This window comes from Anastrepha ludens, chromosome 5, assembly GCF_028408465.1.
Source record: "Anastrepha ludens isolate Willacy chromosome 5, idAnaLude1.1, whole genome shotgun sequence".
Taxonomy (NCBI): domain Eukaryota; kingdom Metazoa; phylum Arthropoda; class Insecta; order Diptera; family Tephritidae; genus Anastrepha; species Anastrepha ludens.
The window spans coordinates 124,137,678-124,202,860 of NC_071501.1; the positions used below are offsets into that span (position 1 = coordinate 124,137,678).

Here is a 65,183-nt window from a genome sequence, read left to right on the forward strand (position 1 = left end):
TAAATGCTTCTCTGTATAAATCGAAACCAAATGAACTGTCTCGCAACGTTTTATAGTTTTTTGGAGTTTACGGCCTCGATAAACTCTTCGTAGAAGCTCTATATTAGAACCCATATCGTTCAATAGAATTTTCAGTATTCGCCTATAAATCCACACTTCGAAGGACTCAAGTCTGTTTGTGCCAGCTATGTTCAGTGTCCAACACTCTATGCCACATAAGAGCACAGACCAGACATAGCCCTTCACAAAATGAACGCTGAGATTCATATCGAAGTCATGACGGCCTTAACCCTAGAAGGGTACGGTTAAATTGTAGGCGCTTATAGGTACCGATGAGTAAATTTTACTCACTTCAGAATTTTTACGTTGTTATCTGATTTATTTTATAAAATAGTAGTTTTAAATGAAAAAAAATTAAAGCCAACATATATACATACAGTACTTCCTTGGCCCCTTTTGGTATTCTCCGGCACTATGGGCCTCTTTGCTTGCGTCTACAATATTCTGAATGGATTTTTTCAACGCCAGGCTCATTTTTGTATTAGTTGCTAATCTTTTACTTTGAAATCCTTCCGTTAACTCCTTGTGTAGAGATAACATAAAATTAAGTCGGGATTCTGGCTTTTGCCCACGGCTACAATGTTGTGCGCGTAAATGATGTATGCGTTTATTGCAGCTATGTTCATCATATTTTGGAAAAATGCTAGAGGTCACCTTCTTATTTTCCTGCCATGGTTAATGTTTTGGCACATCTGGTCAAAACTGTCAACTCCTCCTTTTGTTGAGTTGTACACATGCACTAATTCTGGTTTTCCAGTGGTCTCATGAATACTACCCAATATTTTTTGAGGGAGTTTTTTGACCTAGCGCAGCAACGGGTTCCTTACTCCAAATAAAATTTCCATCTTTTCCGATCAGATTGTTGGTATTAGGTGTAATTACCTCTCCTGTTTCTCGAATTTCTTGGGCAGCTGATCTTTTTCTTTCTTCTCCCCTCAATAAGTTTCTGTTTTTTACGTTTGCTGCCTCCAGGTGTTTCCTCCCTTTCTTACTTTTCAGCTTCTTCTGCATTTATAATTCCGTGTATCAAATTTTCTTCGACATCATTTAATTCTTCCGGTTCTCGTTGATATTCCGGATCTGCAACACTGTCCCAAGAATCCTCATCAAAGTTACAAAGCTCCAACTCCAAATTGTCTTCTTCCTCAGATTCTAGTTCAAGTATTGCGTCCAAAATATTTTGTTCTGATAGCCTACGACCTGCCATTTGTATGCTCTGTAGTTTTCTTTACGGTTACATAATACAAAACATAAACATAATTGTCATAATTCAGCACAAAATGTATTTTTTAGACACGTAGTAAGTTACTGATAAATAAATTTGACTCACACAATTTAGTACGTAAAGGGTACCGATGAGTAAATTTTACTCACTAACTTTTTTTAAATTGTCCACGAGCGCGATAAATCAAACAACACCATTAAATGCTTGCGGCAGCCGACTAATGACAGAGTGGGCCAAGCACTGCTAGTGGCTTGACTTTCAGTGTGGCCAACCTACAGATTTACGAACAAATCTATTCCTTATGTAAGTAAATTTTACTCCCAGTAGCCTTCTAGGGTTAAGTTAGCAGAACATTATGGCCCACCTAAAACCACAAACAAACGTCACCATTGACAAATATGTATGAGACGAAGAGATGCATGCAGATTCACGGCAGTGATAACTGATTTCTGGTACATACGAGAGCAGGCAGCCAAAATGGGCATCCCTTACAATTCAAACCAGCTCCCACTTACTCAGTGAGTGCCCTGCTCTATGGAAGGCGAGGGTGCTAACCCTTGCTCTTTGAAAACCTCGAACAGCTGGTTAGTAAAGAGGTAAACAGTCTTATAAAGCTTCTTAATTGCACAGATTAGATATGGTATTGTAGGAAAAACCCGTTAAGCTTGTTGGTAGCGAGGATATGACAATAAAATGGTGCGGAATCATTAATTGGATTCTTGCTGAATAACCACTTTAACCAACCAACCCTGACAACTTAAGATCTTTTTGAACTTACAAAATTTAGATCTAGGAGTCTCTATTCGGGTTTTTGCTTCTGCTGAAGTACCTCAATTTTCATTAAGCCAGCATCCGAGGCAGTTGAAATTTTAAACTTTTTCTATCAATGCTCACAGTACACATTCACCACATATCAGCATTGCCTGATAGTTACAAGTAATCGCAGTTTAGAGGAACATAGTGAAAAATATACGATTAACCTGCGAAAGTGATATTACGAAATATATTTTAACTAGCCTTTGCACGTTCAAGAGCTTTGTTTTTTGTTTTTTTTTTCTTTGCTCCGATAAACCGTTTGGCATAACAAACAAATTACGACATATTCATTTACCTTTTATTTGGATGCATGAGTGCATACCGTTATCAGCAACTTGCAGCTTGCAACTTCGAACAAATCTATGCAAATGAACAAACACAGCATAATTATGTGCGTATATTTCAATTGTTAGCATATGAAGACTTACTGGTGAGTATAAATACGGGTAGGTATGGGCATGCGTGTGTGTTATATTGCGAGCCCGCATGCGAGTGCAGGACTTGTGCGTGTGCAGAAGCCTTAGAACTCTTCGAATGTTTTTTTCTCATAGTCGCATGCCTTCATAAGTCAGAAAATGTACACATACATTTACACATATACATATATACATACTTATATACATAAACATATACTTATATAAATGTAGACAGGCTTAAGTGAACGTTGCAGCTTCGGCCTGAATAAAATATTATCACCATATCACCACACTAGCAAACCCGGCCCCCTTCGCTGGGCACACTAAAATAGAATAGATATGGTTTAGAACCGAAAATATATGATTTTCATATTATTTATTTCTTTATTCTTTATTCAAGCGCTTTGGCATAAACAATATTTTTTGTTTTTCTATTTGTTTTTGAGTAAATATAAAATATAAATTGAAAATCAGCAAACAAGAAGATTGTTTTTAAATTTCAAATCAACGCATATGAATAAACAATCGTCTTTTTTCTTGATCATCCATGAATTTTTCGTTTCAATTTATATGTTTTATTAAGCATTGGAGCTTTTTTAACCATTATCCATTTATATTTTTCAAAAAAAAAAACGAAAAAAAATTTTTTTCCACGAACACATAATTTCATTCGGATTTCACATTAAATTCTCAAATTTCGTAAGAAATTATTCACTGTTCCAAAATCCACTCCAAAAAAATTCACAAACAATTTTTACATGTTGCACTTGCGTTTTTTCCTTATGGCATCCAAATCAGTTGTAACTCACACTGTCAATTTGACAGTTCAGTTCCGCCCCAAGCGTTAAAAAAGTAAGCGACATTATGGCTGGTTCAAAAGAACGCTGTACCCGTTGCCAGTGCTCCGAATTACAACCAAACTTTACGAAACCCATTTTCAATACTTACTTAACAATGTGTGTAAGTTTGGTTTAATTCGGTGCAAAGACACGGCGGATGCACGTTTTGGCATCTATTTCGAGACCCTAGTCATCAATAGGTATGAAAATTACCCCGTATTAAAGCACTTATCAACAGCTTTCATTTGATACCCATATTGTACATACACAACCAAAGGTTACCCGGGTCCACGTTTTGACCTATATCTCGAGACCCCAGTCACGGAGCGGCATGAAAAATACTCTGTACTAAAGCATTCACCAACAGCTTTCATTTGATACCCATATTGTACATACACGTCCGAAGGTTACCCGGGTCCACGTTTTGACCTATATCTCGAGCCCTATTTCCAAAATAAAATATAATCCATGTTACTCGTGGATGATGTAGCTTTCGAATGGTGAAAGAATTTTTAAAATCGGTCCAGTAGTTTTTGAGCCTATTCATTACAAACAGACCCCAGTCACGGAGCGGCATGAAAAATACTCTGAACTAAAGCATTCACCAACAGCTTCAATTTGATATCCATATTGTATAAACACATTCTAGGGTCCACGTTTTGGTCTCTATCTCGAGACCCTAGTCACGGAGCGGCATCAAAAATACTCTGTACTAAAGCATTCACCAACAGCTTCCATTTGATACCCATATTGTACATACACATCCGAAGGTTACCCGGGTCCACGTTTTGACCTATATCTCGAGCCCTATTTCCAAAATAAAATATAATCCATGTTACTCGTGGATGATGTAGCTTTCGAATGGTGAAAGAATTTTTAAAATCGGTCCAGTAGTTTTTGAGCCTATTCATTACAAACAAACAAAGTTTTCCTCTTTATAATATTAGTATATATTAGATAACGGCGCAATGCAATAAAGGTTATGCATTGCAAATGCGATTTCATTCGAAATGTATTTGTATATTATAATATATATTATGCATAGGATATTAATATGAGTATATGTATGTATGTATGTAGACACAGTTACTTGTGCACAGGCACAGCAATAAAGACGAAATGCTAAAATTTTAATGCTGCTCAAAACATTAAAAGTCTCATTAAATGCAGCTTCCTTTCATCTCCTTTTCCGCTCAATTTGAGTACGAATCTACTTGAATGACAAATTGCAAAATTTATAACAGAATTATTTAGATATGTATGTGCATGCGTTAGTTGATTTATTGCACTGTAAATTTCTTAGAAATTAAATTTCTTAACAGCATAATTTTATTTTAAGCTAAAAATGTTTTTTTTATCATTCAAGTTTTTATTATCTGTAATTAGTTATTCATGCAGTAGATAAATTTGAAAAAGTGCACTTCCGGAGAATGGGTAGGTAGGTAAAATGGTTGAAGTGCCTCTCTGGCACTCCCTAAGTAGCACTAAAGCGCCGTTTTGTTAATATTCTAAGATCCCCAACAGGCAGATATCCACAACCAGCCAGAGCTGATGATGTAATAGAGAACATTTGTGGGACTTAGGTTGGCGTACTGCCGCATCCTGTCGAATAAAGAAGCTTCCAGTGACCTACATGATGTCTAGCTCCCAAATCCGGATATTTACAGTGAAAGTGGTCAACAGCCTCGTTCTCTGAAAGGTCACCACAGCTTCTGCAATGGGGATTAAATGGAAATCTTAGCTTTTCCGCGTGTGTGCTGATCGGCCACTGCCCGGCAAACACAGCTATGAGTTTGGAAATTGAATGGCGTGAAGTTCCCAGGCCTTTCAGAGTCCTCCATCTATTGTGCTGGGGCCAACGAGTTTTCGAAATATTACAAGAAGAAATGGAGCTCCATCTCCTCTGCGTTTTATGATAAATTCCCCTATAACAACAATCATGGGGACACCGATGACCGGGCAGAAGATCTGTGAAACCAATTCAGTAGATCTCTTCCTGGCAAGCTCATCAGCAAATTTCATTTCCCTCTATATTCCTATTTCCTGGAACACAGATCAGAAAAATGCTACCTGCACATCCACGAGATTTGATTCCCTCCTTAAAGCAGTTGACTAATTTGAATCTGCGCCATGGCGTCATCAGTGCCTTAAGCGCAGCTTGACTATCGGAAAAATATAAATCCTTCGCTACCAAGTCCCCTAAGCGTTTTGTATGCCTGCAGAATCGCAAATATTTCTGCGTAAAAAAGACATGCAGTATTCGAAAATTGTAAGGAAATAAATATATTGGCTGATTTAGGGAAGACCTCTGCTCCGACTCCCGATTCCATCTTGGAGCCGTCAGTGAAGACGAAGGTTCCAACTTCGGTGCAAATTTGGAAAGATTACCCTGGCGCGGCCCTTAAACTCCAGGTTGCGGATAGAGGGATCTACGCGAAGTTCAGAGAAACGCAGTGATAACTGCTTGCTTCCAGAGGCCAACTTCCTCTAGCACTGACACGAGTTCTACATTCTTCGATGATGCCATTACAATCCTTTGCATTGAAAAACTTATAAGATGATGAAATTCAGTTTATCTCTAACCATTTTAAGGTTTCATGAATAGCGTTTATTTCTAATTGAAAAACACTACAGTGATCTGGTAGTTTAAAGGATTCACTGATATAAAGCTCTTCGCAATATAACCCTGATCCTACACCGGTGTCCATTTTAGATCCGTCCCTGTGGATCTTAAGGGGTGCGGTGTGTGATGAATCTTCTTCAAGCCATTCCAGTCTAAAAGGGATTTTCATTAAAAAATTCCTTTTGAAGCAGAGAATGGGAGGGTGATAGTCACAATTACTGGATATATCCATATAGGAGTCTAAGATGGTTGAATGTCCATGTGTGACAGTCTTCCATTGTGAGCTCGCTCTGAGCCTTAAAGCGGAACAGGCCGCTGAGTATTTTCAGAAGAGATCTAGGCGTGTCAGGTATAATATGATATTCAATGACGCCACATATTGCTATTCCGCTGATCTCTGCACCTTACTCAATAAATTAGAATAGATTTTTTTCTGCATAGCACACCACCAGACAACATATCCATATAAAAGAATGGTTCTGACGACAGCAGAATAAAGCCAATAAGCAACCTTAGGTTTAATTCCCCAGGTCTTACCTAAAGCTCTCTTACAGGCATACAAAGCTAGGTTCATTTTACTAACTCTTTCTAAGATCCTATCTATGTTTAGTCCCAAGTACTTGGTTTCTCCCGAAATCACAAGAGCTTTCCTCTTCCCACCTAGAAAGTATATCTAGAGAATTTTGTGTTAGGTATCTTAATGTAGATACAAAATTACCAGAGACAGCAATAACAACATCATCGGCGTAAGCTATCACCTTACTAGAAAAATATAAATAAAAAGTATATAAATAGTCAAAACTTTGCAATATATCGCGCTGATATTGTGAACATGACTAAAACTCCCACTTAGCACTCGCAGTAATCAACCAAAAATGTGCGCCAGTCGGCTTCGCATACTTTTTATGGCTTAGAAGCTTGATTTATTCGAGGCAACTAGTATTCGTTACCTTTCCTTACCTTTCGTTTCTTTCCTTCATTTCGCAAGGAACGTTGTTTTTTTGTTGTTTTCGTTATCGCTTCCAGCTCCCGATGTTCCACATCACTGCCAAAGCCGCCGCCGCCTACCATTCGCTGCTTGTCATCTGCAGTGAGGGCTTATAATTATGTCATTATTGGCACTGAATGGCTGCGAATTGATGCCCCCCAGTCACTAATATATGACCGCCAATTATTTTTAGATATTCGCCGTGGGCGTTACTCTGCTCCATTTTGCCGTTTGATTGAAGCATTAAACGCCTTGTTAGCGATTTGTGAGCCAACTAATGCTCATTTGAAGAGTGAAATCGCCCATCGTCATAACTTCAACTGCTTGTACTCATGACGCGATTAATGTTTTTAGTGGTCGATTTTTGCCTGAGATGCACGAAAGCATATTTTTATTTTTACGCTACGTCGCGTTGTCTGCATTTTACTTTCACACTTGCTTTTAGTTTTTTTCTTATTTAATTTCCCAAGGAATTTAATTCATAGTTTAAAAATTGCCGTAATGAATTTTTGCAATAAGCGAGTTTTGAGTGAGAAGTGAGGAAGCAGCAAATTCGCATGAGTTGGGCGAGAGCAGCTTCGTTCATTTTTCTCCGCTATTTTAGTGCATTTTAGTTCTGCAACTACTTCATTCTCACGACTTTGACTAATTGACGTTTGTTGGGAACCCCTGATTAGTTGTAAAAATATTGGGAACCCCTGATTACTTGTAAGATGTTGGGAACCCTTGAATACTTGTAAAATTATTTGTTGTACTATATACTTTATGTATTTGATTCCCGATACGCATACACGTGTTTGTACACAACTAGTATGTCCGCACAATAGGTAACGGTCAATGCAGAGTTCCCATTTCATTGCTTCTTGTTCGTTTACATATGTACAAACGCGCATATATAGAATTAGCGCTAGTTTTGTATATGAACTACCGTGTGTCCTTCGCCGAATTTGCCGCTGCGTTAATGACTGGTTCAACTTCAAAAATCAGTCGTTAGCCAGCGGAGGGAGTGCACACTGCGAAATAAACGCCCGGCAAGTTAAATTCGCAAGCGTACATTTATTCCCTCAATTTTTCACAAAAACTTTATTTCGCAGCCGTTCGAAAATCCATTGTTCGCCACTTGTTCCAGCCAGGACCTAATTTAACCATGGCGACACCAGTTTCAAAGGCCACTACACCTGCATCAGTATCCGACCAGGAAAGGGTGTCGGATGCTGGCACTGCCGTCGGTGTAGTGGATTTGCCAAGTGCTCCCGTTGCCGAGGGAGTCACCACTCGTGCTTCATCTGCCGCCCGCCAAGAAGTGATGTTTCAGGCTATGCAAAAACGCATCGCCGCGCTCGAACGCAGCCTGAAAGTTGCCCAAGAAAAAATAAGGGAACACGAGTTAACGAACGAAGCCCAGCGCGCTGATGCGCAAAGCATAGCCAGTGCACCCAGCGACAGTTCCGCCAACGAATCTGCCTTGCCGTCATCAAGCCTGCCGATGACACAGATCCAGTTGCTTCAGCCGCAATCGCCGTTAATAACATGTACTGCTACCTGTGTGCATACGGTGCAGCCGCCGCCGCCGCCGCCACCTCAGAACGCTACACGTTATCAGATGTACGCCGCCACTCGTTCCTCACCGCTTATTTACACATCCTCAACAAATGGGACGTACAGCAGCTCGACTTTGCCTCCGTGCGACACATTTGTTAACAGTCTTCCGTCAACGGTGCCAATTTCCGCTAATGTGGGCTCCGTACCCTTACAGTTTTCAACCCAGCCAAGGAAATTGCAAGATTTGCCGGAGTTTAGCGGGAAACCGGAGGACTGGCCGATATTTTTTCTGCCTACACCGAGTCAACCGCTGTCTATGGGTACAGTTGCTTTGAAAACAACTTACGCCTGCAGAAGTGCTTAAAGGGTGAAGCCCGAGAAGCTGTTAAATCGCTACTAATCCATCCGAACAACGTGGCCAATATCATAGAGCAACTTAAGTTCCGATTCGGTCGCCCAGAGCAATTAATTCGAAGCCAGCTAGCCCATGTTCGAGAAATTGCCCCGATATCGGAAAGCTCAGTGGTAAAGTTGATACCATTTGCGACGAAAACCAAGCCTTCTCCAGGCGGCTACCAAGACGACCTCTGGTGAGGAAATCAAGGCGGCCTCTGGAAAGGTTTCCTTGGGGGCCTCTGGTAAGGCCGCCAAGGTGACCCCTGGCAATGCCCCGGCGACCACTGCGAAGGTCACCAAAAAGAAGAAGAAGTCGTCCGGTACCCTGCTCAAAGCGCGCTACCTGAGGGCGAAATTCATTCTGGCAAAGATTGCCAAGAATGAACAAGCCGGTAAAGCGCACGAGCGGGACGCTGAGGACCGGGTGAAGTACGAGGCCGCGATCAGAGAGTACGAGGCCGCGTCTGCAGCAAAATTAACCCAGCCACAACAACAGCCAAAACCGGCACGGAGCTCGGCCAAACGTAACCGCTCACAGGATGTGAGTGAACGTGTGGCCAAAAGGAGCAAACACTCCTCAACCCAGGGGGCTGGGGGCCCTTCAACCAGTGCGGCAGGCGCGACCTCGAGGGCGGCTTATAGTGAGGTGGCCAGAGACCATCTCCAAGTTGCCCTCGTGGACGCAAAAACCAAAAGTGGTAGAGCGGTGTTACCCCTTTGGGATGCCATTGACGGCTATCGGGGATGGTCGTCAGACACCTCATGGATAAAAAAGGGCCAGCACCTCTCTTCGACTCGGGTGAAATCTGTCGGGGCTGTAGGGTGATAAAATGTGCCAATCAGTACTCGAAGGAATTTCTGGAGAAGAGCCTTGCTACGGTTAGCAACGCCTGGGAGGGGCTTTCGCTAAAGCTCATCCCTGCCTCAGAAATTCCCAGGCGACCACGAGCCAGGATCTGGTTGCCGAAAATGGAGCTGGACAGTTCGGAAATTGTCCCGTGTCTCAAGCTTCAGAATCCTGAGGTTCCTATGGATGACTGGTCTGTCATCAAAGTAGAAGAACCTCAGCAGCATAGCTCAGCCATATTACTGCTGATTAACAACGAGTCGCTGGAGGCTCTCGAAAAACAGCAGTTCAAACTTCGCTTTGGCCTCAGGTTGGCCAAAGTGTAGGTCTTCCCCGCCTCTGTCGCCCTGGATGATGACCTGGAGAAATTGGGGGATGACACCAAGAAGCTGCTCGACGATCTGCGGCTGTCTGGGACGGACGCAGATTCTGAACTGGGGGAGCAGTCATAAAGGTAAGTAACACTTTTGAACAGTCTGTTAAAAGTATTACAAATTAACCTTCGTCATTCCAAACTAGCCACAGATAACCTAAGAGTCACCCTCCGGGAGGAGGACATCGATGTCTGCCTGATACAGGAGCCTTGGATCTGGCAGCATAAAATCATGGGACTGAGAGACAGATCCTATGACCTCTTTTATGTCCATACTGATGGTAAGCCAAGGGCCTGTATCCTAGTAAGGAACACAATTAATGCCTTTTTGGTATCTAATTTCTGTTCACCGGATGTGACTGCGGTCAGGGTGGAACCATCCAGTGGTAGTTGCTTCTGCTTGGTATCTGCCTACATGGCCCACGACAGATCGGCGCCTCCTGAGGAGTTGCAGCATCTAGTGGATACTCTCCAGCCCAAGAAGGAGAACATCCTGATCGGATGCGATGCGAATGCCAGACACACCATTTGGGGCAGCAGCGAGATCAATGAACGGGGTGAGTCTCTGTTTGATTTTATACTAAGCCGTAATTTACTTATCTGTAACAAGGGCAACACCCCAACTTTTGTCTTCCCGGCATCGGGAACATCAAATGGTTGGGAGGAAGTTCTTGATATCTCTCTTTCTACAAACTCATCTGCTGTTAGGGTTGAAAATTGGACGGTCTCCCAGAGGAACTCGTTTTCGGACCACAGGATGATCCTCTACGAAATCGATTTCATTCGGGAGACCTTGCTACCCCGCAGAAACCCTAAACGAACAGACTGGTCTCTTTTCCACAGGGTTTTCTGCAAGAAGCTGAATAGGAGTAAGTTCTTGACTACCACTAAGGAACAACTGGACACGCAAGTTAGACACTTAGAAGGGTCTTATCAGACTGCCTTCAAAGTGGCCTGCCCAGTATCCTTTAGCAAGAAAGACTTTCCTCCCTGGTGGAGCAAACCGACTTGAAAGAGAAGGTTAGGAGAGTCTTCAACAAATGTTATCAAATAAGGAATTTTCAAGATTACCGGGAAATTTTGAAAGTTTATAAGAAAGCCATTAGAGATGCGAAGCGCAACTCTTGGAAAGAGTACTGCGAATCCATCGAATCCGTAAAAGACTCGGCCAGACTCAGCAGGATCCTATCCAAGGACCACTCCTGTAAAACTCTTGTCAAAAGAGAGAACGGGGAGTGGGCTGAATCTGCAGGCGAATCCTTAAAAATCCTTATTGATGCCCATTTCCCGGAAAACTCTATTGATCCGGTCTGTAACGAAGACCCGAACCGGCAGGAGGGGTTACCTGTGATGTCCCTGACACCGGTCTTGTCCGTCAACAGGATAAACTGGGCAATCGAGAGTTTTTCCCCTTTCAAATCTCCAGGCATCGATGGTATCATGCCAGTAATGCTTCAGAAGACTAGGACCGTGGTGGTGCCCGTTCTTCAAAAGATCTTCTCGGCGTGTATCTCGCTGAACCACGTTCCTGCTAGCTGGAAGAAAACCAAAGTGGTCTTCATTCCTAAGGCAGGAAGGAGGGGCCACGTCCTGGCCAAGGACTTTAGGCCTATAAGTCTTACCTCCTTTATTCTCAAGGTGCTTGAAAGAGTGATCGACTGTCACATCCGAGAGCACTGTGAAACCAGACTTTCTCCAGCCCAACACGCCTACCGAAAAGGGAAATCTACAGAGTCAGCCTTACATGAGGTAGTAGGGACTGTAGAGAAATCTCTGGAGGGGAAACAATTCACTTTGGCGGCCTTTATAGACATAGAGGGCGCCTTTAATAACATTACGGCAGAGTCAATTGTCACGGCTCTAAACAGGCTAGGGGTAGAAACACCTATCTATAAATGCGGTGGCAGGAGGGGCTAGAATCACCAGATTCGTATATTACATAGGGGCACACCGCAGGGCGGCGTCCTCTCGCCCCTCCTTTGGCTAGTAGCTGTAGATGAAGCCTTAACTCGTTTAAACAGGGGGGGTAAAGGTGGTAGCATATGCCGATGACTTGGTCCTGATGGTCTCAGGTCCCTTCCCATCAGTAATGGCTGAAATTTTGGAAGGTGCACTGGCTACACTCAGCAGGTGGGCCGCCAGTAGCGGTCTCAGAGTCAACTCTGACAAAACGGAGTTGATGCTATTCACCAGAAAATACAAGCCGTTTAAGCTTCCTAGACTTAACAACCAGTGTCTTACACTTTCATCGGAAGTCAAGTATCTTGGTGTAATACTTGACCCCAAGCTCCACTGGAAGCTGCACATAGAAAATCGAGTTAAGAAGGCTATGCCTGTAAATCTATGTTCGGCAAAAAATGGGGCCTCAAGCCACGTGTCGTACTCTGGATGTACAACTTAGTGGTTCTGCCAATTTTGACATACGGTTGCCTAGTTTGGTGGTTAGCTCTTCAGAAGGGCTACAACTTCACTAAATTAGAGAGAGTGCAGAGAACTGCATGTGTGGGCATCACTGGTGCCTGCAGAACATGTCCCACCGCTGCGCTCAACGTTATACTCCACTTAATTCCTGTGGATCTGCAGGTTAAATCCATTGCTGCTCAGAGTGCTATCAGACTGAGGGAGTTTGGCCTTTGGAGACAACTCCCTGTTGGGCATAGCAGCATCTTGAAGCAGATCTCCCCTTCCTTCTCTGATATTCGCACCGACCTCTCCATCCGCAAACTGTGCTTTGAGGGTTGTGCTAGGGCTATCTTTCCGAGCAGGCAAGATTGGAAAGAGGGGAGAGTTGTTGCGGATATAGAGGCCTCTGTTTTCACTGACGGATCCAAAATGGAGTCTGGAGTGGGAGCGGGGGTCTACTTCAAATCAGCCAACATCTCGGTCTCCTATAAACTGCCGGAGACAAGCAGCGTCTTTCAAGCAGAGGTCTTCGCGATCCTGCAGGCATGCAAAATGCTTCGGGATCGCTGCTGGGAGGGAGACATAAATATTTTTTCCGATAGCCAAGCTGCAATCAAGGCACTGTCGTCGCGGCATTGCAGCTCTCTTCTCGTAAACTCCTGTAAGGAGGAACTTAAACGCCTCGAACGGGCAGGAAACATCTCCCTCATCTGGGTTCCTGGGCACAGGAATATAGAGGGAAATGAAATTGCCGATGAGCTTGCCAGGAAGGGGGCGGCAGAACCGAGTCCAGCTGCCCTCTTCTCAGACATCGGTATCCCCTTGGCCGTCGTTAAAGGGAAACTACACAACTTCTTTCTAAGAAAAGCGCAAGACAGATGGAGGTCTGTCTCATCGTGTGCCATTTCAAAAGCACTATGGCCTCAATACGACATAAACAGAACGCTTAAGGTGATGGGAACCCCCCGCCATTCAATTTCCAAACTCATCGCGGTGATCATTGGCCACTGGGTGATCGGCACTCACGCGGAGAAGCTTGGAATTCCGTACAACCCCCATTGCAGAAGCTGTGGGGATCCTACAGAGAAAGAGACTGTGGAACACTTTCTCTGTAGATGTCCGGCTTTGGCGGCTAGGCGCTTGAGATTCCTCAGCGTCCCCTTTGGGGATGACTTGAAGAAATTCTCCAGCCTAGATCCCTTTTCTCTCCTCCGCTACATCAACAGCACTGGATGGCTGTAGACGGTCTTATCTCCTCCCTTAATCCTTTCACAGGTAGTGGTCCACTCTATGGTATCAAAACGGCACGTAAGTGCTACTTGTAGCGTACCTGGGGTACTCTTGCCATCTTACCTACCTACCTACCTGCGACGAAGATTAGCAACGTCTGTGCATTTTTACGTTCTGCATGTGGCGGAGAGCAGTATTTAGTGAATCCAACACTCCTCGATGAGCTCGTCGGAAAGTTACCCATGAGCAAGCGTATCGAATGGGCAGTCTTTGCGTCATCTTTACAGCCTTACGCAACTGTTCAGCATTTTAGCGATTGGCTCACTCAACTTGCCAATGTCATCTGCACGGTTTACGATAGAGAAGCAGCGAAAGATTCGAAGCGTCGGGTTGTGTTGCACGCTGCCGAATCTCAACGTCATTCAGCCTGCCCTATTTGCCAGGGCCAACATAAGCCGGCCGATTGTAAGCAGTTTAGACAACTTACAGTGCCGGAAAGGTGGGAGGAAGTGAAACGACGTCACCTTTACTTTTCTTGTCTCAACGTTGGGCATGGGTCGCGCAATTGCCAACGGCGCAAACTATGTTCAACTGACGGGTGCAAACGGTGGCATCATAAATTGTTGCACGATATTTGGAAAACTATCGATTGGTCATCAAACCAGTCACCGCGGCCTCGAGATCGCCAACGACGTACTTCCATTGCCGATCTGCATACAGGTATTGGTACGAGGACGCAGCCAGCGTCTCGTATTGAACAGCAAGGTGATGCGGGTGCAGCGGTCCTTAGTTGCAGCACAGATAACAATAGCAAGTTATTATTTCGGATTCTGCCGGTCGTGCTGTATGGGAACCAAAAGCGCATTGAGTCGTACGCACTTTTAGATGAAGGTTTGTCAATAACAATGACTGATAGCACACTAATTGAAGAGCTCGGCTTACGTGGCCGGACTGAACGCTTGAACCTACAGTGGTTCGGAGGACGGGCCGCTCAGGAGCCGGCCATGGTGGTAGATCTACTCGTGAGTGGTGCCGGTATGCAAAAGAGACATAAGTTACGAAGGGTTTATGGTGTTTCAAACTTGCAGCTGCCTTCTCAGAGTCTGAATAAAGCCGATTTGCGTTGCCATGAAAGCCAATTGAATAAGCTGGCAGTTGAACCATACGCACAAGTCAAGCCAAAGCTGCTAATCGGACTCGGCCACTGCCACCTCGGTTTGCCGTCAACTACAATGCAGCTAAACAAGTGTGGGCCATTCGCTGCGAATACTGAGCTAGGATGGGTTGTGTTTGGGCCAACAATGAACTCCGATCCATCATTGCCATCATGCTTATTCGTTAACTGCCACACTGATCAATCTCTACATAATATGGTTGCTGAATACTTCGAGACGGAAAGCTTTGGGGTTCGAGCTGCGCCTATCATGGAGAGTGAAGCTGACGTCCGTGCTCGGGAAATATTGAAGTCTACTACATGCCGTGTTGAAGGAAGGTACCAGACTGGTCTGCTCTGGAAACGTTCCGACATACAGCTACCTGACAGCTATTCTATGGCTTTGAAAAGATTAGCGGGTGTTGAAGCAAAAATGAGGCGCGATACAGACTTTGCCGCTGAATATAACCGCATCATAAGTTCTTACGTCATGAAGGACTACGCACGAAAGCTGTCGCCAGAAGAAGCCGCTTTAACTTGCAATAGAACATGGTACCTACCTCATTTTGCCGTGAAGAATCCAAATAAGCCAGGCAAGTTACGCATGGTGTTCGACGCAGCTGCTGAGGTGGACGGTGTGCCCCTTAATTCACAGCTTATGAAGGGTCCGCAAGAGTATCGGTCTTTGCCTGCTATACTATTCCACTTTCGGGAAGGAGCAACGGGCGTGTGTGGGGACATTAAAGAGATGTTTCACCAGGTGCTGGTACAACGTGACGACAGATGTGCGCAACGATTTCTTTGGCGCCAAGGTGATACTACCAGACAGCCCGAGGTGTATGAGATGCGCGTAATGACCTTTGGAGCTGCGTATTCGCCTTGCGCCGCCAATTATGTGAAGACGATCAATGCGTTGGAGTATTGCAACAAAGTCAAGGGTGCTACCCGAGCCGTGAAATCGATACTGGACTACCATTATGTCGATGACTATGTCGATAGCTTTGACACAGAGGAAGAAGCAGCTGACATAACGAAACAAGTTCGAGCAATACATAAGATGGCCGGTTTCGATCTTTGCAATTTCGCGTCAAACTCGTTAAGAGTGACAGAAGCACTTAATGGTGACGGGAATATCGGTCAAATAGCAAATAAAGAAGGAGTACTGGTGGACAGAGTCCTCGGTTTGTTTTGGCAGGCATCAACCGACACTTTTGGGTTTAAACTGAAATTCAACAACGTAGATTCCAACGTTTTGGACGGAGGGCGCCGTCCGACGAAGCGAGAACTTCTCAGTGTGGTCATGTCGATCTTCGACCCGCTGGGCTTTCTTAGCAACTTTGTAGTGAGCGCCAAGATCCTCATGCGGGAAGTGTGGAAGAATGATATCCGGTGGGACGAGCCACTGCAACACAACGTAAACACCGCATGGGAAGGATGGCGTAAGCAATTGCCAATAGTCGCCGAATATACCGTCCCTCGATACTATTATCGAAATGGGAAACCTAAAGTTTTGCAGCTCCATGTTTTCGTCGACGTCAGCGAGGATGCCTTTGCCGCGGTAGCCTACTGGATGTCAACTAATGCCGCCGGTGAGGTTGAAGTCGCATTTATCTCTGCAAAAACTAAATGCGCGCCGATGAAGTCATTGACGGTCCCTCGATTGGAGCTTCAGGCAGCTGTATTGGGTACGCGTTTGATGAATTGCCTACGAGAGGAGCACTCCTTGGAGTGACTCCAAAACAGTGATCCAGTGGCTTCGCAGTGAACATCGGCGCTATAAGCCATTTGTGCAGCATCGGATCGACGAGATATTAGCCACAACTACTACTGCAAATTGGAGATGGCTACCTACCGAGCACAATGTCGCTGATGAGGCTACTCTAGCTAATAACTTTGTCGACTTTAGCTCATCCGCCCGTTGGTTCTGCGGCCCACCATTTTTGTTACGAGAAGAGCAGTATTGGCCGACAGAGAGCTCTACATGCAATCATCATGAGGAAGCTGACAAGGAACTACGTCCTAAATTCGCCCTTGCAATCGTAAGCTGTACGTTTCTAGACTATAACCGATTCTCTACATTCAGTAAACTGGTGAGAACGACAACATGGGTCCTGCGATTCATTGACGTTTGCAAAGCGCTTCAGTGAAGTCTTCGATTGCAATCGCCTGCAGGGTGAGCTGTCGCAAAGGGGCGTAGAGTGGATCTTTAACTCGCCTTTCAACCCGGCAGAGGGGGGCGCTTAGGAACGATTGGTGCAGTGCGTCAAGAGAGTACTACGATGCACTTTGAAAGAAACGTCGCCACGGGAGCACACGCTGAACTGCTTCCTAATCGAGGCGGAAAATATTGTGAATTCTCGGCCGTTGACGCACTTGCCCATCTATGTCAACCAGGAGCAGCCGCTGACTCCAAATGACTTCCTTCTCGGTGAAGCCAACACACCGCGAACTCCGATTGCCAGCGAAGTTCTGGAAACCAAATGCTTTGTTCGACAACAGTGGCGTCTTGCTCGACAACTAAGGGACCATTTTTGGAAACGATGGATAGCGGAATACCTTCCGACATTGACACGCCGGGTTAAGTGGTGCCAACGAACAAAACCTCTGCAGATAGATGACCTCGTCTTTATATGCGACCCCAATATATCTCGTCGGGACTGGTGTCGAGGCAAGGCGGAACGCTTGTATGCAGGCGCGGATGGTGAGGTCAGACGAGCTGACGTACGCACTTCGAGTGGATTAAAGCGCCGTGCCGTCTCCAAATTGGCAGTTCTGGACGTTGATGATGGTGAATCGGGTTGATTCACGGAGGCGGGAATGTTGGGAACCCCTGATTAGTTGTAAAAATATTGGGAACCCCTGATTACTTGTAAAATGTTGGGAACCCTTGAATACTTGTAAAATTATTTGTTGTACTATATACTTTATGTATTTGATTCCCGCTAATTCTGTGTATGCGTGTTTGTACACAACTAGTATGTCCGCACAATAGGTAACGGTCAATGCAGAGTTCCTATTTCATTGCTTCTTGTTCGTATACATATGTACAAACGCGCATATATAGAATTAGCGCTAATTTTGTATATGAACTACCGTGTGTCCTTCGCCGAATTTGCCGCTGCGTTAATGACTGGTTCAACTTCAAAAATCAGTCGTTAGCCAGCGGAGGGAGTGGACACACTGCGAAATAAACGCCCGGCAAGTTAACTTCGCAAGCGTACATTTATTCCCTCAATTTTTCACAACGTTTAATTAATGACTTTGGCGGCCCAAGGAAATGAATTGCTTTGCTACGGTCAGGATAATTGCCGGTCATGGGTTAGGCAGCGCTGGAGTACTGCAGTAGAGTGAGCGAACGGAGTTACACCTTTGGTTAATTTTTACAGTTTTTCCAAATCAAATTACAGAGAATATTTTCCATTAGGGAAATTAGTGACCAATTCTTTGAGTTGAATGAATATTTAGGATAATGGGTTTTCATTTTAGAAGAAATTAAGAAGAGTAACTAAAAATGCAGACTATTTTATTTATTAAATTTCGCAACGCCTATCTCGTCGAGTTGCAAATAAAGCTTTGCAGTGAATGATTTTTAAATGATAATTCTGCAGGATGAATATGACGTTGCTGCAAAGAGCAATTTCGCTACTTACTGGGTCATGCCGCATTCAAATGACCCCTTTCTAAAAAAAAAACACAGCCAAAGAAGAAGTGAAACTTTCAAAGCAGACAAAGAAAGAGGGAGAGACCCGATAGAGAATGAGAGAGAGAGAGAGAGCGAGAGAGAAAGAAAGAATATATACCTAAATAAATTCACAACATTCTCGCTCGTCCATCGGCGCCTAAGAAGTTTCACTTCAAAAATACAAAAAAGGACACGGAAAAACGTTAGTGCGTACTAGTTGAGATGTTGGCTGAAAAGAAAATTGCCGGCGGCTTACGCAGGCATTATTTAATTTTTGAATTATGGAGTATTACTTTTCTAAGTTGTTGAATGATTAAAAATATAAATAAATAATTGCCGCGTACACTTCTGCTAGGTGTTTGGCCGAGCTCCTCCTCCTATTTGTGGTGTGCGTCTTGATGTTATTCCACAAATGGAGGGTCTTAAAGTTTTAAGCCGACTCCGAATGGCAAATACAATATTTTTTATGAGGAGCTTTTTTATGACAGAAATACACTCGGAGGTTTGCCATTGCCTAACGAGGGAAATAATTTTTTTTGTTTACATTTTTTCGATTTCAAATACCATCCTAGATTTTACTATTGAATATTGATGATATTACTAACTATAATACTAAATTTTATTATCAGTTCGTAAAAATTTTCTTGTTCAACTGGTCTAAGTGGGAACGGAAACCACTTAAGTTCGCAAAAAATGTAAAATACTAATTATTATGACAAACATTATGAAAGTATTTCAAGTGCGTAGGTAAATACATAAAATATAAAAAATACATACATAAAATAATACTAAATTATTCGAGTTGCACTCATCATTTCAACTCTCCCATTCCGTCATGCGCCTTCGAGTGAAAGCTCTGGTTTGTTCAACTTGGTGTCGGCGACGCTCTGTTTATGGCGAAAAGCACTCAGCTCAATTCAACGCCAACTAGCGTTCAGCCTTGGCATTGGCAGAAGGCCGAAGCCGGGAACTGTTGCTCCACAACAACAACAATCATAACAAACAAAACATGAGTAGAAGCGTCGCTGCTCAGCTTATCAAGCGTTAGCCGCAATAACTTTGGCTGGCTGGCTGGCAAGTTGGTTGGGCGCTTCGTTGGCGGGTTGTACATGCAGTTGCCACAACCAGCCCGAATCAGTTGTTTACTACACTGGTAGGAGGACGGTTGCGTTTGCGGTTGCACAGAAGGTGGCGAATAGTGAACGAGACAAATCATCAAAAGAACGCAAAAAGAAAATAGTAGAATCGAAATTTAAATTGCGATTTTTCGATGTGTTGTCGTGTGCCGTGTGTCGTAAAGTGTGGCAAATAGTGCGTTTGTCGTTTAGATCTTTTGTTACACACATACACACACAAACTAATGCATGTATGAAGCTGTAGAAAAGTAGTTGGATTCAGACAAAAAAATTGTCAACATCTTCGACAACAACTATATTTGTGTCACTTACCAGCCAGAATATCTGTGCTTGTTGTTGTAACCTGACCGCAGCGCGTTCTTTGTGTCGTCGCGTTTGCCACTCCGCGTGCGCGTCTGTATGCGCACCCACTTCTGCGCTGTGTATGCGCCCACCTGCGAGCGTAGAAAGTGTCGCGCTCATTAGACGCTTCTTTGTGAAGCGAGCAATTTGTAAAATCAACAAAGAAATTCTTTCCAATACGCGAAGAGAGATTTTTAATTAAATCTTCTTTTGCAACCAAAAAAAAAAAACCAAAAAATATATAAATAAAATAGAAAATAAAAACTCTTTGCGAAAGCATTCCATTGAAAATTTCTGCGCAATCAAAGACCGAAGATGCGCTTTGGTTCCACAGTTAGGTTATTCCGGCACGGCTGTTGCAGACTGCTAAGCACCAGCAGCATAGCCGAGTGCGTTCTATTTGCTGCGCTGTTGTTGCAGGCCTTAGTAGTGGCAGCAGCGGCCGATGGCGTAACAGCTGGTAGAGGTGGAACGAAAGGATTACCGCGCATGCGGGCAGCGAAAATAGCCCGCGTTCATGGTCTGCAAGCAGTGCCGGAGGGATTCGGTGCAAGTGATTCCAACGCCAATAGCAACAATAACAGCACAGCGCCTGGGACGAGGGCGCGAGGCGAGCAGAGCAGATATGGTGGCGTTACGGACAGCAGCAATCAGTTAACTGGGAAATACGGTGAGTTATGCAACCAAAAGCTGAGATGAGAAGTTTCTTAGCAAATTTCTGTACAGAATAGAAGATTTTCCGTTGTTAAATAAATATGGTTATAATATGAGGCTTCTCGAAATTAATTTTCATATAATAAAAGGACTTTCAGTAGGGGCATACACATTTTATACTTAAGCACAAATGCACCCTTCACAGCCTTTTTGTGACACTGCAATGCACAACGGAATGCAATGCTTGCATTTTTATTATAGTCAAGTTCAGGAACAAAAAACATCGACACATCACACGTTAAGATCCCACTGTAAATGCCAAAGATATGATGAAAAATGTAAATGATTTTTGGCGAGCATAAATTTATTGACGTTAGGGTAGAGCGTTAGGGTTGCAGGAACTGAGATCTGGCGAGTAAACACTAGAATGGGGTACTTGAGGTCATACATTAAAATACCACTGTAAATGCTGAAGACGTGGTGAAATGTGATTTAAATGTAAAAAGGCGACCCCTAAATTTGGCAAAAAATAAAAAATAAAAAACTGCGAAATGACCTTGCAAACATACGGTGAATTTTTTTTCGGCGTAAAATTATCTACCAGATTATAATGAAAAAAATCATTTCAACAATATTTCAGGCGCCATCACAATGGCTATGAGGCTGGTGTGTTACACAGTAAACAACCGATTTAACCTAACCTAATAATATTTCTACTTTGTATTACCTTTTTAATTTCTACAGCCCTGAAAAAAACACTTGATATAATGTAACCAAATAATTCAGTAAAGTAAGAATACTAAAAAAATCACTTTTCACAAATTTTGGTACTTTTCAAAAAATTACAAGGGCATTCCTTTTTCAATTCTGGCACATTTCCTTAAAAAGAAACAATTCCGTTGCATTGCTCAAAGATTCGCAAGTTAAGTACAAGCACTCCACCAATCCACGGTAACATAAATCAATTGGCAAAATATCTACACATACATACACATCTACAAATATACATAGGCATTAGGTAGCTCTAAGAAAAGAAAAAGCTTCTACTTACCGAATAAAACACGCAGAAACACTTTTCGTATAGAATTCGATTTAAAAATATTTTTCTTAGAGGTTCTCTCCAGGTTTTGCTAGCCGCGGATAACCTTTTGAACTCACCTGTGCATATTTCCTTGTTTCCCATTGAGCAGCGTGAGAGTTGTTGCCCAACATAAGAAAAAACGAGCGCTTATATTAAAAAATTACCAAATGGTGATTACCACTCATTAGCATTATTTTTATTCAAACACTAATTAGGCAAACTCAAAAACTTAAGCAACAAAACTAAACACAAAAAGAAAAATACAAAATACAAAAAACAAAAAACAGGCAAGCAAAAACATTTACGTAAAGACCACCAGAGTTTTCTTTTCCGTAAACAATGACATATTTGGTGAAGAAAAGCTGTGTTGGTTTTGTTTTTGCAGCGCAGCTCAAGCTTCGATTTAGAAACTTGAAGCCAAAGACTTAAGCAGCGAACCATCATCACGATTAGCAATTTGTCTGTTGTGCTTCGGAAAAAATGGCAAATAAATTCAGCGCAACAAAGAAAAATGTAAAAATGTGTAGCGCTGGTGTTGCGGTAAACATACGCTTGCTTTTAAATTCTATCATTAAAAGTAAAACAGAAACAAAACTCTAAACAATGGTAACAAATGCGGTGAAGCAGCGCAGATACCTCCAACATCGACTTTCAACTTTTAACTTTCAACGGAAACACTAATATTTATGTAGCTGAATACAAATCAAAAAGCAAGAAATTAACTTTGCAAAACACCAAACAAAAAAAAAATACAAAAAAAACATAAGACAAACGCGGCCAACTATACACCTCAAACCAAAAACGGCGCAAACAGCCGAACTTTGCCCTGTTACTCGGACTGTGGCCAAATTGTCCGCCGGATGAAGATATTTAGAAGCAGCTGAGTCAATTGCATATATTTTGTTGTTGTATCCGTTTTACCTTTTTCGCTTTTGCTCACCTTTGTTTGCTTTGTTCTACTATTAAGCGACCTGGCTGAGCTTTGTTGCTGTCGCAGTTGGACGAACTGAATGATGGTGAAGTGAGGTGTAAATGCATCTAATAAGTCCATTTTAATATAAAACAAATGCAAACACGGAAAACGGAATGAGCAGACACAAACAACACTGCAAACAAAGGGGGCGAACGCACGTCACCTTTTTTCATGCCATGCAAATTGGCTATTCGAAAGAGAGTACAGGCCTGCTGCTCGCCACATATTTCACATAGGACAGAAATAATGATTTAAAGGGTATGGCTGACAGAAGATATATTAATAATATTTTGATATTTGCATTGTTTGGGCTTGGTGTTGAAGTTACTGCAGTTAATGTTGGGGTAAATAGTGCAACTTAATAAAATTCAATTCATCTGCTCGCGACAATAAATACTTGGGCTGTACCTCAAAGAGCACCCGTTTTGTTTTGTTTGCTTCCTTCGATACTCGCCGTCGCCAACTTGTAAAATTCTAAAAGTCTTGCGCAGAATCTTCTTCTCAAACACTCCAAGGACGCCTCATCGGATTTAGTTATCGCCCACGCTTCTGCGCCACTCAACAGGAAGAGTATGATGGGAGCCTTGTAGAGTGTTAGAAATGTCGGTGTTAATGCTGGTTCCTAGATAAACGAAGTCTCTTACAACCTCGAAGTCATAACTGTCAGCGGTGACGTGGGTGCCGATACCCGAGTGCGCCGACTATTTGTTTGTAACTGATTTTTAACTTTCATATTCGAAGAAAATCTTCGGGTCAATTATTCCACCAATCCAACACACCAAACAGTACATTTTAGAGGATGTAATGATTTTTCTGAAATTACTCAAGGGCTTTCTTCTCCCAAATGTGGCAATTTAGTTTGTTGACAAATCCATCCAGTGGGAAATGAACTTCATCACTAAAGAAGATTTTGCGTGAAAAACCAACATCAAGTTCAATGACCAATTTTCCCTTTTAAAATACCTTTATTTTGCTGCACTCCACATACCATCATCATCATCATCATCATGGCTAGCATTTCTTCAAAGCCGATGGTAGAGTCACACCGCTCTTTCTCGGTCTTCAATCAGAGCCTTTTTAGCGTATACAGTAGGCACCACGCGAAGGCGAGGTTGGCGGTTGCGTAAGAGTGGCTTTATTTGCATATTAAGGAAAATGCTTCCGCATAACCAACCAGGAATTATCAAATTAGAAGTTATAACCCCACCACCAGCACTCCCTACACTATTCACAATATTTTTTCTGAAAATAAAATTTTTAAAGTACACCCAATTGTAGGGTCAGTTGTATTGTAATATATGGATGTAGATGGATGTTGTCATTATAACTCTTGTGAAGAAATCAAAAGAAAACAAAATAGAAAAAAACAAATACTAAAAAAGAAAAAGCAAAACAAATAGAATACATCATTTCGTATAAATTTAACAAAGAATCCATAAACATTTGTCTTTCTGAACGAAATCCATAAACATTTGTCTTTCTTTGTATAACGAAAATATGATATAGTATTTTTTTTTTGTTAGCCGTTTTTTTGTACTGCAACAATTAGGAATTTCCTAACACACTTTCTTCACACCATTTCGTCTTATAGGCAGCTGAATTTTCACTTCAATTTAACGATCGCCCTACGAATAATCTGCTACTGGTACTAAGCCTTGTGTACTTACATACATTGGCATGTAAATGAGGGAAGGGAGAATCCGATACTAGCGCCGAGAGAATGGCAACTCATTTATAACAACCTACACTGCGTGCAGACCTTTTAGATATTCAAAAGCCAAAGCAAAAAAAAAAAAACAAATAACAAAATAGAAAATAGAAAAAAAAGCACTGCACAAAATTTAAATAATCTTTTGGCAGCAGCAGCGGTCAGCTTTCTAACCACAATTCAAAAATGGATTTAAAACTTAAAGAAAAAATTACGAAAAGTATACATTGACGCTAAACAATGGCGTATCATATGGCATGCCATGTATGGAAATGAACAAAACTACTATGAAATTACGTTAGCAAATATCGTAAGTGCAAGTGTTTCAACAACTCTTTTAATAAAATTACAATAATCAAAAGCAAATGAGAAATCAAAAGTGCATTTTTGCTGCGCCGAGTGGAAAATGGTGCATGAGCGCCAAGTGAATTCACGCGAGGTACTTATCTTCATAGAGACAGCTATGGACAGAGAAATAGTGCACTTCTCTCAAATACCTAATTATGATGATTATTTTTACTAGATGACCTAGTAAAACAGTTATTTTTCCACAAGTATTTCCCTTTATTTCAGAATTATCAAAAAACGAAAAATAAATAAGAATTCAATATCTGCCATTATAAAGAAGTCAAAAATCTTAATTTATCATATTTTGAACTGGACATTAAAATAGCGCACTTTTACCGATCTGCAAGAAAAGCAGAAATTAGTTGTTTCAACTTGGTTACATATACTTATTTATTTCCTACTTTGTTTGTACTATTAGTACTTTGTTGAGTATCCAATATTTTCTAAAATTGCTTGTCACCTTTGAGGTAAAATTTCTATTAACTTTTGGCATTTCCCCAAAGGAATAGAGTTCCAAACTTCTTGTTCTTCTTTGCCATAGTTCATTGGCATTTTTTAATTTTTGGCGCATCTCTAAACATCTCTTGAACATCCCTGTCTGTCATTTAATTTGATTTGGTTTAGCTTCATTCGTGAATTTTATGCTGCAAAAAGAGTGGAAGCGTAGGCGAAGTCGAAGATTAAGATAAAGATATTTCGTTAGTGCTACCAGCTCATAGCAGTAGTCACAAAAAAAAAAAGGTTAAGGGCCCTCTGTAGTTGGAGTAATAGTGAAGAACTTGGAATCGGCCGCAGCGCTTTTTGCGAAATTGTTCATGTGTACAAACTTTAGCAAGTAGGCGAGTGGCAATGTGAGACAATACAAGCTAGCGATACTGGAAAATCCTAAAGAAATGCTTGGTGAGGTAATTAAGCTGTGAGCAGCTGTTACCTACACCAAATAGATAAAAATGGAAAAGGGATCAAAACCACTGTATTATTGACGAGCGCAACCATAATAGTAAAAATTTAGATTTCTGTTGTCTGCCTGCTCTTCCATGTTTTATCTTGTACATTTTTACTATTAAAAGAAAAATTGGCAATATTTCTTCACAGCTGCTAGTTAATAATATGATTCAAGAAGTTATTATTGTATGTATTACTGAATATTGCTAACATCTCTGTTTCCTTTTTCTTTTTTTTTTTTGCGAATCATATCCTTGTTATGACAGCGTTCAAAGCGCCCATTTACCCATACAAGTTTCCAATGCCAAGCAAAACAAGTACAGCGAGCAAAGCCCGTCTGCATTGGGCCAGCACCTTAAAAAAATGATGCCCAAACATTCAACTTTGTTGTGCACCAGGGATTAAACTCTTGGTTTTTTCACGGTGAACAAAAGTCTGCTCTCCAGGACCAATCATATTAATTTTAGTTTCGCCCGCAAAAAGTATTTTTTCCAGAATTTTACGACTTTGCCTCTATCGGCATTTGCGAAAGACAAATGTGCTTTAAAAAACTTTTCGTCAGTAGCGGTTTTTTTCCATTGACTCGCCCATAAAATATATTTTGATTAAGGGGGTTTCGCACAAGTCTGCTGATATATTCAGGCTATATTCCTCACTTATTTCTAGCGTTATCCCTGGAGAGGATTCAAAAGTGGCACGCGTACTCTTCTTAACGATAGCTTTGTCCCGCTGAATTGTAGTCTTACGCGCAGACGTCTTTTGAACTTTCTTCTTTTAAGCATATTTTTGTCTGTAGTAATACATTTGATGCCCATGATTTGAATGTAGATGATGATTTGAATACCATTTTGCGTGAACAAATAATTATAATTATTTCTCCACTTTTTGTTTGTTTTGTACTTTTTTCGAAATTTTTTTCCTTTTCAGTAGTCAGTGAGTGCCCAATAGCGATTTTAAATAATTTTAATTATATTTGCAATTATAAAAAACAAGAATTTAGCGAAAAACGTAGCTTTAAGCATATCCACTAATGATTGAAAGAGAACTGCGCTATTTCGTTGTCCAACGCAAAAATATGCGTTTCAAACGGCATTTAAAAAGAAGCATTAAAAAGTTAACGGAACTTATTGTCCGATTTTAGAGAGTAGTGAATCACAACATAACATTGGCATACAAATGTGTACGAATATCAGTTAATCTTCTAAGAAATACCAATTCGCATAGAGGAGACTAAAGGTGCGTTATTTCTCTGGTCATCGCTGTATGTACGAGCATAAGCAGCTAAGCGTTGGACAATGTGGAAATATTGAAAAGAAAATAAGAAATGCAACAAGTTAAGTTGATTGTGTAACACCTAACCGCGCTCTTTATATGATTGTGTTACTATTTGTATTTTTTGTTCATCTTTTTTTTTAATTTTTGTTTTCTGATGGTAGGTTAAGTGTTAAAATTAGATGCTTTTCATATTAATTAAATTGCCGTGTAGCATGAAAAAGTGAAAGTTTGCTTCAATAAATATTTGTGGTGCTTAGTGTGCAACGCACTGATTGGCAGGGGCTTCTTTCAGTTTGGAGCGGCATAACGAGATTAGGTGCTTTGAATAAGCAGATAATAAATTATGCTCGTACACTTACGATCTTACGCTGAATTTTTTTGTGAAAAGCCTTGTGAAAGAGTTTCGAGTGTTAGCTGCATGTGGCTGAAAGTGAAAATAGGGCAAAGAATTTAACAAAACATCAAAAATAATAAACTCAAAACCACAAGATGCGCCGCACAATAGATGTTCGGCGGTATTTACTGTTCGCTGCTTAAGTCTTTTATGTCAATGCCGATGGCGGGATTGGTGGTGGCGCAGCGGGCGGCAGTGGTCACCGTTAAGAATGAAAGTCTATAAAATTCAATGAAGCGCTGCATTAAATTGGCGTTGATGAGTGTTTTCAAGAGGTTGCGCTCGACTTTGTGTGCACGCATTTGCGGTTGAAACAACAATAAAGTACACACCGAGTGCCATTACATTCAAGCGAGCGGTGAAGTAGTTTTACTATCTGCCTGGCCTTTTGCAAAATGCTAACGCAGAAAGTGCAAATATTTATTTTGCACTAAAATGTTCAACTTAACTGCCTGTTTTGAGTTCTGCGCAGAAAATAACACTTGAAATGTGCGTCTGTATGTGTGTATGTGTGTGCGTGTGCATTGCTTTCGCCACGCCAAGCGCAGTAAACTGCGCCTCTAATGAGATTCCACTAGAACGCAACTTGTTCTGACTCGGCGGCACCACAACCACAGCTCCTAGATATTCTAGTCACGTTTTTATAAGCGGCGACTTGGTAGTGACTTTCTTTTTGTCTACCGTAATTTTTGTTTTTGCTTTTGTCATTGCTAGTGTTGGTGGTGCTGCGTTTTTATGAGGGGGATTTTTCTTCTTTTTGTATTTGTTGCTATGCGCCATATGCAAGTGTCGCACCTTTATAGCCAAAAACTTACAGCAAAAGCAACAACTAAAAAGCATATTTTGCGTTTTACAAATGCCGATTGCCACATAAATTGTCAACTTTACTGTTTACGGTTCAACGCCTGATTTCTCACTCGTCTGTTGACGATGCAGAAACGCAAGAAAAAATCAAAGGCAAAAGCCGTCGCGGACAACTTCATACCGAATCTCGAGTTGCAAGTGTGGCTGTCAAGTACTTGTCTGCATATAAACAACCACACACACACATACAGAGACATAGTAGTCGAACTGTCGTTGACCGCCTTGTCTGCTGTGCTGTCAGTAAACATGTGTGTGTTATTGTTGCTTTCGGTACTTAATGATATTTTATGTACCTATTTAGCACTAAATGCGCACATAAATAAAGGAACTTAAAATATAAATAAACAAATATATATGAACCAAGCTTTTCGGGCCTCCCTGCAGGGAAAATTGGAACTAGTAAAGCACATTTCTGGTATGGAAATAACAAGTATGTATTTCCAATGGCCGCACACCTTATCACCTGCAGACATATGTAAAGCTCTATTGGTGTCATCTTGTTTCAGAGTATCACAACAAGAATACCAAGGTGGCTTCGGCCAGGTCGTGGAGTCAAACCGTTTCTCTACAACCGTTTTCAAATTGCCACAGCATTATGCAGACGAGGTAAAACTTCGCAACCTCTTTAACCGCTCAGGGCTAACCATCGCATATGCCGATGCCATCCCGATAATCGCGCGAGCCTGGCAAAACCCAAAAAAAAAAACGAAAACCTTATTTTACATTGACCTTGAAACTTGGATATACTTGTGCATGATTTTTCTAGAAGAACTGACCCGTGTCTTTTGTGAGTCACTCGCTCTCGTTCACATGGAAGTTTTACTACGAATTCCTCCGAATTGAATTGCCTATTTCTCGTGATCTACTTCTAATAGGTCCTTGTTCTTTCAATTATACACGAGTACGGCAGCAGAGGTTTCGAAACTCAGGCACCTTACAGAAATGCATCTGCAGGTAAACCTAATCGAAAGGATGGGAAAATATGAGATGTGTAGCCATCAATTAGACATATTTCGGGGTTTTCAGACACAACTTCCCCAAGGCTTACCTACACATTCACAGAAGTTTAAACTTGAAGCTGATTAAGGTACTAGGCCTGAAGAAACATCCACTTACCGCTACATCTACAATACTTTCTCAACTATTTAGCATGCAATTGCGTTTTTTTGTACAACTATAGACATAACCCTATCTGAATTATTAGTTGCATTAAAATACCAAATGAGGGCGTTTTTTATATTAGGTCAGCTGCTGACAGCCGTCCAGAATGTTATTTATAAGTTTTTTTCTTTGTTAAAGGCCGAAATTAAGGTGTCTTAGCCATAATCTTAAATCTTATTTCGATTGGTTGGTTGGTTGGTTTAAGTGGTGATTCTTCCAGAATCCAACTAGCGCTTCCATTCCGCACCATTTTGTTGCCACATCCTCGTTACCAACTTGTTTACCAGTTATTTACAGCATGACTATATCCAGTCTGTGCGATTCAGGAACTTTATCAAGTTGTTGGCATCTAAGCCAGACAGCTATTCCAGACTCTCGAACAACGGTTTACCCAGGGTTAACATTCTGTCCTTCCATAGGGCAGGGCATTCGCAGAGGAAATGGAAGATTGTTTCCTTTTTCTCCGGTTGTTTACAACTGTGACGGTATATGTTGTGAGGGATGCCCTGCTGCTTGGCTGCTTGTTCTCCCACAGATCAAAAGCCAGTTATGATTGCCGTTAGTCTCCAGGCGTCCCGTCGTTTCATGTTGATCAAGGTTGACGATTGCTTAAGGTTGTAGATGGGCCATAACGTTCTGCTAATTTTGCAATTTGTCTGGTCTCTCCATCTACAATCTGCGATTCGAAGGTATTTTATGGAAATTGCACTCTTGACTGCACATAGTGGTGTGAATACCGATTCTGCAACAGCGTTATTCATGGCAGATCCCCTTCTTGCCAGTTCATCCGCTTTTTCATTACATTCGATGCTCCGATGTCCCGGGACCCAGATTAAGGTAACTTTATGGTTTTCGCTCAAGGTGGTGAGGCTATTCCTGCTTTGCTCCACCACTTTGCACCACTGGATTGCAGCTTGGCTATCCGAAAGAATAGCTATACTGCCCTTAAAAGAGGGATCTGCGATTAGTAGCCTACAAGCTTCCCCAATTGCCAGTACTTCCGCCTGAAAGACTCTGCAAGCATTAGGGGGGCGCACAGATCTTTCAATTTTAAGTCTATGAGAATATATACCAGCTCCAACACCACAATCCATTTTACTGCCATCTGTATAGACTCTAGTGTCGAACTTGTTTAGTGAGAATCCCTTATTCCATTCTTTCCGAGATGGAAACAGATTGACAAAATGTCTGCTGAATGTCACCGTCGGGACGATGTAGTCAGTCCTCTTTGAGGGATACTGGCTTTGTCGATTATTTCGATTAGTCCGTAAATATAATACCGTAAACAACGGATATTGAAGTGGAAGTAACCACAATAAAATATGAAAGTAAAATTTATAGTTTTCCACTAAGCCAAAAACAAATTTTCGTTTACTGATTTCTAATTCTCATTTTTTTTATTACTAATATCGAAATATTTACCTTCGTCAAATATTTCAGAGCTGCTTCTGATTATGGCGAAAAAACAAAGTTCAATACATACATACCTATGTTTATGGTTATGACTGTGTTGTGACATCACTTAAGGTTCTACAATAAATCAGTGAATTTTTTTTGTACTTCTAAGTATATACCCGCTTGTTATCCCATTGCTGTCGAACAGAAATTATTTATGCAACACAGCTATTGCTTTCAGAGATACGCGAAGAAGACATTTTTACTGTTGCTGATGTTTAAAAATTAATTAGCGATTATTGAAACTAAACGAAAAACGAGTTAATCTGCTCCCACGATTTAGTTTTATTTCCGTATGCTAAAAAATATTATTCATTATTTCATGGGGTAGAGTTCACTGAAGTGAAAGATGTGTTTGCGCAGTAATTTATTTATTTATATTATTATTTATTTTTTTGTTTTCTTGCTAAAATTCTATAATTCGTCTACATTTCACTTAGTTGCTCATCATCGGTGTTGCAAATTTGCTCTATGCTTTATTGCTCATACACTGCAATGTCTATACATGGTATGTGTACGAGTATGTGTAGGTGTATGATTTGTATGTATTTTGCTGTGGCTGGTTTCGCCGAGCCCCACTTGACCCATTAACCGCCTGACATTATTGCGAGCTTCCAACTTACTTCCAACTCACTTAGTGAATGCTTGACTGTGGCGTACTTTGCTTGGTTTTTTGTTTAATTAAAAAATCTATAATGCGAGTAAAATATGGCTGGCTGCTGCTGGTGCTGTTGGCCTTTCGTTGATGTGTGTTTTTGTAAATTTTCCAAATACGCGTGCCAATGCAAGAAAAACAACGTTGGCAATTTGCTTGATTGCCGACAGCGAAGAAAGCAAATTTGATGCCTTACTTGTTTTTTTAGCGAATTTTGTGTGTCATGCTACTTTTTTTGTCATGCTACTTTTTCAGGTGAATATTATTTCTTAGTAATAGCGGCTTTGTGTGGTTTTCGGTAAGAATTCTTGATCTTCGATAAGCCGGAAGCAATAGCGGAAGCCGACAGACGTGACAGTGGATTATTGCATGTCTAGCAAATGTAAATAATCAGTTGGGGATTTCGGGGCAATCTGGTGTTGAGGTACAGAGGTGATTTAGTGACTGGATAATTTTTCCTCCAAGCCGGAAATGTTTTTCTTTTATTTAATTTCCATAATCTCATGAGAAGTAAAAGCTTTAAATGTGTGGACTCATTTTTGACGCTCATAGTGTATTTTTTATAAAAATGAATTCAATTTGATATCATTAAATTCTGCCAATAAAGGTTGAGTGCTTCAAAATTACAGCTGTATTTTACTACTCTTTTATAGCTCTTTACACCAAGCACTCTATGACGAATAAAAAATTTATATATGCCTCGTTGAGTTAATTTATTTAGCTGCACTGAAGCATGAAAATATTTTAAAATCAGACATACCAAAGTCAGCAGATCTCAGGCCATTAAATGTTATAACTGCCGAGAGAGAGAATCAGTAAACCATATCATTAGCGTTGAGCCACGTTGCGGACGACACAATCAACAAAGCCGCTATAGAGAATTCGCATTGTCAGAATGATTATAAAATAGTTATTGTACCTAAGCCTACCGTTAAAAATACATATAAATATTCGAATATGCAAGGAGAAACCGGACTTCAATCCATAAACGATGCGCAATGCCTGTGTTCAGTTATCGACAATAAAATGTTAGCGTAGACTTTTGTTTGCACACTGGAATTCTGATTCTGGCTTGGTGATGCCGTACCCCTTTTGCCGGCATAGCGAGTGCTCGCTTAATATTCATGCCAATCTGTGACTCGAGTCACAATTTGGAGTATTCGGTGGTGGTTAAGTAATTAAATGTCTGGCATTAGTCGAATAAGTCATGCATCGTAATTTTTTTCTGCGTAAGTGGGTATCTTAAACTTCTTAAAAGCCTCAAATATAATAATGCCCAACCCTTGTAATCGTTGAATGGAAAATAGAAGCTAGTCAAAGAAATAATAGAAATCGTCATTTGAAAAAATGAAATTTTCAGTATTAAAATTATTTATTTTTATTATATTTCAAATGATCCGTACAGTGCTTTTTTTAATTCAAAAAAAATTAACAAACACTTATTTTTCGGTATTTTATTGAGCTATTAAACGAGCGGGCCCGTTGCCGCATGGGTTGTTGCCTTTGAATCTCCGTGCATGAAATACCAAATGACAGTAAAAGTGTTTTCTAATAGCGGTTGGCCCTTGGTAGGAATGGCATTTCCGAGTGTACTATATTTCTGCCATGAAAAAGCTCTTCACAAAAAATGCTTAGAATGCTTGACTGCACTTTCGATCGCATCCGAAAACTTTGATATCAGGCTCATCTCGGTCTCTAATCACAGCGACATTGCAGGAAACTGTGAGATGGATGATTTAGCTAAACAAGGGACCTGCGAGATAGTTTCTCCGCAAAAGGAGAGGGTTGAGATCTCATTGACTATCTCGCTTCGCCTCAGCTCAGCGAGGGAATTTCAAAAGACGCACTTAGATGTAGTTTCAAATTTAGATTCTTTCATGTTTCACTATTTTTATTCAAAATATGACTCATACCAATTTCATGAAAAATTACATCATTACCCAATTCGAATGTTGAGTTTCAGCTCTGGTAGCAGTGTTGGCTCATTCACACAGACTTTACTTTTCCAAAAACTCAAGTCGGGTCGGGACAATTTTTATATCCTCAACAGAACAAATTTTTTGAAATTTTTTCATCAACCTTGGAATTGTCGACTCATTCGGACGTTTATTACCCTAAAAAAAAATACGAATTTTGCGAAATGTTGTTCTTAAAGATCGATCGTTTTCCTCATAAGTTTCAATAACTCTTACGTCTTGTTCTACCGTATAAAATTTCATATCTGCCTACTTGACAAATGCCAAAGATGACATATGAAAAGCTACCATCCAGGAATTATTTCCTCCTGACATCTTTTTTGTCTTTTCGGAAGGCCCTTTACAAACTTGCAAGGTCGCGAATATTTTCTGGCCACTTATGAAACGGAGGTTTTCGAGGGATCTTTTGAGGGTAACAAAATCTAACAAAATCCTTAGATTTAGGCATCTTGGCGCTCATTTTTTTGTTATGCCTGCTGATAAAGCAGGTCTTGATATTAAGAACATAATAAACTTCATCAGCATGCAGCGTTTAACACAACCGTAACTGAGTCATCGTGAGGACGTATAATACTTTATACAGAAAAATCGATAATTTGGCTAAATGTGCAATGGCACGCTTCACCATTAAGAATGTCGTCCAGAACATCTGCTATATCACTCATTCGATCTATGATTCTGAGGATATTTTAGCCTTTTAGACATATTGCATATGAACATGTAAAGGGAGAATTGGTTAAGAAGAGGTAAAATAAGGGAGATTCTCCTCCCATTTGTGGTGTGCGCCTTGCTGTTGTTCCATAAACGGAGGGACCTACAATTTTAAGTCGACTCCGAACGGCAAACAGTTTTTTTATGCCATTGACTGCCGAGGGGCGACCGCTATTAGAAAACCATTTTTTTATCATTTTGCTGTTTCATTTGCGGAGATTCGAACCTACGCACTTCTGAATGGTAGTCAGGCACCATCCCTTTCGGCCACGGCTTCCGGCAAGAATGTGAAATTATCAACAGCTACTTTGAAGGTCACAAAATCACAGCAAAAGCTGGATTACATTAGTTAACTAGTAAATAGAGTTTTTAGTGAACAAGAATTACAATAAAAAATCAATAAAAATAACATACGCCTTGACAAAAACCAACAAAACGTTATTAAGTCAAGCGGCACGTTACATGCACCGTAATTGTGGCATTATTGAATCGTTGCATGAATATTTAGTTCGCAGACACGTTCCTCAGTAGCGGCAACAGGGCAGCAGAGCAACATGTGGCAATTGTAACGCTATTTTTCACTGCATTAAGAATATACATGCATGTGTATGTGTGGCACTGCAACCGACAATAGCAACGGCAGTTGCACCGGCTACCGGACTACCGCACAATGCTGGCCAACTCAGTTATTAGTTAGAGACGTTCCGGCACATAGTGAACAGGGAAAATGGTCGAGTTGGCTGGTTGTAAGCCATGCGAGCGATATAATCATTTACAACTTTTGTACTTGTACGGATAGAGGCAGAAGTGCTTTGTAAGGCCAAGCAACTAACGAATTGCTACAGTTGCCACAAGAACGAAAAACCACTTACATAAAAAACAAAAAAGTGGTGAGTTGATGGAAAAAGTGGAAAGATGCCATTGAACCATTTATTATGCAATCAAAAAGCATTTGATTGCCAGCAATCACTTTTACGCTATCAACGAAAGTGAAGACAAACAACGAAAAATGCAGTCCACTTCCACTCGCCCGTTTGCCATGAATTTGCTCATCCTCAGCGCAATGTTGCGGCAATTTGCGTTAAATTACACTTTGCATGCAACAAACAGACTAAAAATGCATTTAATTAAAATTGAATTTATTTGCCAACTGCAGATACATATATAAGAAGAATATCTACATGCAGTTTGGTTGAATGTTTGTTTGCGTGTATGTTTGTGTAGGTATTTGCGTGTGTGCGTACAAGTGGACACGTAGTTTTGAGCCATTGTGTGGCTGCTACTGTTGGCCAACCACTAGCAGCCTGTTGCTCTGCCGCCTTGCGATAAATGGTCAAATATTATTTTGCTTTTTGCTATCAGCAGCCGGTAATTGTTGGCCATTTCCTGCCACAACAAAACGATAAGTAATGCATCACCTTTGAAAAGCCTTGGCAGCTGCTGTTGCTGTTGTTGTGCGCTCCTTACGGCATGTGCAAACAAATGGACCCTATTGTGTTTTGCATTTCCATATGAACGCACGCGCAATGCCGCTATGCATGTGTGTGTATGCGCATGGTTTCTGTATTGAAGTTGTTTGTGGTGCGAGTAAAACAGGCGCCTTATTAGCTGTGGATATTAGCATAATTGCAAATGTATCGCGTATTTCCACGATGTACTTCGTTTCTCATTGTCATTATATATAATTATTTATTGAAGTATGTAAAATAAGTGCCTACTAAATTATTGATCTGCATAAGTGAGAGTGAAACGTATATTTAGCAGGAAGTGACCGGTAAGTAGCCACCGGAAATGGTGAAGCGCAACCTGTATCACTGTGTGAAAAAATAAAACTAGCCTGCTTATTTACATTGCAGACGGGTAGCAAAAATTAATCAAGAAATAATTTTTGAGAAATTTTCTGCACGCGTGAAACTTTAGCGATGAGAAAAATAATCGCATTCCAACATTAGAGCTGTTTTCTTTGAAAGTGGTGTAAGTGTATACTAAATGAAATTTATAATGTAATCATTTTTTATGACTTCAAAAGAACATACAGAAGTTGAAAGACAGCTTGAAGTAAAAATCTTTCATTTACAAAATATTAACTACGGGATCTCAATTGAAACAAACCAATATATGTTTATGACTTTTTAAATACTTCGAAACGGCTATTACATGTACATTTTCTAAACGCTTCATGCAACAAGAAGCAATTTCTTATGCACCCCTGGATGACTTTAAATTCTATAACAAACGGAGAGACATCGCAATTCCGGGAAACTATAAAAATGTTTGTCATATACAATGTTCCCACACACTAACGAATTTATGTGGTATAATTTTGATTTAAATGGTAGTATGTCTTTGAAGAAAGTGGATTTACACTATTTTCAAAGAAAACGGCTCATATATTAAATAACAGCAAACACTTCAAAAATGTAAACGCGAGTTTCGAGAGATTCAGTGAATACGGCAGACCAGATAATACATGCATCGTTGTCTAACTATGCCACAAATATCGAGCATTGACCTAGCTTAAAAGGAAAATTGCAAATGCTTTAAGGGGACATATACTTGTAAAATTTCGAAAAAAAAATTGTTTCATAAAATGTTAATATAATCCTTTAAGAATATGTCAAAAAAATTTTAGAACGTAAATTTAAGTATTTCTTATATTATAGATCGTCAACCGTGACGACTCTATTCTTTGCGTTCGAGCGCTGGGAGTATAAAACATACGCGTTTTTCTGAAAACTATATTTTTCGAATTGGCGTACACGATGACTCGAAAAGTTATTGACCGATCTCCCAGAAATTTTGCACACATCTTTTTTATGATATTACTTTCTATGTGAATTTACAAGTTTTCGAAAATTTTTCGAAAAAATATATTAATTTTTTCGATGCAACAATAGTAGGAAAATTCGCCCTGAAATTCATTTTTTTAAGCATTTTATTCCGTGAATTTTTTTTCCATTTTTGTTTAATTCCTATAGAATTTATGACATTCATAAACAAAAAAATGTTTGGTGTTTTGTATTCAGGTCACTGACACCGATATGATTAAAATAAAAAAAGAAATTTTATATTATTTTAATGTATAAATAAACTGTATGTCAATTTTGAAAAAAATATATTGACTTCTACATTTTAAATAATTTTGATGAAAATCAGGGAAAATATGGCCGTTTCCTTTAAACTACTTACATATGTCCGAAAATTGACTCGCATTAGACCCATTTTGGCTGATGTAATGCGTATAACTTAAGGGTAGATTTAAAAATAAATTCTTTAAAAATGGAGGCTTTTTTATTTTTACGAAGAGTATTGGACTTTAACCCGAACTAAACCTCCTATCGTCAAAGTACCGAGTCCCTTTCGATACAACCAGCACTGGGCTCTATGTCAGTTACTCTTCACATGCATGCGAAAAGTTGCATGTACTTTATCCTTCCTGCAGTTTTTGTATTTCCGAAGGAAACCACCCCACTGCGTGCTTTATGCTTTAATGCATGTTGCACATCACTGATTCCTGACGAAATCTTATTCCACGCATGCTTTGTAGTCATAATGATGTCGACTAGGTTTCCTGGTATTATCGGTAAAGTGAAACCTCGATATAACGCACCTTGATAAAACGAACAAATTCAATATCAAAACATGTTTGCTGAGTCCGCTGAAAGATTTTCGGACCAATTGAAAACTTTTAACAAAATGCTCATTAATAAAAAATCGTTTATTCTTGCTCTCGTTTATTGGCAAATCTGGATACAAAAACAAACAAAAATTATAATATCTTTGGGTACGCGGGAATATAAAAAAACGAAACTATTATTAAAATAACTTTTTTCTGAATTTTTCATTGGATCGAGGTTTTACTGTTTAACGAAACTATAGATATGTCTAACGAGCAATTCAACTCCTTGAATCGAGACTTCACTGCATATAGGAAAATAACATTTTTTTATCAAGAATTGCACGATGTTAAAAAACAAACATAACTGAACAAACTTCTTGCGATATCATCCCAAAAAACTCGTATGAAAAATCAAAATTAAAGACTATGATCACGTGGCTTTAGGTTTCAAATGAAAAACTAATTTATTCGACCAGACAAAAAGTTACTGCAATCTTCTATTTGCAGGCCTAAAAACGTTAGGGGCAAAAATACATTGATTTAGATTTAAGCCAAAGGCCTCGGTAGCTAGTGCTTTAAAAGTATACGTGTAATAATTATTATTTAGTTCCGACTACTTCAAATAAACAAATAAATAAAATGTAAATATAAAATAAGCGCACAATTTCGTTACGCCATTCGTCGTATTCACCTGATTTGAAATTGAGCAAGCAGAGCCTTTTCCTTAAACTACATTTGTCATTAAAAGGAAAGCGTCATAAATCGATTGCAGGTAGCAGCGTAAATGACCCTAAGCAATATTACTAAAAAGTAGATAGCGCGCTTGATAACTTGAAATATTATTAAAATAATAAGAAGGAGATGATAATTGTACGATAATTAACAAAAAATGCTTTTTACAAAATAATCAGTGGTTAAAATTTTAGTTTTTTCCTACGAAAGTGTTTGTAATTTATCTACGTTGTATAACAATAATTTTCTATCATGAATTATATTAAATACAAAAGTAGTAAACTTGTATTTTCTTTTGTAAAAAATTTGTATTGCATCAAATTCACTTTGTCTTGTTATTAATTATTTGTTTCCTCCATTTTAGCACCAAAGCCTCAAACACTCTTCTGAACACAAAGCCCGATTAGTGATAAATGATTCCACCGCATCTTTCTACTAAATCTTATTAACATCACTTAAATGCATAGCTTCTAAAATGAGCTTCAAATAAATGGCTTTACAGTTTCCAATCTCAAGCGAGCACACAAATTTTCGATACATCATTTCATGTTGAGCTTCGAGCGCATCGTTTGGATTTTCGCTTTAGCTTTAAAGTATTGGATAATTAATTAATGATTTTAACCCAAATCGAAAATGAGTGAAGCAAAAGTTGTTAAAGTGGGTGCTCCCTTGACTTACAACAAAGTTCTATTTTCGAAATCAAGCAGCTGGCGGTAAGTTCTAAGCGAGTTAATCGTTGCGCAGCTGCACCAAATTCTACAGAGATCTCAATTAGCAGCGCACAACGCTGACCACTGAAAATTAAGTTTCAACAAATGAAACGAAACGAACTTACAACACCTGGCTAAGGTTAAAACTATTTGTCGTTGTAGTTGTTGTGACACGATGCACATACCTGCGCTTGATTACGCAAACCTTTTTGCACATTTGCCGATTGATAATCGATGATGTGACGTTATGAAGAAACTGAAGACACCCTAGAGTGGAACATTTTTGTAAAGCGAGTGGCTATAATTAACGAAACCTCTTATGTGTTATGGAAGATATGTGGTAGTGCTTTGAATAACTACAGCACAAGGATTTATTCACAAATTTAAAGAATTTATTTTTTATTTAATTTCTTTTGACAGCATAGTTAGTTTTCCTATAAAATAAAATATAATATAAATCCATAAAAATAATCTTCTTCTTTATATATAAAAAAAAATGTTTGTCTGTATGTCGTCGCTGAACTCAAAAACTGCTGGACCGATTCTCATTAAAATTGGAATATATATGTATTTTCCCATGGAGAAGGTGGCGCTGCAGAGTAGCAACTTCTGCCCCGTTCAACCGATTGTCATACAAATTGGTATGACCACAGAGGAAACGAATATGACATGTTCACACAATGTATCACCTTGCCAGCAAACTTCTGTAAGGTCACAGAAGACATCGTCGAATTGGTGCAAAAAGTTTTCCCAAACATTGCACAAAACTACAAAAACCATCACTGGCTCAGTACGCGTGCTATATTAGCAGCCGAAAACATCGATGTCAATATCATCAACTTCACCATTCAGCATGGAATACCCAGTGAAACGACAACATATAAGTCCATCGATACTGTGGAAAATCAAGACGAGGTTGCCAACTATCCAACTGAATTCTTGAATTCGCTTGATCTGCCAGGCATGCCGCCGCACGTTCTTGCATTGAAAATTGTGTCAAAATTTTACACATTTTAAACAGAATTTTTGGAAAATTTTCGAGAATGCAGCTTTCCAGCTCACTAAATTTTGGCACAACAAAGTTTGAAGAGACTTAAAAATCGCGTTGAATTTTGACAATTTTTTGTTTTTCTTGCAGTTTTGTGCATTTTCTTCTTAATAAAAAAGGTGGACTTTTTTTTATATGTAAGAAAATACCCAACCGTAAAAAAAAAGTCAACGCGAGTTTTATTATTATTTTTAATTAAAAAAATATTTTTTAGTATTTTTTTCTGAGCCACTTCAAACTTGCTTTTTGTTAATCCAAATTTCAATGGGCTATAAATCTGCATAACTGCAATTGCCGTAAAAATTCTTATTAAAAAGTTAGTAAGTTGATGAAAATGTGTACATTTTTTTTTATTTGCGCAAAGCTTGAAACTTGGACGGTTTTCGTAACCAAAAATTGTTACAGTTAAACAAGAAGCAGAAAATTATTACAACTTTTCTAGAAGTATTTATGTTATAGTGCTTTAACGAACTGTAGTTGGCAAAAATGTTGCAATTAAATTCCATATCATAGCTATCATGACAAGACTTTGGCATATCGAGTAGTAGTAGAACATTTTGAAGCTAAATTTGCAATTTGGCTAATTAAAAATACCTTCACTTTTTAATAACTTTCATTTATATTAATTTATTATAAATATTTTATTTCCAAAATGATGACCCACTCTAATATGCATATTTCCATAAAAAAAAAAAAAATAATTGGCGCGTACACTTCTGTTAGGTGTTTGGCCGAGCTCCTCCTCCTATTTGTGGTGTGCGTCTTGATGTTGTTCCACAAATGGAGGGACCTACAGTTTCAAGCCGACTCCGAACGGCAGATATTTTTATGAGGAGCTTTTTCATGGCAGAAATACACTCGGAGGTTTGCCATTGCCTGCCGAGGGGCGACCGCTATTAGAAAAATGTTTTTATTAATTTTGCCTTCACCGAGATTCGAACCAACGACCTCTCTGTGAATTCCGAATGGTAATCACGCACCAACCCATTCGGCTACGGCGGCCATACACATAAATAAATATAATATATTACTAAAATATACAATCACGCATTCGTGTAAGAACATAACTTAAGCGCTACTTCGATCGTGAACTTGGCCTTTTATTGCTCAAAATATTGCAGTAACACAACACCAGTGACTGCAGACGTACTTGTCTACAAATACCGTAAAACACATGTATGTATATGTGTGTGTATGTATGTAGGAATGCTTGATTATAACGTTTAATGTTACAGCACGAATCCGTTGTGCCAAGAAATCGTGCCGCATTCATCAGCAATAACAACAGAGGCAAATTAAACACGAATTAAAACAACAAAAAACCTCGTATGAAGTTAGTTACAGTAGTGGAACGGTAGTGATGGCACGCGAAAACGTGAAGGTCTTGTCAGAATTCTGTAATGCTTCCTGCAGACACACACAGATAGAGTAAATCCGCTGAGGAAATAAAATATGAAAAATTGATTCCTAATTAACGTCCTTAATTAAATTAAATTTTTGATGTCATTCTACAAAATTGCCAATCGTGGCAGCAGATTGAATGAAGCAATGCGCCGTCATTTTATTTGGTATTTTTTGTGACGCTCGCATGGGCAGGATCTTTGATCATTTTAGTTTTCCAGACTGTGCATTTCCCCTTTTTGCAAAAGAGGATTCAGCCAGAATCCCGGCGCCCTTCTTTCCTCTTCATCGCATAAATGAAACAATGACGACATTTTCAAGACGACGATAACATAACATGGCAATGCCTACACCTAAAATGGCAATCAAATTTGACAGTTGTTATGAAATGCATAATTGCGCGTCCAGATGTTGAGGTAGGTTTGGCAGCCGAATCGCACATAGAGGCAACGATGCCATTTAGACCACGAAATTGGCCCGTTGTGAGATGTTGAGTTACTAACAACTGACTTTCACAAGGCGCATTCATTAAAGGTAGTGGCACTAGACCAATAACAATAATTTGTACGTCTGATTGTCAAAGCAAAGTATTGGTAAAGTGGAAAACAAGGAATGAATTCGCCTTGTTTCTTTCTCTGCTGAAGTCAAATGGACACGGCGAAATAAAAAAAAAACAAATTTGCTGATTTACCGATTCCACCTTTAATAAACTACTTGTGGCTTTCCGCAGACAACGTAAACTTCTCAGTACATTTCTGTTATGCAAATATATGCACAGAAGAGAAGTCTGATGAATCATAAGATTAGGCAAATTTAAGTGAAATTCTTGGTGCAATTTTCACTTAACATAACTTAAATGATCTCTCTCTCTCTCACTGAACTGGGTTTAAGTTGTAACAAAAACCGAAATTTCGTAAATAAAAATGAAGTTAGGGTAAGGCAATGTAAGCATTGAAGAGGATTAAAGCGTGATTAAAAAAAAGTTATTTTTAAACAACAAAAAATGTAAAAAGAACTACAACTTCATCAGCTTGAAAAATTAATGAATGAAAAGTTATTTTTAATCAAGAAAAAAATGCAAAAAATTTTAAAATTTCATCAGCTTGAAAAATGGTTGAAGGAAAAGTTATTTTTTAAATAACAAAAAAACAAAAACAAAAAACTCAAATTCACTGAGAACTTAGCAGAACTGAGACGAAATGCGAAAGTTCCTCTGTGCTCTTAATAGTGCCACGGTGGGCAGGACACTTAGGTCTATAGGATTTTCCATTTAAAAGAAAACATGAAGGATCAAGCCACAAGTGGAATTTTCTTAAACACCTTTCAAGGATGCACGCGCAAGTATATTTTTTGTTTTTATGTATTTCCTGTTTGGTCCACTTTCGACTGGTTAAAATATCAGCCGCAGTAGCTTTAGTTGTGAACTAAAAATTCGAGCATTAGCACCGCCATTTCCTATAGAGTATAAACGCAATTGTGGTGCACATATAAACATAAGTGCATTTATACATATGCATGTGTTTGTCAATAAAATGATCATCATGCAACTGCGCAAATGCTGCTGTATTAGGTGTTATCTGCCTGCAGCAGCCGCAGTTCGTGGCTGGATGTCTGGGCACGCGCCCCGAGTTCATTGCATAAGATTAACCCATTTCATGACATGCCAAAACTTATGAACTAACTAATATGTTGATCAGTTGATACATATGTGTGTATATGTGTGCACATATGTATGTATGTGTCTTCTCTGTAAATGATAGTCACATTTCAGGTCCTTCTCATCCCTCTATTACTTCATAATGAAAACTACACTTAGCGGAGTCTAGCAAAGATATCAACCAAAAGATTTAAAAATCGAAATATCATAACATCGTCAGGATTCAGATTACAATTTAATGTTGAGCAGCAAATAAAAAAGAAAACAAAAACACTCAAAATCTGACCACTAAAATGCAAAATAATAAATAACTCCAGTTGCAAGGAGAATGGGCACAGTCTACCAAATAATAAAAGCACACAATGCTGTAACAACACCGTCTGCTTGGCATCTCATTAACTTTGCTTACAAACGCGCGAGTGCACGTTGAACTCATTCACTTTTTTATTTGCGAAATTTCGCAAAAGAAAGTAAAACGTTTTGTAGAAGAGTAGCTTGGCGCCAGTGTACTGATTTGAGGTCCACCTGCTGACCTTCAACTTCTAGCAAAATGCGCTCAATGGCAGAGTAAAGTTTATGACTGAAATGCACACAAATACATGCCTGCATAAATATGTATGTATGTATGTAATACATTGATGCGTCCACAGACTGGTATGATCAGCGACGAACTCTATTGACCCTTGCATTAGATTTGGTAGTGCAAAAAAAGTAGTGAAATTTTCTAAAGAAAATCCGCGGTAACTACAGAATACCCAAAATTTTCGCTGCAGCAGTAATTCGAAGGGAAGTGTGCGTTGGATATTTTTTTAAAATAATTGGTATCGCAAATGTCAAGCATGAGGGCGGCGGGGGCAAGAGTCAAAAGCGTGTGTCGCTCGTTTCCCTATTCGTTTTGTTGTTGCTCAAAACATCGAGTACTGTAATTATGTACGAATATTTCTTTCCAACTAGAAGCAGAGGCTGCTGCACAGCTGCTTTTCCAACAAATGCAATCTGCAGCCGTTGTTCCTGTTCGTCACGTTGTAGCTATTTGCTGCAGTAGTCAGCACCAGCAGTGCCATTAATTTGTTGCCCATACTGCTGAGCGACCGTAGTCAGAGAATTGGGTTAATACACTCGCGCTTGGTCGCATCGGGTGCCGAGAACGAGTTTGAGCCAAATATGCTTAGAATGAACAGCGCTGGCCGAGTTGTGTTTAGTGTCCGCACGAATAACAGCTGCTACTACGAAAGCAATAACAACAACAACAACAACACTATCAGTAGCACCAATAACACTGGCACCAATAATTGGCATTGGCAACAAAAGTAGCCGCGGACAGCAAAAGCTGTGCCGTTTTCACTTTTCGCATTTGATTCTCTCGCCTCGTCGCTTCTGACTGACTGTTTGTTGGTGACGAGTTGAGTGAAGCGTTTGGGGCTTTGGCTTGTCTGCAGTGAGTGATGCCTGCTGTTGTGGTTGCTGTGTTGTATGCACGAGTTGCTCGAACGCCTGTTCAGTGGCCAGTTTATGTGTAGCTCGTAAGTATTTGACGTCTATTTCATTTGTTGTCAATACGTTTACGTTTACGGCTTTGGCAGAGGCTGTGCTTAATGTCTGTCGGCTGATAGTTTTCGCGCTGCTGCAACCAACGCAAAGTATTCGCCAACATGTGTGTGAGGATTGGCAGTGCAGTCCATTCCAGCGCTCGGTTCGTTTTGGCTACCGCAAGCAATTTGTCAATTCGTTACACTTTGATTGAGCATCTCTTGGTTCGTCGCAACTAAGCAACGGCCAATATAAGTAAGTATGTATGTGCTTGTACGAGTATAGTGCAAGTGTTTATCAGTTGCTCAGAAATCCACACATACATAGATGCAAATATAAAGAGATGGTTATTAAGTTATTGCTTACTTATTTCGCTTTTTTCTTTTGTTTTCAACATTTTAGAGGCTCTCATGCTACCTTTAATATTTTCAAAACTTCCACGCTATCGGGCAGTTAACGTTGATAAGTGAATTTTAAAATGATAATTTAAGTCCCAGTTGCTTTGTGAACAGAAATATCACTGGGTAGATGGGAATCAGACGGCATTGAGGGCTCTAAGATCCAAATGAGTGAAGTCAAGAATTTTGAAGAAATGACAGGAAAATCCCGGGGCTGTAGCCTCAAAACCTGTTTTGTTTATTCCTTGTTCTCTTCACTCGGGAGCATAGGACCTCGACAATATTCTTCCACCACACATGGTTGTGGGTTATTATTTTTGCGCCATCTCATGTGATGTCGACATCGTTAGTTCGCACAACATCGACCTTCTCCAAGTATTCTATGGTCGACCGCGACCTCTGCTTCCTTGTGGGTTCCAGTTCGGTAACACTCTCGTAATGCTATCTGGTGGCTTTCTAACCGTGTGATCTGTCCATCGCCACATTCTGCGTTTGATTTGCCATGGGTTGGATTCCTCATTTTTTAAACTCCACAGCGCGCCGTTGCTGACGGTGTTCGTCCAAACTATTCTACAGTTGATGTGGAGGATTTGTTGATGAAAGATTGTAGTCTCTGTGTGTAGGGTGGCTACCATGGTAATTAGGCCAATGATAACATACAGATCGGTTGCTTGGATATCAAGTACAGCCCTTGGATATGGTTCCTGAACCAACACCTTTTCATGTAGCCATTCAGCGATAAGCCAAGTTTAACCTTTCCAAACACATGGAATCGTTGAGCTTGTCCCTCCCGCTTGTCCAACTCTACAGGGACCTTAATATTTGAGAAGAGATCAGGACTGTACTAGATATTAAGGCTAAAGTGTATGCCATCATATATGTTTAGACATAAATTTAACAAGAAACCTCGAAACCTCGAGCGAATCGCCATTCTGAGCGGCAGTCAAGATGCACAGAAGGCTTTGTCATTCTTGGAGGAAATACATTTACTAGGAGCGCCCAATCTCACCTACTTCATATGGGTCCCAGAGCACCAGGGAGTACCAAGGAACGAAGCAGCGTATGCATTGGCTAGAGATGCTGCGGCCTAGCACCGAGGAGGAGCTTACAAGCGAAGAGCTACGGCAATGATACGTAAGTTGGCACCAAACTGTGGAGCTACGAAAGGCCAGGCCCTTATTGGGAGGGTATAACCAGAGAAGATTTAAGCAATTAATTAGCCACCCTAAGAAAAAACCCAGAATTCTTACTGGCATAATCATCGGTTTGTCGAAACAAAATATGCTATGCGGCCGCCGTAGCCGAATGGGTTGGTGCGTGACTACCATTCGGAATTCACAGAGAGAACGTTGGTTCGAATCTCGGTGAAACACCAAAATTAAGAAAAACATTTTTCTATTGGCGGTCGTCCCTCGGCAGTCAATGGCAAACCTCCGAGTGTATTTCTGCCATGAAAAAGCTCCTCATAAAAAAATACACGCCGTTCGGAGTCGGCTTGAAACTGTAGGTCCCTCCATTTGTGGAACAACATCAAGACGCACACCACAAATAGGAGGAGGAGCTCGGCCAAACACCCAAAAAGGGTGTACACACCAAAAATATAATATATATATATTATCATAGATTACTGCCAATGCTCGGAATATGGTCCACCGACAACTGTCGTTTTGAAGTCAGAATTGCAATCCCAAGGAGCTTCAATACATCTTCTTCTCAGGCGCGACCTGATGTTCTCAACGCAGAGGTGTGGCCAATATCAGACCGTTAACCAGCTCTCATCGATTTTGAAGGAATCAGCCGATTCGTTGAGGTAATCGAGGTCATTGCAGCGGCAGATTTACGAAAAAACTAAGTTTGTGTTAGTGCCATACGAAAAAAGTCAATGCAGTCTTCGTTCATGTTACTTCGTTGCTGTCCGTTGATTGGTGTGTGAATGCGTGTGAAATGAGCGGGTAGAATTCTCATAATGTTACTTCGGATGACCAATTCTCGTAAACTATCATCCTTAAGCCTTGGGTTTGAGTACAAGGAGCCGATCTGTATCTACAATCATTGCGCAACGGTGCCCGGTGCTCTATTTTCAGCTTTCTATAAGAAAATTGAAAGAATTATGGCTTTAAATTCACATTACTTTGCAAATTAATGCATTACGAAAAAACGATGCATATCACTAAAGCTCTCAGCAATCATTTTTCTGACTGTCTTTGAACAGAGAGCAGACCGGCGGTGGTGGCATTAAATTTAACAAGCTCGCGAAATTCTACAGAACTCCTGGGGGAGTAATTAAAATGTTAGAATTGCGATGAAATCAAAACACTGGAGTAACCACAAAAACATAAACATACACATGAATTCACAAAATAAAAAAACACTCAGCTCACCAACGCAAATTCTCATTGCCCCACAGCCCGTGGCAAGTAACAGCACTCGAAGCCAAGCAGTGATGCGATTTTGTGCGCATGCGTTGCAGCACCGTTGGGAATATTCATTCAAGTTGTCTAGCTATATATGTATGTATGCATGCGCTTGTAAAATACTAAATAAGAACAACGGCAACAGCTGTAGCCAGACACACATTGAAGAAGAAGAATAGCAGTCAGCATCCGTTTGCTAATCGACAATGCAACTGGCAGAACACGAGCTTGACTAGTGTGGCACTTCACTATAATACCCGTTGTTGTTCAAGGGGGGAGGGTGTTATAGGCAGAGGTAGTAGAAGTGGTGAAGTGGCAGAGCCAATGCAGTAGAGGAAAGTTTAGTATAACTGGTACACCAACATTTATTGTGCAGTCCAGGCAATGCAGTCAGTTGTGGTGAGGTGAGGCGAATCGTTTGGCGCAGCTGCCACTGCTTGAGAATGATTCCTGATTTCAGCAGCTTTCGCATGCAACAAATAACAAATAAGAGTGTCAACTAGTAGGGGAGTCCCAAGCACAAACACATGTAAAGGTATGTGTGTCCATACGTGTATTGGGGCAGATGAATATTTGAGGGATAAAAAAAAAGAACAATGGCAATGATCAATGTGGAGCGCGAAGTACCACCAGAGGTTACTGAAAAATTGTCTTGCATTTACATTCCAGCTTCGTAACACCTGAGAAACTGAGAATATTTTTAACTTATGTAACCGATGAAAAGAAATATTTTTTTAATCATAAGAAATTAAGTGTTTAATGAGTTGCTCTGCAGGTATTGTTAAGTTCGAAGCAGCGGCCGAAAATAATTACTATTTAAAAATTTCCAAATGAAAAGCTTCCAAACATCGTAGAACTAGTTTCATTAAGTTTCGAATATGTATTATATTTAATATATAATAATATGTATTATATTTAATATATATAAATTTTAAAAATTTTTGCGCGATATCTATAACGAAATATTTATAAGATTTCGATTTTTTAAATTATCGCACGGAAAATGCTAATAACTCGAGTTATATATAATCTCTTGATTAGGGGCAATCATTTCTGTGGAAGAAAAGTTAATAGGAAGGAAGCTTAATAGTTTGTGCTGCTTTATAAATTACTTCGTAAATCCGATACAAACTCTTCAGTTAGACCAATGAAATTTTAGGCCAGGCCGTTTTAGTGATTGGAATTAAAGCATTTTTGTTTACACATTGTTGCTCATTTTTACATATCTTACGAGCAAAATTTCAAGACACCATCCCCATATCGATAATGCTCCTGAGGAATCGGTGGCCATGCTCCAACGTATTGGAGCACAACCCAACTTAAAGTGTGTAAAGGTGCATTATCCTGTTGAAATATCCAACTAATAGGCCCAAATGTTTCCCGAATCTCGAGAAAAGTTGATTCCAACAACGCTTTATGGCTCTTTCCCGTCATTTTTTAGTCTACACTTTTCAATTCGAAAGCGCCATAATACGATCTTGCCTCCCATACCGTAACACCTCCTCCACCGCTGTGATGTCGATTCAAGTAGTTTTCCTCCTTTCTTATGTCATGGAAATACTATTTGTATCCGTACTACCCATCCAGATTGAACTTCTTTCCATCAGTAAATATTACTTTTTCCCATTCACCGGGATCGGTATTTGTAACAGAACTCCAAGCTATGCGGTCCCTTGCAAAATCGAAGCGGTGTTCTTTGCGAAATTCATTCAAAGGTGGTTTTTTGTTATTTTTTTGCCGTAGATGTGGCGCTATTAGAATAGCCTTTGAAAGATGGACTTGCTGACTGCAACATTTGCCATTTCTTTAATGTTTGCTGTTAGAAGGGCGGAATTTGATGCAATCCTACGGATTTTACGGGTTTCCTTCGGCGCTAAAGTCATCGCTGCGCTGCCTTTGTAATTTTCACCATAGGAAGCACACTGTTTCACGTAAAGACCCGAATTATAATTTTGGCAATTTTGCCAGAGGGATCGCGTGACTTTGCACGTTTGAGCACTAACACAGTGCTCGCTGAGTTGACACGCCGCTCATCTTTCCAGGAGCAGATCACAGGTTCTTTAGAGAACCCCAAAACTCTCATTTCGCGGTGAAACGGTCTCAAGGCTTCCCTGTCTAGCCAGCTCATTAGGCCAACAGTTTCCCGCTTTGTCACTATGACTGGGAACGCAAACGAGCTTAATATCGAAGTATTCGAATGCAGTCGCGCGAGAAGTTAAGCAGTTCACCGACTAATTTCGAACGCACAAACAACGAGCCCAGAGCCTTAATTACCACCTGGCTGTCAGATTAGATATTTATCTCCCTTACAGTAATAGCAGAAGTAAGCAACCAGTTTGCTGCTTCCTTAATTCCAGCAACCCTTCTGTTCAACTACGAGCCATCCATATCGATTCTAAGTGTGAGAGAAGCAAAATTAAATATCTAATAAAAATAAAATAAATAATTGGCGCGTACACTTCTGTTAGGTGTTTGGCCGAGCTGCTCCTCCTATTTGTGGTGTACGTCTTGATGTCGTTCCACAAATGGAGGACCTACAGTTTCAAGCCGACTCCGAACGGCAGATATTTTTATGAGGAGCTTTTTCATGGCAGAAATACACTCGGAGGTTTGCCATTGCCTGCCGAGGGGCGAACGCTATTAGAAAAATGTTTTTTTTTTTTTATTAATTTTGCTTTCACCGAGATTCGAACTAACGATTTCTCTGTGAATTCCTAATGGTAATCACGCACCAACCCATTAGGCTATGGCGGCCTTCAAATCAACTATAAAAAAAGAATAAGAATTACACCCATATTCCACTTTTCTAATTCCAATTCTCTAATTACAGAAATTCGCAGTGTTTCTGGCGAACCCAATTACAAATCCGTTAATCTAACCTGGGAAGTGGAATTTGTGCCCTCCGCCGATTCGGAAACGCCAGCGAACGATATTGATGCTATCACCAACAGCAGCGCCGAAGTGGAACCGCCGAAAGCCTTTCAGATTTTCTTTTGTGAATTGCAGTCATTTGGACCGCATCGTTGTCGCTCCAAATTAATCAACCAAACTCAACAGCTGGAACCAAACGGTAACAGCCACTACAGTAATAGTAGCAGTCCCACTAACAACAACAAAGGCAACAATAATTTAGAAATTGAGCAGGTGAAGAGCAAGTAAGTGTTAGCTCAACTAATAACAACTAGGTCACTGAAAAAACAAAAAACAAAAAATCAGATATAGAATAGAACAAAATAGTCAAAGAAAATAACTTTGCTCCTGCGCTAGCGCATAATTTGTATATTTTGCTTAACCTAATCGCCATGCACTTATATAAGTAATTTCCGCAATCAGGCGACAAGTACGTCATTACGCTGTGCAAATCGACAATCTCCGCATGGCCACCAAATACAGCTTCCACATCCGACCGCAAGCGAAGCGCAGAAATATGAAAATCACCGGCCGCTCCGAGCTATTCGGCAACGAAATCGATGACGATACGAAGGGTGTGCCACTCGACGGCGGCCAAACCATCATCATACCAACGAAAGGATGTAAGCATTCAGAATTTATTATTCATATTTTGCTAATTTTGAGCGGCGGTGAAGTGGAAAATTATAGAGTTTTGATAAACAAGTAAAACGTTTTGGGTTTTCCGCTATTTTTTGTAGTTGCTGCGCAAGCCACAAAATGCTTGCCACAGGCTTCAGAGATTGAAGTGGAAACAGGTCCTTACTTTGGTGGAAAAATTGTGGTAGATGGCGGTAATTGTGGAGTGAAGGGTAATCAAAATGATGCCACAGATCGCTATACGATGCGCATCGATCACAAAATGTGTGGCAGTTTGGTGAAACCGGAAACGAATACAGTTGAGACGTTTATAACGGTACAAGAGAATTTGGGCATCTACACGCACAGCACACGAAGGTGAATATGAAACAAATATTAATTTTTTCTGTAAAAAGGGGAATTAGTTTTAATTCAGGTATTATTTGAACGGAAAGAAGAGCTTAATTTTTTGGATTTCACAATTTGCAATTTTGCTCCATTCCACTGGCGAGGCTTTTATTATTATTTATTATTTTCACAAAAATGTGTGCTGCAATAAATTTGTAGATTGCTTTAATATGGAATTTAATAAACTTTTCTGTTTAATATGAGTGCACTAACAAATAGAGTGCGATCCCGAAGAAGCCTTGTTGACAAAAATCGGCTCCAAAACCTCGTGTACTGCATCTCTTTAGGGTCGATGAATTAATGTCTAGAGTCAATGCTGGCTTATATTTGGCCGTGCTCTTTATCTCATTTGTGGTGTGCATCTTGATGTTGTTCCACACAAATGGAGGGACCTACAGTTTTATGCCGATTTCGAGCAGCAAATGTTTGTTGGGAAAATCTCTTTCTGCTCGAGATAAATGAAATAAAAACCACTTGAAAACACTAGCTTAAAGCGGTTGATAAAGCTACAAACAGGTCTAAATACTGCAATCAGTACAACTACGAGATGTCTCCCGACGCCCCCCTGCAACACCTACACAATGAGGCACCCATGCTTCCTGTAGAAGATTACAACAAAATACTCAGCCAGCAGTTTCTGCAGACACTTACTCGAGCTCGAGCCATCTCCCTGGCACGTCATGAAACATCTCCTAAAGTACACCGAGGAGATCGTGGACAAAATACATTTACAACTACTGGACCGGACAGTATATAGACAAATACTAAATGACAGAGAGACCCTTACTATCTTCCCAAACTCCCGACCCCCGAATACCGTTATTAGAGTCCAACCCCCACCTATTGCAGACGCAAAGCTTTAGCTGTCCTCCGAGACCCCGTAGCTTTGGCCCAATTGCGTTCTGGATAATACAGAATCGACCCTATTTATCCAGAAACGACCCCGATTTACCCAATATACATACTTTATGTCCTGTATGTGAAGGCACACCCCTTTCTCTCTGGAGTTATCCTGTCGAAACAGCACGTTTTCTGGGTCTACCGTTAGATGAGTTAGACGAAGACGACCGGTGACTTCATAGCACTGATAGGCTTTAGTAAGCTGCTACTACAACAACAACTAGCTTAAGAAGATGATATAATAATATAATAATTCCTGTTGACATCTCAATTTGGGGAGACCTTCCTTATTCTTGTACACCTAAATTAGGGGATCTTAGAAATCAAGCAAATACATTTTTAAGAATACTTCATTTCCATACAAACCTCTCTTTCATCAGATTCGTCGTAGTGTGCAGCTTTCAGTCGGGAATGCAAACCGTGCGCGCCAGTTTCACGGTGCCCGGCAGTGATGGCGTTGCCGCTCCCGTAGACAATGATCCCTTCGAACCCGACGATCGCCTAGGTCGTGAGCAACGCTACATGCATTTCGTTGACAAGAGTGCGTTGGTATTAAAAGAGCCTGCGCCACTGGAACCTGCGCCGCCGGCAGCGCACACACAAGCCTTGGCTTCGGATGAAAGTGTGGCGCTGGTCGAAGAAGTAATCGATACCGCAAATAGCAGCTATAGATATAATGACAACACCAACAATGTTGCTAGTGAGCTATCGGCCGTTGACAGCAATGATGTGCCGAATAGTGTAGCGCTGTTGGAGGACATCGTGCCGGGGGTGAACGAGCAGCATATCAAGCATGAAGATAAAGTATTGAAGCTACAGGCGGTCGATGAACAGCCAGAAGTTGAAGTACAGCCAACGATGCGGGTTGTGGCAGCACGAGCGGCTAAATATGCAAAATTGGTGCGCGAGCAGGCAGCAGCAAATTTACTAGCGGATGAGGTGAACGCCAGCGGTGTATTGGGCGTGGAGCAGTGGTATCACTTGCGCAACTCGGTCGATGGGCGAGGTGAGTACATAGTGCGGCTTGTGTGATATGTTTTTGTTTTTATAAGATTTTAATAATTTCGTTAATTTTATTCATAATCCCATTATTTACTTTATTGCTTGCGCCATTCTAGGCTTCGCCCCTGCTCTGGATCAAATTTCATCAAACGCTGGCAGTATCATCATCACCGTGTCGCTGTCTGTGATAGTTTTAGGCGTTTTCATATATGTCGTGTTTCGTGAAGCGCGTCGACAGCGTTTCATACGCAGCAACATTCGAATGCAACAACTACAATCATCGCGCGCTTCTTCGCCAACGACGTTAGCGACAGAGAAGTCTTTGCCTGGAAAGCGAACCATGCCGCGCGCTCTGCAATCGCAGCACGCACAGGGCAGCATGTAGAAACACTAGGGCGGGTCTTCTCAGTAATAATATTTTAAATAAACTAAGTTCAGTAGGATAAAAGCAAGAAATTAGAATAGTAAATGGAGGAACGATGACATTTCTGAAGTTTGATAAGAAACAGCAGATTCATTAACAAAAAATAACTAATATGAATAGAAGGTGGCGCAACCACACGCAAGAGCTGCGGTGCGGAGCGCATACAAAGTCACCAGCCTATGCTCATTTGTCTTGCTAAAGGATAAAACTAAAGCAAAACTCAATAGATATACTGAAATGATATTATTTTTTAGTGATTTAGCTGAAGGCGACTGAGCATAGAAGAGCAGATAAAATGCCACCCAGTGGAACAAAAATATGATAAAATAAAAAAAAAATACATTATTAGTTTCTAATATTGCTAGATTAGAGTGAAACCGTACATAAATACTCTTTTTGATAAAAATTCTTTATTTTAAATATTTTCTAAGTAAGTAGGTTTCATTAGTAGGAAAGCACTCAGAGCGATTTTGGTGAGTGAAAATGCAGGTTTCTACGTGATTAAATTATGTATTTTTAAAACTTACAACAAAACACTCAATACATTCATTGAAGCACACAATACATGTAAAATTGACTAAAATATTGTAAGACCAGCAGGATATTCGATATATAATATTTCATACATTTAAGCTTAAAACTTAGGTACTTTTACTATAAAAATTCGCATGCGTTACAAATACAAAACGTCTGCATGTTTTTGAAAGCTGTAGCTTAACTTATATTTTACATATTACGCGTGGCTTTTATTTCTATCTGTAGCTCATAAGAATAGCACCGTTTTTACTAATTATCTTTAAGTGAAACTTGTAAAAAATTATTAAAATAAATTTTAATCTCACCACAACCAACGATTGCTACACTTCTTTCTGCACAAATCAAAACCCAAAAGCAAAATTCCATTTTCTACTTTTTCTTCAGTATTTGCTTGGCATTTCATTAAATTTAGTAGGGCAAAAATACCTAATTCAGTTACCGCTTATGCGTTTGCACAGTAGCCGCCTGCTGAAGTAGGAAACTTCATTTTCTAGGTCGACCGCGCTTATTGACCCTTCTCGCACGCACTGCTACAAGCACTCAATGCACTCAAACTCTGTGCTCTTGAATTGAACGCGCGCATGCGCAGCATCCCGTTGCCGCTGCGCTCATATTCTCGTTAGCAGCGCTAGCGCGACATCAAAGGCCACGCAGCTGCGCACACATAAGTAGGTGAGTCGGCCGCTGCCACTCATTGGCTTCAACATTGCTACCATCATCGCCACAACCTTGCGAGTAGACATGCCGGCCTCCAACACACAGGAACATCAGCTTCAGTTTCATCGGCCGACCCACCAACCGACAATCGCAACGAGAATTGAGGGCGAGCTGGAATCGTGACCGGACTGAATGACTGAGCGACTGAACCACCGAACGTCCACTCCACCAACAGCTGTTTTATTTCAAATACAGTAAATATTCTAGTTGCTCATTTACTTACCTAGTTATCATTCCAGAGGCGGTGGCCTCACTGTTGAATTTAGTTCAAGATCTGCAGGTTTCAGCATTAATTCGAGTGTGACGTGAAAGTATTTTACTCAGCGTAAACAATTTAAATGCGGCTAAATAAAATCAGAGTTCATAAATATGTCAAAGTGTCGACTGCGATCAGAGACAAGAGAATTTATGCAGAAATGTACAAAAAGAAAAACATTAAAAAAAGTGACAACAATAATATCCACAATACTCGTAGTTTCTTGGTGACAGTTTGGTGCTTTCTTTGTGGGTATTTAGAAGAACGTTGCAAAGGTATGCAGCCATAGATTTATGACAATCTAACAGAAAAACATAAATATTGCATTTTTCAACGGCCTCACTTTTCGTTTAGCTTTTCTGCAACTTCAAACAGTTGCTGCCTAATTAACGTAGTGCTCATAATTTATTGCAGCCGCCGCACAACAACTGCGCTAACAGTTTATCATCGGCCGTAAATCAGCGAACAGCAAGAAACACAACCAAGCCGAGTATTCGGCAATTTTTATGCAACTGCAGCAGAAGAAGAAAAATAGAAAATTCGGTGACCGCACAGCAACAAAAGAGACAATAACAATAACAACAGTATCAGCAATACAACAACAGCGGAAAAGAACGCGCCTATCTGATGGCAAATAGGTAAAGAAAGCTGCAAATGGCCTGCCTTGACTTCATCTGCGGCCTTTTGGTGCGCTTTGACTTAATGCCGCCGCCGCCGCCGCAGTGACAGGATTGCCAAAGATATGCATTGTGTTTTACAATGCAATATTAATGAAAGAGACACAATATATATATAAAAAAAAAGTTCGTACTCATAACCAGGTGAAGGCTGAATTTTAAAATCTCGAATATATAATATAATATATATATATATATTTATATATATTTCAACATTTGCACCCAACCGTAAATTGAGCAAAATCTAGGCAATAGTTTACATTACGTATTTTTTTTTGCACATCATTATGTTTGGAGAATGTTGTGCGAGCACAAATTATGAACAAATTTTACGTTCTATGCCTTTAACCAGAGCTTTAGAGCTCCTCCTCATCATCATCATCATCGGGCAGCTTTGCAGCTCGGGGTGAGCCATAGCTTCCGCTTCCATGCATCTCGATCGTCGGCATCAGTTCTCTAGTCCCTAACACTCAGTGTCCTCAGGTCCATTAGAACTTTTTCAAACCAGTCTGGACGTCCTCGTACTTTAAGCGCTACAGGGTTATGTGCCACGATTGATTTCGGGCGGCGTTCATATCTCATGCGTAATAAAATAGGTTTAAAAATTATTCTTATCTCGATATTTACAAACGCAACACAATTGCGGTTTATTGTTTTTAGTAGCCTTAATCAGATGAATACTCGCAAGCTTAGATTATATTAGTTGTCCCCAAAGGCTATACTTAAAAATATAAATAAAAGAGTGGAGAAAAAAGGATGAATACTAAAAACTAGAGACCAATAATGTGCGCAAAGAGGTACTAACTGGAATTATGGAATGCAAAAAGTCGCTACTAAAGCTCCACAGCTAATAGGTGCACAGGTAAGTATGGAAAGTGGGTGCCAAAATGTTTGAATCTAAGTCTCACAGAAGCGGTGCAATAGTTTCATGGGATGGTTACACTTCACCAACTCAATGCAGAGCTTCCTCGATCCTCGTGCACAGAACTTTCTCCTTCTTCTTTATGATTGGTCAATGAAGACGGAGATGCAAGCTCCAGTGCAGATTTTCCCCTCGTTCGAATCGAAAGATTACCCTGTCACGATCCTCAAACTCCAGTTTGCGGATAGAGAGATATGTACGAAGTTCAGAGAAATACGGTATAATCTGCCTAAGCATGCTACTCGAAAAATAACCGCCAAATGCCAACCTCCTTTAGCCTGATTGCACTTTGAACAGTGATGGAAATAACGTAAAAGTCGATAGGGAGAAATTCTGAGTAGTACTGGGACAAGTTCTAAATGCTCCAGTGATGCCAATACAAGTAGGCCTTTGCACCACCCCCAGTTTAGTGATATTATAGCCCTTTCGGAAAGCTTCCCATCATCCGTATGTTAACATTGGCAGAACACTACGTTGTACAACCAAAGAACGACCTGCGGGTTGGGCTCCCATTTTTTTGCCGAGCATAGTTTTGCAGGAGTAAAAAGCTTTACTGGCCTTATTTACCCGATTTTCAATGTGTAGCTTCCAACGGAGCTTGGAGTCAAGTATCACTCCAAGATACCTAACTTCCGATGAAAACGGGTGAACGTGGTTATTTAATCTGGGAAGTCGAAAGTGTGGCGGTTTATATTTGCTCGTAAATAGTATCAACTCCATTTTATCACAGCTGACTCTGAGGCCGAAACTGGCAGCGTTCAATTGATTAAAATTGACCTGTGGCTCAAGAGCATTTTTTTCCGCATACGTAATTCAACTGAATTTGCCTGTCTTTGGGTTTTCGAAAACAGCTTGCCACCTCAGCCAACGGAATGTTTGAAGGTTAAGCTGAAATTAAGAAACGCATACATACACAGAAAATAATGCCACCGCCAGTCGTTGTCGAAGTGCCGCTGAAGCTGGTTGAAGCTGGGTAAACCAGAAAATAGGAACAAAACTAAGTAAGCAACAACGAAAATTGCCAAACTCGGAGAGGTCAACCTCAAGTGGCAGTCAAACAAACTAAAGAACAACTTCCACAACTACAACGACGAGTGGGGCCATCGTGGCGGGAGGAAAAACACATGTACTTGCTTGTTTTCGCATGTTGTGGCAAGCTTCATTCGTCTGACGTTGCAGCAATGAATGGACAGAAATGAAATGGAAGAAGCTGAAGCAAAATTACCGTAAAAAATGGCGAAATGCCGATTTTACGGCAGCGAAACTTTGTGTCTTCTTAGTGGCAATGAAAATAAATTATGACGAGGTAGCCACAAATTAGAGACTAAGAAAACAAAAAAACATGTGCCAACGCTTTTTCTGCTATTCACTGGATTTATTTGTATGTGCACGTATGTGTGTATCTGAGTTCATTTTAGCTTCATTAGTCGTGTCAGTAACCGACACTATGTGAATTATGCAACGCTTCAGGAAATTATGGCCTTCAACCAGCCGTCCAAAGTTAGCGTTGCACTGAAAGACATTGAATTACGCTTTTCTCATTGAAATGTCTTGAACTTCTGGCACTTTCGTATATTTGTGGCATAATTAGAAAAGCTGAACATTTTCAGAACACCTTCCTTGTGGTGTACACTGTTATATTCTCCGTTTCTAATTCACTATCTGCACAAATACACAGCCACGGCAACGACTGGGTTGCCTTAAGATAAGTTCAGTTAAGTCAGTTCAAAAGAAGAAGCAGAAAATCTCTACTGCAGCTTAACCACTAATGCTCAACTTAAACCGCCTTCATCCTCTGACTTTGCAACAGCCATCAACGCTCACCACAAACACACGTATCTAAAGGTGCCACACATACTCAGATTGAGTTAGGCATAGCCATTTCTTCTTGGAATTTAGCTGACAGCCATGCATCTGCTGTAACTCAAATTGCTATGTACGCAACATAGCATCGCATCGCATTACCTCATCAAGTTGTAAGAAGGAAGCTGTTAGGATCACATGGCATTTACCTCAGCAGCGCAGCTTCCTCAGGGACAGCAGAGTGAGTGAGTAGAGTACTTAACTAATATTCCGGTGGTGCACACATACGTATGTGTGTGTGAATACTATGCATGCATGCAAAATCAGGTATGCATTCTCCAGACGCTTTGCATCTCAACCTGCTCATAGTCGGTAGCAAAATTAGACAATTTACTTTAATTTATTATTCATTCATTTTTTAAATGGACAGGTTTTCATTAAGGTAATTATATGGTAGTTACTATGGTGAGCAATGCATGGTATGGCATATGGCCCACGGTTACTTATATGACCATCCGAAAGACTAAGTATTTAATTTGTAGGTAAACGACTCATTTTAGAAGCATTTAAATGCCTAGAACTGCACATTAAATACATTGCATTGCATTATAACATTGAAACCATAAAATCATGAAAATAAATGATTTTGGGAGTTACTTAGAATTGGTGAGACACACAGAGCCAAGCAGTTAAGTCTCTATCTACAATATGGTGGAAAGTAGCCCAAGGGGAGCTTTCGTATTTTAATGTTCTTCTTTGTGCTACTATTTTTTTCATTTCAAATATATTGATGGATTTTTTATGAAATTTTTACCTCATTTTTCCCTGTTGCGCATATTGTGCTGTTTAATTTTGTACCTGTCCCAGATTAGGCCTCTGTCCTGATGTACATAAAATGGGCCCACGTATGCACCCGGCTAATTGTTTAGTAACAGGTGGCGCAAAATTAATCAATTATGGAAAGATTTATAATGATTAATTTTGCGCCACCCTTTATCTGCTCATAGGGAAGTCAAAGGCAAGTTGGTGATTTTAGTCTTGCATAAGATTCTAATTTCTCTTCCAAACAGTTAGCGCATCTCTTAAGACAACCGTTAGTACACTGCAGCAGCGAAAAAATAAGCAAATTTGGGATATACAACGAATCGAAAATACACTACGACACTTGTTTGTTCTGACTTCAATCCCTCATAACTTGAGAATGGTTCAATAAATTTTCAAAAAGCAAAAAGCATTATAAAGTAATCAATTCAGTATTTTATTATAAAAAAAACGATATAATAATTAAACTATTTTGAAGTTTCTAGTAAACAAAACAATAACTAAATTTTACAACTCAATCATAAAGTGGGACAGTGACGAAAATATGGAAATAAACGAGAATTAATGAACTAATAATTTGTGTACTACATGTAGACTGTAATACTTCCTAATGTCGTTGCATGGAGTATGGCATCAGATGTGCGCTGATTAAAAAGTTAGAAATTTTAGTGAAAATTTGCAGAATTTTCATAATTTGTCACATACTGAGTTAGACATTCATAAAAAATTAACAGATATTCTGTAAACAAAAATATAATAGCCAACTTTCACACACCAATTTTAATGGCTATGAGTGTAGACATTTTTTCCGCTTTAATCCTTCGAGTAACTAATATTTAAAAGATACTAGGAGCTCCACCTGTTTTGTCATCGGTCGGTTGTCGGCTCATCGGTTAATTAAGTTGTGGACTTAACTTTTTCAGGTATACCACCTTGATCAAAAAGTCCCCGGAATATACGCAGAAAATTCAAAATACAAGTTTATTCCTCAAAAGTGATATTATCACCATCAAAGTACTCCCTATCAACTGCAACGCATTTATGCCAGCTTTTGTTCTTGCTCCCGAAACATTTCTGGAACACTATTATCGGTTTAGCTATCAGAGCCGTAGTAGTTCCTCGCAGTGGGTTTTTGACTCGATCAAACAGAAAAAAATCTCAGAGAGCCATATCAGTTGAATTCGATGGGTGGTTGGGTGGCATTCATTTTGTTCTTAGTCAAAAATTCTCGAATAATGATGGCACTGCGCGCCGGTGCGTTCTCGTGGTGCAAAATTCACGAGTTTTTCCCCCACAAATCCTTTCCTTTTTGGCAAACTGCTTTCCGTAAACGGTTGTTAGAGTTCAAATAATAGCTCTGGCCAGTAAGCTGTCTGACCCCCTTGCAAAAGATCGTGCTGTACAATACCGGTGTAACTCTGAAAACCGTGAAAGCATAGGAATGCTAATCACAGATGTTGGAAACCTAACAAAAAAGGGAGCCTAACCCTTTGTTGGGCACCCAGGTCTGGCCAGATTTCTTCGAGTCAATCGATTTATGGATGTAACCTTTTAAAAAGAATTCTCGAACAGGACGAAAAAAGGCCAGACCCGGCTGCCCAACCAAAAGTTTTAAAAAAGGTGTCCAAAGGTGGTGATTGTTCCGCGGACTTTTTGATCAAGGTGTTATAAAGCAAAATTAGCTGGGAAAATACTGCAGAAAAAATAGGAACCCCAAACAAAATACAAAAACTCTCACTCTGTCAAACATTTCACTCTACACTGCCTAGGTCCGCCTCTGAAGAAATTATGGGCGTGTCGGGTTCTTTCTTCTACGTATCTTTTCTCGATTTTACAAGCCACACGCAAGTGATGGAGTTGACTTGAGGAATGGTGTAGTCTAAGTTTGCTGGGCTCATTATGTGAACCAGCTTTTCCTTTCATTTTAGGTTCATCGCCGACTTCACCGCTTTTTAACACATTTTCATTAGCTCGGGTTGTATGTATGTATGTATGTATGAAAAGGAATCTTTGAGCTTAGTTTTCACTGGCTTCTAAAAATCTGATCGACTTGGAATTTTGCACACCTATCAAGGACCGATGACAATGCAATAATTTGATAAAAGTTCTCCATGATCCTTATTAGGATTGCCAGGATTAATATTTTCTTTTTTTAGATCTTCTGTAGAAGAGTAAGAAAGACAGAGCTAACGCGCGGTCTGCGCATGCCTGCACTCTCCGAGTTACTCTTACTGATTTCGGGAGTCTACGACTTACTCTTTCGAATTCGAACTTGCTCGGGCACGCGGCACTGCAGTACGAATAGAAGGCTAAAACGTTTTCAGGGTAGTTGCATTCTCACTTTGTATAGTCTTTACGCATGCGTAGATACTACGAGTCTCATACACGCAAATTTACTCTATTCAATGTTCATATAAGATGAAATAATTTTCATATAAGCTGTAATTTTGTTAATTATAATAAAATAATCAAAACATAAATTTTGAAATTATTTTACGGAACAAAATTTTGGCAAGAAAAGAAGGAATTTATCATTACCATAATTTCATTTATAAAATTTTATCGATTAAAGTACAATTCACAACAAAAATTAACTAAAAAAACCAAACTGGAACTTTACATCTCGTTTTGATTGTGTCAATATAATCCACGGTCTCCTTTTTCTGTGCTGCGAGTATCTATCCTGTGTCAAGGCCAATGCTGGCCTTTCTTTGGACATATAGTCGGTAAAGAAGAAATTAAATATAACACAATTAAATCGGACTATAAATCACTGACTAAATGAAAACAATAATTTTCATTCAGAAAAACAAGGATCGGCCTTCAATCAATGATCTATATGGGAAAAAGTATATTTTGTTGTTACCTCTCCGTTTCAGGAGTGGGGTGGCCGTTTCTCAGGCTCCCTCCTCGAAATAAGTTCTTCATCCCGATTACTTCTTTATCACGGCCGATAACTGCATAGCTTTAGATTCACAGTCGATAAGAAAGGAATTAAATATAACACGAATATATCGAATAATTAATTCACTGACTGCAATGATAACAATAATTTTCATTCATAATAAACAATAGTTTAAAAAAAAAACTAAAAAACACGCTTTTTTGCTAATCGAACTAAAAAGTAGAAAATAAAAAAGAATAGTTTAAAAAAAACTAAAAAACACGCTTTTATTGCTAATCGAACTAAAAAGTAGAAAATAAATTTTAATGACAAAGAGACCTATAATGAAGTAATAGCAAATTGAACAATCAGTCATAGTCAACTACCTCAAAACAGAATTATAACAAAAATTAATTTACAAATAGAATAATTCAAATTAGAGTTAAAAGCGTGGGATGCTTGATATAGTAAATATTACAATCATTCTATTGGCAACTACCTATGTACAGAAGGTTATGAAAGTGAAGCAAAATGCATCCCACGCTTTTAACTCTAATTTGAATTACTCTATTTGTAAATTAATTTTTGTTATAATTCTGTTTTGAGGTAGTTGACTATGACTGATCGTTCGATTTGCTATTACTTCATTATAGGTCTCTTTGTCATTAAAATTTATTTTCTACTTTTTAGTTCGATTAGCAATAAAATCGTGTTTTTTAGTTTTTTTAAACTATTTTTTTTCTCTATCAGATAAACGTGCAATATACCACGGCAGAAAATTTTTCTCTGCTGATTCTGCATGGAGGATGATGGCAACTATGTAAACAAACAAATATCAACGAATTGGAATAGTAGAAATGAAAAAAGCGGGATTATAGGTTTTGCAGTCAATGGCTCCGATTCAATTCCTATAGAAAATGAATGCCATTCATAAAAAAACTCAACGTAAACCAAAATATTAATATTTTCATTTTATTTTACTTTTGTGTTCATAGTTGAACAAATCGTTTGGCATTATTTTTTACAAACATTTTTTTCTTTTTTTTATTAATTGGGCGCATCCAATGAGCCAATTTCTATTTTATTACTATCTCGCCATTCGCATTATTAAACGATCAGCGCCACTGGTATTTCGACAACTAACAAGGCCAAACGAGACTCGACTACTTAGGGGCCACTAAGAAGTTAAGTCTAGCCAACCAAGGTAGTCATTATTTGCTCGAAAAACAAAAACCAAAAAGACAAAAACTAGATTCTATATTCTAAGCCTTTCGCCAATTTCCCAAGCTCAATCAAACCACCATTGCCTTGAAATTGGGTCATAAAAGCCGTGTAGTCAACTGCCAAGCGCTGGTGTAAGCGCAGGCTTCATAATAGAAAATTCGCTCACAGCCGCAGTTAAATTTTATTACCTTCATTTGCTATTCGTCAAATTTGTTGTAGGTATATTTTTATGACCTAAGCATCTTTTGCTTCTGTTGGAGTGTGGGTACAATTTGCCACTAACGATTTGCTATATTTTTGTTCTATAGAACTTTTGCTTACAGAAAAGTAAATTTGTATTGTTCTTGTTGTTGCATTGTTAATTTGTTATTTCTAATGCTGCTTTAATGCCTTCAGTGGGAACTCCCTCAATTTGTGTGCATATTATTTTCCAGAAGCCGAGGCGTAATTATGAAATGTGGCGCAATAAAGATGAAGTTATAATGACAAATTTCTAAACAAGTTGTTGGCGCGCTGAGAATGTGGCAGACGCGGTAAGTGGGCCTTCCATGTCTGTCTGTGTATAGACTCATATGGCCATTAAAATGGGGACAAGTGCTTTAGTGAGTGCGGAACTTTCTTTCCATCTGCCACTATCTTTTTCCTATAAAATGACTATTACTGGAAATATTTGTTCACGATTAATAGCATGGACTTACCTCCGACAAACCTTACCATTTTGGCTGATATTCAAGCAGCGATCTAGACACTGGCCTCCGTGCGCATCAATACAAGATGTATTAAAGAATGCAGGAGGTCGCTCTCGCTTATTCAACAACACAATACCACACTTTGTTGACTCCCCGGCCACTCTGGAGTGGAGGGAAATGAAAGAGCGGATGAGTGTGCAAGGATAGGTTCTGAGCTAGGCCTTCAGCGAGTGGTAGTGAACATAAGCATTCCTCTAAAAACAATGTGATTGACTTGAACGTAATCGCGGAAACCAATTGTAAACCTTAGGTGGTACTTTGGGCTAAGTAGGCAATTTAGTAGTAAAGTTCTCTCACGACGAAAAAAACTAACATTTTAAAAGGATTTCATAATGACCGTCTTGCTGTATGCCGCAGTCGCTTGGACGATGGCAACATCCAATGAGGCGTCCTCGGAGTGTTTAAAAGAGAGATTCCGCCAAAGATTTTTGGAGTTATGCACGTTGGCGAAGGCGAGTATGGCAGGCGGTGAAGCAATGAGCTGTGTGAGCTAGACATAGCGCAGTGAATAAAGATTCAGTGGCTCCGCTGGCGAATTATGTCATCCGAA

The 65,183-nt window shown here is 39.9% G+C and overlaps 2 protein-coding genes across 2 annotated transcripts; both read left to right on the top strand.

Annotated features, from left to right (window-relative positions):
* Positions 1-14,000: 14,000 nt before the first annotated feature.
* On the top strand, positions 14,001-16,643 carry LOC128864896 (uncharacterized). Its single transcript, XM_054104656.1, has one exon. It carries the CDS (start codon positions 14,001-14,003, stop codon positions 16,641-16,643), a length of 2,643 nt encoding a protein of 880 aa, XP_053960631.1.
* Positions 16,644-18,951: 2,308 nt separating this feature from the next.
* On the top strand, positions 18,952-54,878 carry LOC128863957 (uncharacterized). The gene is made up of 6 exons (XM_054103397.1): positions 18,952-20,741; positions 50,611-50,935; positions 51,114-51,313; positions 51,431-51,686; positions 52,997-53,622; positions 53,735-54,878. Exons 1-6 carry the CDS (start codon positions 20,387-20,389, stop codon positions 54,001-54,003), a joined length of 2,031 nt encoding a protein of 676 aa, XP_053959372.1. The 5' UTR covers positions 18,952-20,386; the 3' UTR covers positions 54,004-54,878.
* The last annotated feature ends 10,305 nt before the right edge of the window (positions 54,879-65,183 follow it).

What these genes read in the sequence shown, in the direction of transcription:
- LOC128864896 (XM_054104656.1), top strand. Translation starts at nt 14,001, where the DNA reads ATGAGCAAGCGTATCGAATGGGCAGTCTTTGCGTCATCTTTACAGCCT.
- LOC128863957 (XM_054103397.1), top strand. Translation starts at nt 20,387, where the DNA reads ATGCGCTTTGGTTCCACAGTTAGGTTATTCCGGCACGGCTGTTGCAGA. An exon ending in ATTGAGCAGGTGAAGAGCAA is followed by an intron (nt 50,936 to 51,113) that starts GTAAGTGTTAGC and finishes TTCCGCAATCAG; the next exon opens with GCGACAAGTACGTCATTACG. An exon ending in CATCATACCAACGAAAGGAT is followed by an intron (nt 51,314 to 51,430) that starts GTAAGCATTCAG and finishes TATTTTTTGTAG; the next exon opens with TTGCTGCGCAAGCCACAAAA.